We start from the raw sequence: 67,144 nt of genomic DNA, 5'->3' as shown, positions 1-67,144 counted from the left end.
CAGACTAAACAAACTAGTTTTCCAGCTGGTTTGTTCTCCTGCACTGCTGTTGGCCGCTCCAGTCTGCTACTTATGTGTTGTATGATTAAACAGCTGCAAACATAATTGCATACTTTAATACAAGAGGACAAAATTAGACCTGAACTTTCAAAAGGTCCGTTTTCAATCTGTGACTCAGACCAGTGATAAAAATGAATATCCTAAACGTCCTCCTGTGTCTTAAGAATATATTTTTATCGCAGCACTTTTCGGATAGTAGATATATTTAATATTTTTTTAACACATCTTAAAGATTTACTGTGAAGAAAGTGGATCTATTTTTAAATGTTAACTTTGATCTGAGTAACAGATTTTTATTTTTATTTTTTTAAGCGTCAGAGGTAATTTTGTTGGCTTCATAACTTTTTTTTAAAAGATTATTTTTGCTTTGTGGATTTATTTATTGACACAAGGTTAAAAAAAGCGAGGGCTTTATTCCACCTTTTTTCTTGATAAATTCATATTTTCTTGGAAAAAGTATTCTTCTGTTATTTTTGGTTATTTTACAACAAAAATTGTTTGTTTTTTTTCTAAAACATTTTTACATGAAATGCAGATTTCTAACTTACCCAGTTTCCTGATGGACATGAACATTATGGTCATGTTACGTCACTTTGGTATGGTGATTTAGAAGTGGGGAAAAAGATCAGTCAAATCCCCAAAATGTGTAAAACAAAAGTCTTTGTGCCATGTTGGAATAGAAGCAGATATCACTTTTATAGAATAAAACACCCTTATTGTGAAAATTTTTATTTATTTATATATAGAGATGTTGAAAAGTTGTTCTTTTGTTTTTGATGCTCACTCATCAGCAGGCTTTCATGCAAACTGCTGCTGCTCTTCACTGTGTTTAATCTTTGTCGGTGTCTGGATGAGTTCTGGTTAAAGCAGGGCTTACAAACCTGATTGTTCCCCTCCATCTTCTGTTGCAGGAGGATAACGGTATGCCAGTTCATTTAAAGGGAGGCAGTGCCGATGCCCTGCTCTACAGGACAACGATGGCACTCACCGTCCTGGGTAAGTACACCTGTCTTTGTAACTGCTTTAAACTCTGAGCTACTTTATGAACCTCATGAGCTGCTGTAGTTTTTATTTAAATTGAAAAATCCAGACTGATAATTTAAACTCAGGTGGTACACAAGTTTTGTACCATGGTAGTTGATATTTGATACCTTTCAGATAAACAAATAGAAACAATCTTGCTGGGATTAAGTAATGGTAACTCCTACTGCTATTAACAAATGGTGTTCTTTCCACAGACCACAGAACATGAAGTAGTACATATGAGGATACAGATCCATTGGGAAATAATGGGACACTGTATCCTTAGTGAAGCACTTTGAAATCCATTTTAATCTTCGTCTTTTTGCTCTTCCTTCCAGGTGTTGGATATGTGCTGTTTGAGCTGGTGAAGGCATCCTTCCCTCAGAAGAAATAACTTCTCTGCTTCAGCTGTTTACTTCCACTTTCCAAAAACCGGCCAGCTGTTCTATATTGTGTAAGAAGATGAAAATACTCCGTCTGTGCCGGACCGCGTTTCATGTCGTGGTGCGATTCTATTTTGGTGTTCATTGGATCACTATTTATTTCTCGTAGTCTCTGGTGCCCTGAGGATCAATAAAGAAATGCCTCTCATGACCAAAAACCTTCTCGTGCCTCTTCCTTTTTAGTTTTCTGATGGTGGTAAACTGTGAAAAGCTGCTGAAGTAATGGAATTAAACTTTAAACTATTAGTAAAGCAACATGAGGCTCTGCAAGCGTAAACCTTTTTCCTCCAGTGTGAGGATTTCCCATCGTTAGTCTCAGTTTTATAGAGTTTTAAACTTGCACAAGTAATTAAATCTCACTCTGTCACAATTTTGGCTTCTCACAGTTAATAAACATTATATAAAGCCTTCAGCCTCTAGCCTTTGTTTGCTATTTTGTAAAGCGTGCACTAGAGGGTACATTGGACAGTAAATTTATAATGTGTACGACAAGTAATCCATTTTTGTGTTTTTCATATGAAGGAAAAAAAAATCCTAAATATTCTAAAACCATTCTTGGTCACCGCTACCACTTCTCCATAAATCCTGCCAAAAAACAAGCAATTTTTGTTGGCAGAGGTAATGAATGTGTGCGCCTGTACTATCTTTATGAGGGCCACATTTTAGTGGCCGGCTCTGTTAAAGAGCAACATTTAAATTTCACAGAGAGTGAAAATGTTTCTGCAGTGTGTTAAAGATGCCTTAAAGTAGCTCTGGCGAGGAAGTCTGTCCCTGTGTGTGATTCCTGCAAGTACGGGAACTTCTGCCAGGTTCAGCGCGTCATCTGAGTCTGATGGGAATCACAACACGAATCTTTTTCATAGGAAAAAAGTCTAAGTGTAAACAGCTCTATGACACACCATAGAAATGGGAAATAGGTACTTTTTCATGACTAAATACATGTTTGGTCAACATACTCACAAATGACTCATATACAGCCTGTTCTCCAAGAGCCTTTGCAAGACTAACCTCACCTGTTGACTGATTCCCTCCAACTTATGGGAAATATTAAGAATGTAATTGGTGAAAAAGATGAAATTGTTAAGAAAATCATCCACTTGGCTTATGTGGAGTGGGTGATAGACCTTATGGAGATCCAGTTTGGAAAAATGTTGTAGTTTCAAAATTTGGAACTGACTAGTTGTGTTAGATATATTTCCACAGTAATCTATAAAATGCCGTAGTGTATTATTCATTTTTGCCACAAGGAAAAAAACAGCACCAAGAGGAAAGGAAGATGGATGTATAACACCATTATACCATAAAAATTGTTGAAAATTGGTTCAGGTCTCTTATGTAAATTACACATTCTTGACCCTTTTCAGTCTGGGCTTCAAAAGCAGCACTCTACAGAGACCGCTCTCTTAAAAGTCTATAATGATCTGTTAATGGCATCTGATGCAGGGAATTATTCTGTGATCATTTTGCTTGATCTTAGCGCTGCCTTTGACACCTTCGACCGCAAAATCCTACTTAACAGGCTCAAGGTTTTGGCTGGTGTATCTGGCTCTGCCCTAGACTGGTTTTCTTCCTATTTATCAGACAGGACCTTTTCTGTTAGGACTGACAGGTTCACCTCTGATATTGCTGCCCTGACCTGTGGGGTCCCACAGGATTCAGTTTTTGGTCCATTATTATTTTCTTTTTATATGCTTCCTTTAGCTGGTGTCATTCAGTCTTTCAGCGACCTGTCTTATCATTTTTATGCTGATGACATTCAGCTCCATATGTCCTTTAAGCCTCATCAGCTGGATAGGCTGTCCACCCTAGTTCAGTGCTTAACCGAGGTTTCTGATTGGCTTTCAAGCAACTACCTTGTTCTAAATACTAACAAGACCGAGACCATGATCATAGCTCCTCCTGAGCTACATTAGTCAGGTTCTTGCCTCTTTCTGTCCATCTGTCAAGTCAAATATTCGAAATCTTGGAGTAATATTTGACTCTTCTCTGGGCCTTGACTCTCATGTAAAATCTTTGTCTCGTTCCTGTTTCTATCATTTAAGAAACATCTCTAAACTGCGACATATGGTCTCTTCAGCTGAACTTGAAAAACTGATTCATGCATTTGTGTCATCACGCTTAGATTACTGTAATTCCCTGTTTACTAGCTTGGATAAATCATCTCTCTCTCGCCTCCAGGCGATACAAAACGCAGCAGCCAGACTACTAACTCGTTCTACCAAGCGTGTTCACATTACTCCCATCTTATATTCTTTACATTGGCTCCCAATAGAGTTTAGAATTCGCTTTAAAATTCTTGTTTTAACATACAGAGCACTAAATAATGACTAGGCTCCAGATTATTTATCCAAGCTTCTTATAAAATACACTGCTGCTCTTCATCTCCGCTCACAGACTCAGAGTCTGTTGGTTGTATTGTTTATTTTAATATTTGTGTACAGCGCTTTGTGACTGTCTGTGAAAAGCGCTTAATAAATAAATTTTACTTACTTACTTTACTTACTTTACCTATAACCAGAAAATCCAAGCTATATTTCTTCATAGCCTCTTGTTCCAGTAAGGATGGTTGCACAAACGGTTGAAGGGAAGGGGTACACCACATAAAAACAATCAGTAGCAGTCATACAGTCAGTGAGGTGAAAGATTTTATTCTTTTCTAAACACCTCTGCCAGACCTTGATGTAAACCTACTCAATGTTATGGCTTTCAGCCATGGATGTCCAAGAGTCAGAGCAGCACAAGGATATTCAAACCCAAAGAATTCATGATTACCAGACAGGGACAAGTAAATGGGAATAGTTTGGTGGGTAACCAGGGCTGAAGCTTTCCCATAAACCGCAGTTACTTGTAGAAGTTCAACGAGTAACATGGTGGAAATACTAATGTATGTCTCATTTGAAGAGTTTCAGTCAGGTTTCAGAGCCCATCACAGCACAGAAACAGCTTTAGTGAAGGTTACAAATGATCTTCTTATGGCCTCTGACAGTGGACTCATCTCTGTGCTTGTCCTGCTAGACTTCAGAGCAGCGTTCGATGCTGTCAACTATAATATCCTGAGCAATTAGAGCATGCTGTAGGTATTACAGGTACTGCGCTGCAGTGGTTTAAATTATATATGTAATAGACTCCAATTTGTTCATGTCAATGGAGAGTCCTCTTCACACACTGAGGTTAATTAACTGAAGGTTAATGATGGAGTTCCACAGGGTTCAGTGCTAGGACCTTAGTATCATCAGAAGGTATAGCAAACATTTTCACTGCTATGCAGATGAGACCCAGCTCTATCTATCCATGAAGCCAGATAACACACACCAATTAGTTCAATTGCATGAATGTCTTAAAGACATAAAGACCTGGATGACCTCTACTTTTCTGCTTCTAAGTTCAGATGAAACTGAAGTTATTGTACTCGGCCCTGAAAATCTTAGAAATATGGTATCTAACCAGATACTTACAATGGATAACATTACCTTGGCCTCCAGTAACACTGCGAGGAACCTTGGAGTCATTTTTGACCAGGATATGTCCTCCAATTAAGATATTAAACAAATATGTAGGACTGCTTTCTTCCATTTGTATAATATCTCTAAAATGAGAAATATCCTGTCTCAGAGTGACGCTGAAAAACTAGTTCATGCATTTATTACTTCCAGGCTGGACTACTGTAATTCATTATTATTAGGATGTCCAAAAAACTCACTGAAAAGCCTTCAGCTAATCCAAAATGCTGCAGCAAGAGTACTGACAGGGACTAGAAGGAGAGAGCATATTTCTCCTGTTTTGGCTTCCCTTCATTGGCTTCCTGTTAAATCCAGAATTGAATTCAAAATCCTGCTCCTCACATACAAGGTCTTAAATAATCAGGCCCCATCTTATCTTAATGACCTTGTAGTACCATATCACCCTATTAGAGCACTTCGCTCTCGCTCTGCAGGCCTACTTGTTGTTCCTAGAGTATTTAAAAGTAGAATGGGAGGGAGAGCCTTCAGTTTTCAGGCCCCTCTTCTGTGGAACCAGCTTCCAGTTTGGATTCGGGAGACAGACACTATCTCTACTTTTAAGATTAGGCTTAAAACTTTCCTTTTTGCTAAAGCATATAGTTAGGGCTGGACCAGGTGACCCTGAATCCTCCCTTAGTTATGCTGCAATAGACGTAGGCTGCCGGGGGATTCCCATGATGCATTGAGTTTTTCCTTTCCAGTCACCTTTCTCACTCACTATGTATTAATATACCTCTCTGCATTGAATCATATCTGTTATTAACCTCTGTCTCTCTTCCGCAGCATGTCTTTTATCCTGTCTTCCTTCTCTCACCCCAACCGGTCGCAGCAGATGGCCGCCCCTCCCTGAGCCTGGTTCTGCCGGAGGTTTCTTCCTGTTAAAAGGGAGTTTTTCCTTCCCACTGTCGCCAAAGTGCTTGCTCATAGGGGGTCATATGATTGTTGGGTTTTTCTCTGTATCTATGAAGCGCCTTGAGGCGACTTTTGTTGTGATTTGGCGCTATATAAATAAAATTGAATTGAATTGAATTGAATATTGACAATACACAATACAATTTCATTTATATAGCACGTTTACACTGAACAGTAAGCCGTTAAAACAAGGTAAAATAGATAAAACAGAGAAAACAAACAAAAAGCATTAGTAAGTAGAGATAGGGAGAAATCATGATTATCCAGAGAAATGAGTAGCGATACGGCAGTTAATGAGCGTTGAGAATTAGCGAGTCGGAAAAGCCAGGCTGAATACGTAAGTTTTCAAGCGTGCTTTAAAGGATTGAATGGAGTCAGAGGCATGAATGGTAGCATGAAGACTATTCCAGAGGTTTGGTGCTACAGAGGCAAAAGCACGATCACTCCTAGTCTTCAGACGGAGCCTGGACTGGACCAGAAGTAACTGACCAGAAGATCGTAATAACGGCTGGGAGTATAGAGCATATTTCTCATCATGCATGACTTTACTCTGAGAGGAAATAATATGAGCCACAGAAAGGAGAGAAAAAGAAAATAACGCAGAGACAGAAGAAAGATTCTTTTCTTAAATATTTTGTAGATTTTGGTGAATTTTAGTCTTTTATATACAATAAAGCTTATCATGTGATCTTATTGCTGCTCGTGGAATAATCATGTGACATATTTCTCTCTTCAAAGCTGCGTTTTCTGGTTGTTTTAAGCATCATGTAGATTTAAATGAAGATGAAGGTGCATTAATGAGCTCTGAGGGTTCATGTTCAGGGAGTAATAATAGTCTCATGAAGTCCCGAGGACGCCTAACTGCCTCCTTGGTTTCTCTCGCAGCTTTCTTCATACTGCTGTGACCAGCAGAGCTGAAGATGAAGAGCAGGCTCTCTCTGGCAGTGGTTGCTGCCCTCATGGCACTGCTGCTGTCCTCCTCTCAGGCCCAGGAGATAGGTAAGACCGCTCTTCCACCTCCCCTCTTCCTCCTCCTCTTCCTCCTCTTTGATCCAACACATCTGACTTCTTCCATCTCCCCTCTCCTCTTTCTGTCCTCTGCCTGCTGTGTGTAGCTGCACGTTTAGTCTAAATTAAAATAATGACTGAAGCAAACGTGTGCCTGTGAAGTGTTTTGCTTAAACTTCAGGTTTTATCTCACGCGTATGATGATCCAATAATTCCATCAAAACTTAAACCTAGTTTAATTTTCCTGATAGGAGCTTTTTATTTTGTATTTTTAAAAGACATTTAAACAGCTTAAACTTGAATGTATAGTTAAATGTGGCTTTGTGCTTGTGATTAAGATTCACAGTCAGAACTTTTCCTATGAAAAGTTCTCATGTAATGCTTCCCATCAGAGCCAAAGGATGTGCTAATCCTTGACAGAAGTTCCTGTTGTAACTGGAAAAAGACAAAAAGTAACTGCCTTCCCAACTCCAAGATCTTGGAATCTTGGATCCACAGCAAGATTTAATTCAGTGTTTTCGACGGGTCCATGTGGTCAGGCAGAGCTGCTGTAAGGCATTTTTAACACGCTGCAGAAACATAATGCTAAAATGCTGCTCTTTAAAAACAGCTGAGGGGGTTTAGGACTGATCAACAGTCATTCAGTGTGGCTTTGGAATATTTGTGAGGATTTTTGTTTTCACCACTGTGAGACATCTGGTTTGTCATTATGCATTACAACCTACACTGAGACATGTGAAATTTAAATTTTAAACAGGGACATAGGTCACACAGTGTGTTAGGTGTGTGGATTATTTGTGTTAAGTAATGTAAATCTGCTTTCTGAGTTTTTGTGATGTACTCCTCTCTCCTCTTGATGTATTTCCTTTGACTCTTTCTCACTTTTCCCTCACACAATAAGACTTTAAAGACATTGTGTCTGTTGTGTACCAGATGTCTGACACCCCCCCCCCCCAACTCCACTACTGCCCACCCCACCACCACCACCACTGTTTCTGTGCAGACACTCAGTGTAACACTACAGCGAAGGCCGACATCGTGCTGCTGCTTGATGGCTCCTGGAGCATTGGGCAAATCAATTTCCAAACCATCCGCAACTTCATCGCTCGCATGGTCAGCGTGTTTAACATCGGCCCAGACAGTGTCCAGATTGGTAAAGCTTTCACTGCTGCTATCGTATACTGTATCGTATAATCATACATCGGGTCTTAGTTTTGCCCCTCAGTTCATCGTTTGAAAAAAAGAAAGATGCTGTTGTAGCTTCTTCTCCCTTTAATTTTTTTCTGATCAGTTTATAAAGAACAAGTCACGTCAGTTTATTTATCTGACACGTTTAAAAACAGAAAATCGAGCAAGCAGCTGATATTAGAGATGCCATGATGGAATGATAACGATACTTTGGCTCAAGGTATCTGCTGATACTGAGTACTAATCAGTACTTTAAAAAACTTAAAGTAATAAGCTGGATTCTGTACTGTGAGAACAAAAGTGAGAAATTCATACATTAAACAACAATAATATAATAACTGTTTTAGGTGTGTGACAACATCAGGCTAAATTTAAACACTGGTGTCTGAAATCTACTGAATTGGTGTTCTGATCAGTCTTGGAGTCACAGGGTGCTGCATGCTGCTGTTATTTTTGAGAACAAATCAATTTAAAGAAGTAAAATTACACACTAGATGAAAGAAATTGGTTGCATTTTTTGAAGTTGACTTAATTATTTAAATTGTCATATCTTGGTATATTTTTGGAAAAGTCAGAGTTGCTGTATCTTTGGTGTTTTTCTACATTGTTTCTGCAGGTCTGACTCAGTACAGCAATAAACCAAAGACTGAATGGAACCTTAACGCCCACCCCACCAAAGCATCCCTGCTGCGTGCTGTTGCCACCCTGCCATATAGAGGAGGAAACACGCTGACAGGTGATTTTTAATCAAAAATTATTATTATTATTATTATTGTTATTTTTACCAGCACTACAGCCCAGTCCTCACAGGGTTCAGACTGATCTAGGGGCCAGCTTGGGAGCCAACTTTGATTCATTGTTATATCACAATTTATACAAGTATAGTTTCAAGGCACTTTATACAGTGAGGTCGAAGTATGTTACAGAGAGTCGGACGCTGTGGGAAAGAAAGAATCTCTTTTAACAAGAAGAACTGGGAGCAAAAACTGAGTTTAAAATTTGGCAGGAGGGCTGGAGTTGATATATTGAAGATGATGCGCTTCCAAAGGAATCGATAGCTTCCATTCAAACACAAATTAATCAAGGAAAAGTTCAGATCAGGTGACACATTCAGTATCACCTGATCTAACAGTAAGGTTTCTGAAAAAGAAATGTTTGAAGCCTAATCCTAAAGTAGACAGTGTCCGTCTCCTAAACACAAATGAGCAGCTGGTTCCATAGGAGAGGGGTCTGATAGCTGAAGGATCTCCTTTTAGAAACTCCAGGAACCACAAGCCTGCAGCCTAAGGGTAAAGTGCTTGGCTGGGATAACAGGAGGCCTCTAAAAATGATGGATATGATAAATCCCTGAAGGCTGAAGATTTAGTCTCTTTTAAAGCTTTCCATCAGTAATGGGGGACATCTAAAAGCTGACATGTACCATAAACCTACAGCTTACGGACCTACGGATCAGTATCTAAGGTTTGACTCTCATCATCCACTGGAGCACAAACTGGGTGTCATCAGGACGCTACAACACAGAGCGAACACCATCCCCACAGACACAGCGGCCAGGGAGGCAGAAGAACATCACATCAAGAAGGCCCTGAGTAAATGTGGTTATCCCAGCTGGACTTTTGTCAAAGCGGGAAAGGCACCTAAAGAAAGCTCCAGCCGATCCAGGAGAGAAGGACGACCGCTGCCCAAGCGGAAACCTGTAGTGATCCCATATGTGTCAGGAGTATCGGAGCAGTTGAGACGCATTTTTTCTAAACACCGGGTCTCTGTGGCCAAAATATGCTGCGCCAAAAATTGGTCCATCCCAAGGATCAGGTCTCCCGATACAAACAGAGTAACATAGTGTACGCTGTTAAGTGCCAGGAGGATTGCCAGGATTTATACATCGGGGAAAACAAACAACCTCTGGCGAAGCGGACGGCACAACACAGAAGAGCTACCTCGTCAGGCCAGGACTCTGCAGTCTATTTACACCTACAGGCCAGTGGACACTCTTTCAATGATGAGGATGTACACATCCTGGACAGGGAGGAATGCTGGTTTGAGCGCGGAGTCAAGGAGGTCATTTACGTGAAAAGGGAAAGACCATCTCTGAATCGAGGAGGGGGCCTAAGGGTACATCTTTCGCCATCTTACAATGCTGTGATTGCAGCCATTCCCCAACTCTCTGTGAATGGTACTCATGGCCATTGATCAGTGGTCTTTGATCAGTGGGTTTTGGTCAGTGGTTGTTGATCAATGGTCATGAGAATTTGCATAATTACGATTAAGGAACTGACCTCCCAGCCCATTGTTCCTTCAGTGTGCTGGTTTCAGTCATTATGCAAATTTACTGTTTATAAGATTGAGGAAACCTGCAGTCAGCTGAGGCTGAAGAAGTCACTTGGATGAGTGACGAAACGTTTCTCCCACAAAATGCTACGTCCAGATGAACAGAATCAGCTTTTGGAGATTTAAAGCTTTCAGTTTAGGTAAAAATACATTGACAAGGGCCATATTTATTCCTCTCATTTGTGGAGCAAAGTGTCAGAGAAGCATTCCTTGTTGTTTCCCTCAGATGGGTCAGGCTTGTTTCAGAAGGGCTAAACAACAGAAAAGCAGCATGCAGTGCTTTGGGATCTGCACACATAACTGAAACTTCTTCCTCACTGTGGTACAGGAATGGCTCTAAACTATAACCTCAAGAACAGCTTCAAACCCAAAGTGGGGTTGTGTCCAGACTCCCACAAAATCGGCATCCTGATCACTGATGGAAAGTCCCAGGATGAAGTCATCTTAGCTTCACAGAACCTGAGAGACAGTGGCATTGAGCTCTATGCTATCGGTGAGTGAGCTTCACTGGTTTGAAGAAAAGGAAATGAAAACACATTTGAACTTTTGGATGATTGCTACCTGCATGCAGTGATCAGGAAAAGTACCTGACTTTACTAGAATGGGCTGAAAATGATCAACCAGCAGCCACTTTAGTCATCTTCCTTCATCAAACTCATGGTTTATTTTTCTCACAGGTGTAAAACACGCTGATGAGAATGAGCTGAGGTCCATCGCCTCTGACCCAGATGACATTCACATGTACAACGTCAACGACTTCCAGTTCCTGGTGGACATTGTTGACAAACTCTCTGTCAACCTGTGTAACAGTGTTAAGGGCTCAGGTAGGGAAGGAGCCATTTCAGCATTGTCAGAACAATCTTAAAGATGGGCCAGTGTTTCAAAAGGCTGCTCAGAGAATCTAGTCTGTATCTGATCTGGACAAGACTTCTGAGACATTTTACATTTTCTTAAATCAAATAGTGATTTATTAATATTGTTGTCTCAGAGATGTCAGTCATTGGTTTGTGGACCCTTCAACTTTACCTCCATGCTTGTCATGGGAGTTAGAAGTGACCACATTTGGATAAGAGAGAGAAGTTTTCAGCTAATGCAAATAAGATGCAACCATAAACTGTACATGCTCAGAACATTGAGTAAATAATCAGTGAGTAATCAGATCACCTTAATTATTTAATGTTATCGAGGTGCATCCATGGACCTAAACATAAACTAAGTATTGCTATGAGCAACAAACTCACCAAAACTGAAGTACAGACTTCTGGGACAGTCTGTTATTGTAATTAACCGCACAGCAGATAATTTCATTAAAATGCTCCAAGAACAACAGCACAAAGCTGTTCTGGAGGTCTACTTCAGTGATTTGAATTAGCGTAGGTGAAGCCAAGTGGAGACAGCTAGTAACAACGACCGCTTGTGTCTGCACCATCCTGTTAGCCATAATGGCCACATCCTTAACTTTAAGCCTTAACAAAATCCAAATGGGTGACTTATCCAAACAGTTGTTATCGACGTATCCCAAAGTTTTATTGTACATGTACAATGACAATAAAAGGCTTTTCTGTTGTGTTCACCACCTGTACAGATTTTATCAGAGCAAGTTTAAAGAAGGATCCAAATTTTGTATCCTATTGTAGTGATTCATTAATATTGTTGGCTCATAGATGTCAGTGGTTGGCTTTTGAACACTGAATACTTGCTACCCACTAATTTATGGGATCCTTTTTGAAGCCTCGATTTTAACACCATTGCATCACCATCTGAGTTGTTATGAACTAGAGTAGACTTAGTAGAAGGGCTGCTAGTTCAGTTAATGCCACAATAAGCCACATTATTTGTGATATTTGTGATGTGACTTGTTTTTGGAGCCAGCCCCAAGTGGGCATCGGGGGAACTGCAGATTTGAGCATTTTTCAGCCCTGCAGGTTTCTACTTTAAAACAAACCCTGGATAAGTCAAATATACTTTGTTTAGTTTTCCCCAGGAACAATTTAAAGGGGAACTGGTACAACTAGTTTCTCTTTAACGATACTAAATTATGTTGTTGCAGTATTAAAAGTGCATTCTATGTTTTCAGCCTCTGCAGATGGGAAAAGACTGAGAGTGTCAGACGAGACAGAGAAAACCATGAGAGTCACGTGGACGCCGGCGCCGGGCAAGTTGCTCAACTACCGGCTGAAGTACGTTCCCCACAATGGAGGCAAAGAAGTGGTCCAGAAAATCCCTGCGAAGGCCACTTCTACCATCATGAAGAATCTGAAGCCTGCGACCACATACAATATCACCGTTCTGCCCATCTACAAGCACAGGGAAGGAAAAGCAAGGCAAGGAGTAGGAACGACACGTACGTTGGTCCATAATTCAACCCTCTGAGAGACAGCACACTGCAGAAACATGTCCATCTTAGCCAAGACATTTAAACCTGTGCTCGGTCTAAAAATATGATCGCTGCTGGAACTGAACGATTAAAAAATCTGCTGCTGAGTGGCCTCTTATATTACAATTATAAATGTAGAAGCCCTGCTTATCCGTAGTTAGTAAAGTTCAAGTCGATGCTGGATGCAATGGGCACATAGTCACTCATTCAAAGTCAATTTTTGTAAGCTTCTAATTTTAAAGGAGATCTTACATGATGAGGAAAATGAAATCTGAGGCCCACACTAAGGATGTGTAGCCTCCAGGATTTAATCCTCAGTGCTGAAGTTAACTAGAGAATTGTCTGTATTTTCCAGGCAGCGGATAAACCTGGTATATTTGATGATTTATTCACACTTTCTCAGAGAAACCTCACAACAAGTCACGGTGCCTTGGAAAAAAATATGTTTCTTTGGTCCAAGTTGCAGATTTTTTTCTCGTTTTCCCACAAAAAATTTCATGGACTGACTTCAAGTTTAAACTACTTGTTAAGAGGAGTATTTTTCACACCACAGGTGCTGCAGCGCCTCCTCACGAGAACACTAAAATCACAGATAAATACGTGCTCAATCACACAATAGCATTACTAACACACAGCATGACACTGGCTTCCTAATGGTTGGCACTGGATTCAAAGAATTGTATTATGGACTAATGAGAAACTGGCTTGAATGTGGCGTGGCTGATCCTTAAAAACCTTCGCCAAGAGTTGGAGTTGTGTCGAGTTTAGTTCTACGTTAGTTTGTCCTGAATTTCCTGCTGATTTCTTCTATTTCAGTGTCACCGTACAAGAGTCCCTGGAACCTTCAGACTTCACAGCCCACCAGGACCAGTTTCACAGTGTCCTGGGATCCAGCACCTGGGGATGTCAGTGGCTACAAAGTCACATTTCACTCAGGGAATAATATTAAGGAGCTCTTTATCGGCCCCGATGTTAACACAATTGTTGTAGAGAAACTCAGGTAAGCTTTCAGAGTTTTTTCATGCCATACGTAGAGGATTTCATTTAAAAGGAAACAACAAATATGCGACGGTGAAGAAGACAATCAACAGGAAAAGGCTTAGATGGACACTACGGTAGCAGAACTCATTATTTCTATAACTTGTGAACAGGATTTCTCATGGTTTGCTGTGTGGCAGGCATGATGACCCAAATGCAGAACTCATAAACAGAGGAGTAAATTCAAAATGGCAGCTTTAATGCTGGAAAACTTCACATCCAAATACAAAGCAAAGGAAGAAACTAGAAACAAGTAACAAACTAAAACACTTAAACATAGCTGGGATTAATTAGATATGAAAAGATATAAGACAAGGGGAAGCAAAAATAGATACACTGACATGAAACAAGGGACCATCGAAGTAAAACAAGCAAGAAGAAAAACAGAGTCCAAGGCACAAAACTAGGCACAAGAGTCCAAATAACAAGGAAGGTGGCAATGTTGTGGGTGAATCAAATCCGGAGGCCAACAGCGTGGAAAACGGCAGCGCAGGCAAAGAAGGTCCGGAGGCCAACTGATGGTGGAGTGGCTACCACAGGCAGTTGATTGGTGGTTGAGTGGTTGATGGTTTGACACATTCTCAAGAGTCACCAGCAGAGATGGGAACCGAGCCCCCAATGGGAACCGAGCCCCCAATGGGAACAGACAGCAGGTGTGGCTCACCTGAGCCCCCACCGCAAACAGACGCAGAGCCAGCAGGTGCGGAGACCTCTGGTTGAACAGCTTAGCAGGTGGCTGAGTTGATGACTGACCAGGTGGCTGAGCAGATTCCTGAGCTAGTGACTGAGCTAGAGATAGAAGCAGTGGTTTAGTGGTGGTTGAGCTAGTTCTCCTGAGCTCCCAGAAAATGAGAGAAACGTCTGGACAAGCTCATCTGAGCCTCCAGCGGAGACATTAACAGGTGCAGGCCCTTGCCGGGTGCTAGCCACTCCACCCGAGGAGTAGGTATGGGTTCGGAGGTTGGCTGTGTCCTGGCAGGCCTCACCTCAGGGACCGGCACAGGTGCCGGGTGAGAGGACACCGGTCACTCCCACCCAAGGAATAGGTACAGGTGCAGCAGTGAACTGGTTCTTGGCCGCCCTCACCCTGGGGACTGGAACAGGCAGTGGCAACAGCTGGGCCTCTGCCGTCCCCACCTGAGAAGCTGGTACAAGTGCAGGGACTAGCAGAGCCTCAGCTGGCCTGGAAAATAGAGCAGGGACCAACCAGGGCCTAGCCCCCCTCACCTGGGAAACTGACTCCGGTGTAGGGGAAGGCTAGACCAGGAACAGGAACACAGTGAGGCAGGGGAGCAGGCTCGGATGCAGCGAAAATAGGTTTTAGACCTTTTCCACCACGATGAACAGTTTTGAATGTCGAGAAGAGCAAAAGAAAAATAGTCATTTTCATTAACCACTGGCAGTTGCTCAGTGAATGAAGAGTGTCGGCGGCGTAAGCACCGCTTTGTCCGGGGGACAGAATTGAGCTGTGCCTCCAGTGTGCAGGAGGATTCCCAACTGAAGTGGACGAGGTTTGGATGCTCGCGGAGCAGCAGGTGGAGTTCTATGGAAATTCTGCACACCTACGAGAGCCAGATGTAGGCCTCATAAATTCAAAAGAGTTTATGAGTCCTACACTTTGAGTAAACTCAAAACGGCAGCTTTAATGCTGTAAAACCTCACATCCAAATACAAAGCAAAAGAAGAAACTAGAAACAAGAAACTCAAACTAAACCACTAGAAAATAAACCAGGAACTCAAAACTAGGAGTAGACTTGGCACATTGAGGGAAGAAACACACAGCATAGTGAGGGTGCAACACAGAAAAAAACAAGGAAAATGCATGGCTTAAATGCACAAGGGTACAACGAGGGAATGGGAAACAGGAGGGAAACACAGCTGGGACTAATTAGACATGATGAGACAAGGGTACCCCGCCTCTCGCCCTATGACAGCTGGGATAGGCTCCAGCGCTCCCCGCGACCCTGAAAAGGATAAGCGGAAGCGAATGGATGGATGGAGACAAGGGAAACGAAACTAGATACACTGACATGAAACAAGGGACCGACAAAGTAAAACAGGAAGTTTAACACAGAGACGCAGACTTGACAGTGAAACAGAGAGACATGACTGACTGGGGAGACATGACCGACCGGGAAGACATGACCGAGGGAACATGGAGACAAAACATGAATCATGGAACACAGGGAGGCCATAGTGACCGAAACTAAAAGCTAAAAAACACAACAAACTTAACATTTAAACAGAAAACCATCAAGATAACTCAAAACCATGAATAACAATAATCAAGGAATACAAATAACACTGGGTCACAGACCCAGTGTCGTGACAGGATATGGTCCAGAAAAGTAGCTTGACCCAGCAGTATCAGGGAAAGTTGCAGTTAAATATCTGGGAACTGAGGAGAGCCACCGTTGAATGTTTGGGAGAGGATTGTTGTCCCATTCTTGTCTGATAGAGGATTCTAGCTGCTCAAGAGTCCTGACTCTTCTTTGTCATATTGTTGGTTTCACGATGCTCCAAATGTTCTCAGCTGGTGGTCTGCAGGCAGGTCAGCACTGGACTCTTCAACTATGAAGCTGTGCTGTTGGAATAGATGCAGTATGCAGTTTAGCATTGTCTTGCTGAAATATGAAGGCCTTCCCTTAAAAAGACATTTGGATGGGAGCATATGTTGTTCTAAAACTTGTAAATACCTTTCAGCGTTAATGGTGCCTTTCCAGATGTGCAAGGTGCAAATTCTAAGGGCATTAAACCCTCCTCATCCTGTCAGAAATGCACATTTTTTAACTGAGTGCCGATAACATGCGCTCCCTTTCCTCTTTAGTCTGGGGAATATGGTGTCCATGTTTTTTTTTTTTTTTTTTAAATCACTTCTGATTCATCTGACCACATAACAATTTCCCTCTTTGTGTCATGGTTATGGGTCCTTTCGACCCAGCATTTTGAGTTTCTTACGTTTTTATGACATTTTATGGTTTATTATTTGAGGTTCATATAGGTAATCCCGAGTTTATTCTATTGCATTTTGGCTCTCGTGTCTTTGCCCTCTGTGGCCCCTGCTGTGTGTATGTGTTTGTGCCTTATTTCCCTCTTCTGTGCATGTTTTCCTCCTTGTATTCCATTCTATGTTACCCTTCATGTCTCCTCTTTCCTGTTTCCTGTTCCCTTGCTCCCTTTCGTCTGCCTTTCCTCCACTCCTCTGTCAAACTCACGTGTCAGTCTTGTGTTCCTCCGTTTCCTGTTTCACTGTGACGGTCTCGTGGTTCTGTGTTCGGTGTGTCTAGATGTGCTTCCTCTGTGGTGTCATGTTAATTTGTGTCAGCTGTGTTCCCCGTGTGTTCTCACTTCCCTCGTTATCCTCCTTTGTATTTATGTCAGCGTCTCCCTCAGTTCTGTGTCGTGATCTCCCTTATGGTTGTGTGTTTCTCCACGTGCTTCCCTGTGTGTTTTATTCATATAAATAAAGCTGTGGTTTATTTTTTTTAGTTTACTTTCACCTCTGTGAGTCTGTGTTAGGGTCCTTTCCTGCCTGATGCACAGCCAAATTATGACACTTTGTCTTAGTCCATTTTAAATGAGCTTCGGCCCAGAGAAGACAGCAGCATTTCTGTTAACTTATAAATCTTTTTTTGTACGGTAGAGATGAATGGATGAAAAGAGGAAGTCCACAGACAAGTTTCATGGAGGACATGCAGAGGGTTGGTGTGAGAGAAGATGTAAGGGATAGGGTGAGATGGAGGCAGATGATCTGCTGTGGTAAAAAAAAGAAAAAATTTAATGTGGTTAAAGATAAGGGATACATGTTAGATAGTGACTCTAACAACTTGCTATGAAAATACAGGTTATGGGTTCCTCCAGGAAGGCTATAGCAAACTGGATACAGTACAAACCTTTTTTACAGTGTTCTTCCATATTACTTTATGATTACACAAAGACTGATAGAAATGTAAATTTTTACACTAAAATCATTCATTTTGATGTGCGGAAGTTGTTTTTCTGTGCTTAGACTTTGTGTATATGTGTTAAACACATAAACAGTGCTAATGTTGAGGTAGCAACTTAGCTAGCTGAATACAGGATACAAGGTTGATGCATAGTAATAAAAACCGCAAAGCTTTTCCAAAAATAAACTTTTGTAGTCTACATTGGTACAATGTTTGCCGATTGTATTCTGATTACAGCAGGCATGCTGTAAAACAACAGGTAAAACCTCCCAAATCTGGCTTTTAGCATTTTAAGCTAATGTAACATTTTACAGTGTATCTACTAAACTTACAAATTTTCTTTTGTCTGAGTAACACTGAACACAAACACATTGTTTTCAGAGAAAACTCCTTCAAAGGGAATCTCTTAAGGGGTAAAGTTAATTCTCAGTTTGGAGTTAAAAAAGTAAATATTGGTAAATGGTTTACCACTTAGGTTAGTTTTATAGATTTTATAATCCAACTTGATGTTATTTTGTGTGTGGGGTTTTTTGTTGTTGTTTTTTTTTTAAATGCAAAAATATAATAGAGCTTTTTTTTTTTTAGTTTAAAGTTTGCAGGAGATGAAAAGCCGACCCTCACGGATGAACCCAAATCTCCTCCTCTAGATCCTTCTGGTAAAAGCCGCCAACAAACTTTTCGCCGCACTTGTTAGCAGGCCTGCAGAGCAGATGCTCACTGATCTCTGACATTGAAGTCAGAGATCAGACTAGTGTCAAGACTTTGATTTATATGTTGTCACACGGAATTGAAGTCGCTTTGGGACTGAAACTCGGCACAGATGATTACGATTGGATGAAATTATATAGAGATGCTTGCCTCACATTTTCTCACCTCCTTACTATCTCAGTGTGAGTGTAATGTGGAGCAGAGTTATATTTGATCAAGTGTTGACATGAACATATATAAACTGCACAACTGACCCCCTCATATGCTACAGCACTGAGCTTTAATGGCATCGCTATAAGCATATGTCTTCATTAGCTCCTTTTAGAGCTACATTAGATTACTCCTGAGCTCTGGATCTATTGACCAAATGTGTCTTTAGTCATGCAAAAGTAGAAATTTCCTATTGATAAGGTGTCTCACTAACCTCCTCTTCTCCCAACACCACAGTCTCTGCAGACACTCAGTGTAAGACCACAGCAAAGGCTGACATCATGCTGCTAGTCGACGGCTCCTGGAGCATTGGACGCATTAACTTTAAAACCATCCGTAACTTCATCGCTCGCCTGGTCAGCGTGTTTGACATTGGCCCTGACAGAGTCCAGATCGGTAAAGCTTTCATTGTTGTTACTATAACAACAAGACTCACATGGAGGGATGTTTTCCTCCAGACAGCTGTCTCTCAGTATTTGCCTAACCTGAACCTCTTGTAACCTCAAGATATTCTGCTCATTTCTAAATCCCTTTTTATTTTTTAAATTTACTAGAGTAGCTTTGCATGAGTCACAATTAAATCTACCCTAATCTAACCCTAAGCTCTGTCTGAAATAAGCTATTTAACACCAAATCAGAGTTGTTTTATCTAGTGTTGTATTTTCTGCAGGTCTGGCTCAGTACAGCGGTGACCCAAAGACTGAATGGCACCCGAACACCCACCACACCAAAGAATCCCTCTTGAATGCTGTTGCCAACCTGCCATATAAAGGAGGAAACACCATGACAGGTGATTTTTTTTTATTACTTTGGCCTTGCTATCACTGACATGGGTGCCAGTGTGGGAGACAAATTTAATTCATTTGTATATACTGTGCTTTCAAAGCACTTTACATACTAGGGCCAAACCCTTGGTGTGAGACTCAGCCACAGTGGAGAATGAAATGCTCACTTTTAAAAGGAAGAAACTTCAGACAGGTATGAGAAAGACAATGGACAAACTACCAGAGAGAGTAGACACAAAGTTAATGAGATGCAGCAGTGCAGAAAATTCATGGAGCTTGAAAGAGAGGCGAGACACACTAAGCATACATGGTAATAATTTAACAAGACTTTTATGTTATTACTCAGTTTTATCGGTTGAAGGTGAATGGGCTGCGTGAAGATATAAGCAGGATGATGAGGAAGAAGTGAACCAAGGAGAGACACAGAAGTAGTACAAGTTAAAAGCGACAATACACTGGGAGCAGAAGCTGAGATGAAGCTGAGCATTGAACAGCTAGAAGGAAAAGCTGATATATTGCAAGATGATGATCTTCCATGGGACTCCATACCTGCAACTCAAATACACCCACATAGATTAATAAAGGTCCCTCTATGAATTGCTACCTTGTTGTGATGGAGGGGTTTGTGTATCCCAGGGACCACAGGGGCTGTGTTATCAGGGGGCTTGTGCCCCCTGGTAGGGTCTCCCATAGCAAATTGGTCCTGGGTGAGGGACCAGACAAGGAGCGATTCAAAAGACCCCTATGAGTATAAGATGGAGGGAACAGTTCACCCTGTCTGGGATAGGATTACTGGAGCTCCACCCTGAAACCAGGTCCGGGGAGGGTACCCGAGGGTGAGTGTCTGGTGGCACAGCATGAAAAAGGGACATGTGCCCATCAACCTGTAGGCCCACCACCTGCAGGAGGTACCGTAGGGGTTGTGTGCATTGTGTGTCCGGTGGTGACCAGGAGCAGAGGCTCTAGCGGACTGATTCCTGACTACTGAAACTAGCGAATGGGCAATGGAATGTCTCCTCTCTGGTGGGGAAGGAGCCTGAGTTAGTGCATGAGGTTGAGAGGTACCAGCTAGATATAGTCAGGCTCACCTCAACGCATGGCTTGGTCTCTGGAAACAATCTCCTGGAGAGGGGCTTGACTCTGTCTCAGTCTGGAGTTGCCCTTGGTGAGAGATGGTGGGCTGGGGTTTGTATCCTAGTATACCCTAGGCTTGCTGCTTATACATTGAGGTTTCTCCTGGTGGACGAGAGGGTTTGTTCCCTGCATCTTCCGGTTGGGGAACGGGTCTTGACTGACGTCTGCGCTCATGCACCGAATGATCGTTCAGTGTACCCAGCCTTCTTGTAATCCCTGGGCGGGGTGTTTGAGGGTGCTCCCCCTGGCGATTCTGTTGTCCTACTGGGAGACTTGAACGCTCATGTGGGCAACAACAGTGAGACCTGGAGGTGCGTGATTGGGAGGAATTGCCTCCCGGATCTGAACTCGATCAGTGTTTTGTTACTGGACTTCTGTGCAAACCACAGTTTGTCCATAATGAACACCATGTTCGGACTTGTCTCGGTGTCTATAAGTGCACGTGGCACCGGGACACCCTAGATGACCAATTTTGTAATCTTATGACCAGAACTGCAGCCATATGTTCTGGACACTTGGGTGAAGAAAGGGGCTGAGCTGTCAACTGATCACCACCAGGTGGCAGAGGAGGATGCTGGACAGACCTGGCGCACCTAAATGTAGAGTGAGGGTGTGCTGGGAACGCTTGACAAAGGCTCCAGTACGTGAAATCTTCAACTCACACTTCCAGCAGGGCTTCAACAGCATTCCGAGGGAGACTGGGGACACTGAGTCCTAATGGACTATGTTCAGCACCTCCATTGCCGAAGCCGTTGCACTGAGCTGCAGCTTTGGCAATGGAGGTTGGTGCCTGTCGTGGTGGTAACCCCCTAACCAAATGGTGTACACCAGAGGTGAAGGGAGCACCAGAATAAAAAAGGAGTCCTATTGGGCTTGGTTCACCTGTGGGACTTCGGAGGTAGCTGAAAGAATGACAGGCCAGTGGCTGAAGCAAAAACTTCGACTGAGAACATTGTCAGCCGGTGGAAGGAATACTTTGAAGACCTACTTAATCCTACAGGTACATCTTCCATGATGGAAGCAGAGTCTGGGGACTAGGGAGACGACTCATCAATCTCTGTGCACGTGCGCAGTCGCGCACTGCTGACACGGTCCCCGCGCACAGAAAATCTGTGCTGCAAAGAAAAAAATGTCCAACCTGAATTGAAATTAAAATAAATACTAATTTTATTTATTTCAATTTTGCAGATTTTCTGTGTGCAGAGACCGTGTAAGCAGTGCATGATTGCACACGCGCACAGCTTAGAGGGAACAGTGGAGGTCACTGAGGCAATTAAACAACTCCTTGGTGGCAGGGCTCCTGGGATGGATGAGGTTCGTCCTGAGTTAGAACTTTTTGCTTGTGACTGTACAGTTTCTTGCACAGCAAAATTAGGTAGCAAGACTACAAAGGTGGAAAAGTAAAGAAAACAATATACAAAGAAGAAAGGCTATATGTATATATATATATTTTAGTGCTGTCAATACATTAAAAAAAATAACTAAATAATTTCATAATTAATGGCGATTAATCGCAATTACCTCATCGATAGCCTGCTTGCAATTACATTTTTTCAACTTTATATTTAAACTTGCAACTGACATTTATGCAATATAATGAAGTAAATGCAGAATAAATGCAAAGAATGTATGCTTAAATTCAAAGAGAACAGAATTTGAATAGTTTTCTTCAATCTTTTAACACAGGTTCTCTCCTGTAAAATACAACTTTTTAAAAAACCTATATGCTAATACACTAATATATAATATATATTAGTGCTGTCAGACAATTAAAATTATGAATCAGAATCATCACAGGGTTACTGAGGATTAATTTTGATTAATCACGATTAATATAATTCATTTTTATTCTATATTAATCACATTTCTTTTTGCATGAGCAAACAGACTGGAGAAAAAAGGGAAAATATATGCACTTAACATGTTTATCAAACATCTTGAACATTCACGTTAACAAAAAACTCTGTAAACATTTATCCACTCTCTCTCTGTCACTCTTGGGGAGGCACTTCAAGTCCTTGAAACGAGGAGGGCTATGTAAAGCGCATGTTCTCGATGATATTAATAGGTCTGCAATCTACTTGGCAATTGTGTCAGTTAATATTTTTGAGGTAGACTTACTGAGTCCCCGATGCTCTGTGAGTGGTTTGTCGTAAGCTGGATGATGCATTAGCCAAAGTCCTAGCTGCATCCCCGACTAACGTATGCTTTGCGTCAATGTGATATTTTAAGATGGAAGCGCTTTGGTGAAAGAAAATGCACAATGTTGATACTTTATGTCGGTCAAGTGTTCCGTCTTATTTTTTTTCATACTCAAATTTCCCATCGAGAGGGCCAATGTGCGTTTATGATCTTCCATATTGAGTTGATTGGTTCAGCAGTCACTACCAGATCAACTGCCCATTTGCGTGTGTGTAGGTGACTCTGCTTGGACAAACTGCCCGAAATGCATTGACAGAAACATTTCAGGGATTTTGAGTTATTCTGCACTCCAGATGCGTTAATATGCGTTAGAAATTTTAATCGTGTTGACCGTGATGGCGGATTAATTTGCGTTAACGCGTTAATTTTTACAGCACTAATATATATAAATAAGTAAACTATATACACAGTGTATGAGTCACAGAAACATTGTGTTGGTGCGTACAAAGGCAGTAATATATATAATATATAAGTAAGGATTGAAGGGCTATGGTCATTTAGGATGGGGATAGTAATTGCACATCTGCCAGACCAAAATATTGCACAGAGACCAAAATATTGTACATATTGCACAGGGGCCAAAATATTGCACACAAAAAGGGAAGACCAAAATACTGCATATGGAATGGTAGCAACATAGTCAATAGCAGCGACAGAGTGATTGTGTGGGAGAAGTTTGTTCACACTCTTAATTTGCATTAAGAGTTCTGATAGCCGACAGGAAGACGCTCTTTTTTTAGTCTATTGTTTTTTGCACCTGATGGATCTGAACCTTTTTCCAGAGGGCAGGATGTTGATGAGGTGCTGGTTAGGATGGAGGTGGTCTTTTATAATCACCCTGGCTTTGGAGAGACATCTCAAGCTGGCAATGGAGTCCAGGGGGGAGAGTGGACAGCTGATCACATTCTCTGCAGTTCTGATGACTCTCTGGAGTCTCTTCTTATTGGCTGTTGTGCAACCAGCGTACCACACGGAGATGGCATGCATCAACACACTTTTGATTGTGGTTCGATAGGAGGACACTAGTAGGTAAGTCTGCAGCCTCTTCCATCTCAGAACCCTCAAGAAATGGAGGCACTGCTGGGCTTTCTTCACTAGGGCTGATGTGTTTGTGGTCCAAGATAGGTCCTTGGATATGTGGGTACCGAGGAACTTAAAGAAGGGCAGCCTTTCCACATAGTCACCCTTTATGGATAGGGGAGGGGGATCAGTTTTTGTCTTAGGAAGTCCATGACCACTTACTTGGTTTTCCTGGTGTTTAGGGTAAGGTTATTGTAGTTGCACCATTCTGTCAGATGCTGGACCTCATCTCTGTAGGCGGTGTCGTCATCGTTGGTGTACCTGAAGGCTCTGAATGTTGTAGCACTGTCTTGGTTGACATGTCTCTACAATGTTGCATGGCAGATCAGGGCAGTAGTTCCCATCTTTAAGAAGGGGGACCGGAGGGTGTGTTCCAACTATAGGGGGATCACACTCCTCACCCTCCCTGGGAAAGTCTATGCCAGGGTGCTGGAAAGGACAGTCCATCCATTAGTCAAACCTCGGATACAGGAGTAACAATGCAGTTTTTGTCCTGGACATGGAACACTGGACCAGCTCTTTACCTTCTCGAGGATACTTGAGGGTGCATGGGAGTTTGCCCAACCAGTCTACATGTGTTTTGTGGACTTGGAGAAGGCATTCAACCATGTCACTTGGAGTGTCGTGTGGGAGGTGCTTTGGGAGTATGGGGTGTCTGGCTCATTGCTACGGTCCATTCAGTCCTTATACAACCATTGCAAGAGCTCCAGGCTTCCCTTGGTCACCGGACATGTTCGGAATTTTTATGGACAGAATTTTAGACATAGCCAAGTGGCAGAAGGCTTTTACTTGGTGATGGCCTTTAGCTCGCACTGGAACAGTTTGCAGCTGAGTGTGAAGTGGTGGGAATCAGCATCTCCCAATCTGAGGCCATGGTCTTCAGCCGGAACAGGGTAGAGTGCCCACTCCGGGTCAGGGACGAGCTCCTGAACAAAGTGGAGTATTTTAAGTATCTCGGGGTCTTGTTCACAAGTGACGGGAGAATGGAGTGGACAATCAATAGACGGATTGGTGCTGTGGCTGCAGTGATGCGGATGCTGCTCCGGTCCATCGTGGTGAAGAAAGAAGTTGAGTGTAAAAGCAAAGCTCTTGATTTACCGGTCGATCTACATCTCTACCCTCACCTATGGTCACGAGTTTGGGTAGTGACCAAAAGATCAAGGTCGTGGATGCAAGGAGCGGAAATTAGCTTTCTCCAAAGGGTGGCTGGCTTCTCCCTTGCTCCCTTGCTGTATGTATAGGAGCAGTAGCTCCTATACATCAAAAGGAGTCAGTTGAGGTGGTTGGGGCCTCTGACAAAGATGCCTCCTGGGTGAGGTGTTCTGGGCATGTCCCACCGGGAGGCTGCCCCAGGGCAGAACCAGGACATGCTGGAGAGATAATATCTCTTGGCTGGCCTGGGAATGTCATGGTGTTCCCCCGGGCAAGCTGGAGGATGTGGCCAGGGAGAGAGAGGTCTGGGCTTCTCTGGTTAGGCTGCTTCCTGTGTGCCCTGGCCCCAGATAAGTAGAAGAAGATGGATGGATGGATGGATGGAGATTAATAAAGGGTTTAACTTTAAAGTGATCACAATGCACAAGTAAAAAGGCTGCTGCCTGACAGCTCATCAGTTTGTTACCTGTTGAAGTTCAGCATCTCCCTGCTAAGTTGGGGTCAGCATTCACACAGCTTTCACTCTGGGTTCTTGGCTAGCTTAGTGTTAGCATGTTGTCTGGCTGGCTTAGCATTAGCATGCTGTCTGTGCAGATGCTTGCAACAAGCCAAAGTTGTGTTAGCAGCTTGATCCAGCTGTTTCTTTCCTAGAAGCAGTCTCCACTTTGCCATCAAACTCTTGTCCCATTGTTCAATAAAAATAAAAGTAATGTCCATATCAACACTCTTAGACTGTGAAATCAGCTGATTGTGGAGCATGTGTAAGCATGCTCCACAATCTAACCCTAAGCACCACTTAAAACGCTAAGTGGGATCAATAGGGAAGCGGACTAACAATTCTGAGGAATTCAATTACAAGAAGCAGTTCTTGATTCCTATCCCTGATAATGGACACATTCAGCATCACCTGATCTAGCTGTAAGCTTTCTGATGGGTCAGGTTTGTTTCAGAGGGGTTAAACAACAGAGAAGCAGCATACAGTGCTTTGTTATCTGCACACATAAATGAAACTTCTTCCTCACTGTGGTACAGGAATGGCTCTGAACCATATTCTCCAGTACAACTTCAAACCCAACGTGGGGTTGCGTCCAGACTCCCGCAAAATTGGCATCCTGATCACTGATGGAAAGTCCCAGGATGAAGTCATCTTAACTTCACAGAACCTGAGAGACAGTGGCATCGAGCTCTACGCTATTGGTGAGTGAGCTTCACTGGTTTGAAGAAAAGGAAATGAAAACACATTTGAACTTTTGGATGATTGCTACCTGCATGCAGTGATCAGGAAAAGTACCTGACTTTACTAGAATGGGCTGAAAATCATCAACCAGCAGCCACTTTAGTCATCTTCCTTCATCAAACTCATGGTTTATTTTTCTCACAGGTGTAAAACACGCTGATGAGTATGAGCTGAGGTCCATCGCCTCTGACCCAGATGACATTCACATGTACAACGTCAACGACTTCCAGTTCCTGGTGGACATCATTGACGAACTCTCTGTCAACCTGTGTAACAGTGTTAAGGGCTCAGGTAGGGAAGGAGCCATTTCAGCATTGTCAGAACAATCTTAAAGATGGGCCAGTGTTTCAAAAGACTGCTCAGAGAATCTAGTCTGCATCTGATCTGGACAAGACTTCTGAAACATTTTACATTTTCTTAAATCAAATAGTGATTTATTAATATTGTTGTCTCAGAGATGTCAGTCATTGGTTTGGCAACTTTACCTCCATGCTTGTCATGGGAGTTAGAAGTGACCACATTTGGATAAGAGAGAGAAGTTATCAGCTAATGCAAATAAGATGCAACCATAAACTGTACATGCTCACAACATAGGCAGAGATACCTGCTAATGAGCGCTAACTAACAGATAAAACATGTGAATAATCAGGTCATCTTATTTATTTAAGGTTATCGAGGTGCATCCATGGACCTAAACATAAACTAAGTTTTGCTATGAACAACAAACTCACCAAAACTGAAGTACAGACTTCTGGGACAGTCTGTTATTGTAATTAGCTGCACAGCAGATAATTTCATTAAAATGCTTAACTTTAAGCCTTAACAAAGTCCAAATGGGTGACTTATCCAAACAGTTGTTATCGACGTATCCCAAGTTGATAACAACTATTGTCATTGTACATGTACAATGACAATAAAAGGCTTCTCTATTGTGTTCACCACCTGTACTGGTGTTATGAAATGTGAAACTATCCACAGGCCAAAGCTGTTTTTTTAGTATATATATATATATATATCAGTCTGTCTTTATTTTTCGTCACTTTTTGACTCTGCCTCAAGTGGACACTAGTGGAAGTGCAGTTTTTGGCACCTCACACCCAGAGGCCAATGCTTGGTATTATGAGGCAAACACATATTCATCCAGGATTTAAAACAAATGAAGCAGAAAGTTCACAGCAGTGTGATTTAAATGTAAGATTTTAAAGTTTAAATCTGCAATTTTTCACAAGTAAATAGCTGCTCAAAGCTTTTTATACAAATCAATATTTAAATACTGCTCTGTCATTGATAGTCATTTTAGTCATCACTGGTGGTGAAGGTCACATGGAAGTGTAACCAAAACCCAGTTTTTAAGTGAAGCAGATGGGCAGGTTTATGGCGGCAGAGTGGTAGTGGGTTTAAAAAGGAAAATACTGAACATGCTGTGCTTTTGTTCCTTTTTAGGTCATACTCTAGAGGCACCCACCAATCTGGTGACCTCAGAGGTGACACAGAGCTCCTTTCGTGTCACCTGGACTCCACCTAATGGGACCGTGGAGAAATACCATGTCACTTACATGATGACAGCTGGGGAATGCATTGAGAAGGTGAGATTAAACTCTCCCCCTCATGTTAGTTTGAAACAAGAGAACGGACGTTTCTGATTTCAACTGTCACAATAAATTTAATTCATATTGATGATAAAGCTGTTATTTAATTTATTTTTAACTATCAAAATATGAAAATGTACCCCAGATGATATACAGCGTCAACCCATGCGCTAATCCGTGTGCAAAATCAGTTATTTTGGTAGATTGTTCTAACGCTGCACCAGGAGAATCGTTAAACTTAACTCGTTAATCGAGTTCTACTAAAAATAATGTTAAAATGTCTCAACAGCTGTGATGGTGCTACAGAATTAAGCAGTGAAACAAATGACTTCAAACTTTCAACTCTTTGTGACAGCCCTCCTGTCTGGGGTGAAAAAAAGTACAAAGTGTGATGCTTCTGTTTGGTCCTGACTGACTGGATCTCTGTGTCAGGAATATTTCTTAATAATTAATTAACAATTGCTGGACAAGGACAATTAAAAATAGATGGTGGCACTGTTTGTTGGCCTAATGATGTCATCAAATCAATATTAATGAATAAAAAACAATAAAAGAGGCTGGTAAGGCTGCTAAGTCCATAGCAATAACTGTGGACCTTACACAGTAGAGGGAGGATGAAAAGAAATAGTGTGCCAACTTCACACCTTAAGTGCTGTACAGAAAGTGTAAGTGTGGAAGAGACTCACACTGCTACTGGCTCATCCTTCTGTAGCCAAGTCCAGTAGCTAGAAAGGATCAATCAGCCTAAGACAATGTTTAACAGTGACATAATCCGTTATCCAAGTGATGTAAATTTCATCATCAGAGCAGTAACATGTTGCAAGACTCCAACCAAACATGTGTAAAATAACCTGAAAGTTTAAGAGGGCAGGCTTGTCCATAGCACGTGCACTTCTCTGTCCACAAATAAGCACACTGTCACCAGCTCATGAACGCAGCACAATAGATTTAGGCTCAGCAAACTATAATCATCTAATGATTAAAAGGTGAGAGCTGTAGTCCTCTCGACATCCCAAAGGTGAGTCCAGCTGTTGGTTTGAAGTATTCTTTGGTTTTGGTCATTAACTTGTTCACTGGTCACAGAATAAGAACCAATCCTTTATTGTTTCAGCTGCAAGTCAATGGATCGGTGAGCACTGTAGTGCTAGAAAATCTAAACCCTCTGACTGAGTACGTCATCAGTGTTTACGCTGTTGTTGGCAAGGAGAGCAGCGAGCCTCTCAGGGGCACCGAGACCACCCGTGAGTGTTTCCTCTTCTGCTTCTCTGCTGCTGGGTGTATGGACATGTTACAGTCTTTAATGTTGGTTATACAGAAAACTTAATACATAATTAAAACACAAAAAAAATAATGCATCATTTTATTTAGTGCATGGACACTATGTTTGGTGTTCAGATTAGCGCGCACAAAAAAGTACATTTTAATCTTCATCTTTGAACTCAGAAGGAAGTTTAACTCCTCTGCTTCAGCCGTATGGTCTCAGTTCCCCCAAACCAGTCAGCCACTTAAAAATACTCCATCTGTGTTGGACTACGTGTTTCATGTTGTGGCATTTCAAAACACATTTATAAATGTGACCACATTACAATTCTTGTACTCTCTCTCTGTTGACCTGAGGATCAATAAAAACAACATGGCTCTCATGATCAACAAACCAGTTTGTGGCTCTTTGTGTGTAGAATGGCTGACTGTTGGTGGATAAAGGTAAATAAATGGTAAATGGACATAGCGCTGTGCTACTCTCCTGGGGCACTCAGAGCCTTATTCGCCCATTCATACAAACACCTTCTTCTGTGCTTTCAAGTGCTTTCTATCTAATATTCACACTAGAGATGGCACGATACCACTTTTTTATGTCCGATACCGATACCGATATCATAAATTTGGATATCTGCCGATACCGATATGAATCCGATATAGTGTGTTTTTTAATCAATAAAATGTTTTTTAATATCTTGCTGCATTTTGTATAAGTTTATACTCAAGTTTAAATAAATAACAACACTAAAGCTATTCTGTTATACCTGTATGTAAAAAATACACTGCGCCCAAAATATTTCATAGTTTAGCAACACTGATCAATCTAATAAACTTAAACCTACTCCATCCTCCCTATTCTGGTATTTTAAAGAGTACTTAGCAGAAATATTAAGCAACCTAACTAATAGGGTTGCAAGCTCCCAGCAAAAAAAAATAGGGAACCACCCCCCACCCTCCACCTCATGATGCTTAATCGATGTAATCAAATTTAATTTGATGCAGTGTGGAAAAATGCACAGAAATAAATTATTTTTCAAGAATAATTAAATAGATTCAACATCTTTCTTCAACAGAATTGCAGAATTCACAGATGGTACTTTCCCAAAGGAAAAAGTACTATAGCTTACTAGGGTATATTAGACTTAACAGTTACTATATACAGTAATGGACTTCTATATATTTTACATCAGATTAAAACTTTGGGTGTAAGAGTCAGATAATTATTTATTAAAAGCTAGACATTTTAAATGAGAATAAGAAAGAAAAGTATGTCTTTGTGCCCTCTTTTCCCTGTTCATGCCCTATCGGTCCCCCTGGCTAAACTTTGCTAGATCCGCCCCTGCACAGTTACCAGCGTCAGCTACGTAGAAAAAGATCCTGGTGTAGAAAGTAATCTTAAATAAATTCTAACAACAGCTTATCAAGCTTAATAGTGCTGCTGTTGTTCAGCCGCTGGTTTCCTCTTTCTGGTGAGAAGTGGGCCAAAAACAAAGAAGAGAGACGGACTCACGACAGAAAAGCCGATCAGCTGATCATTAAGCAGTTTCACGATTGAAGTAGCAGTAGGGGAGAGAGAAAGAGAGAGAGGGGCAGTCGCTCCATATATCGGTTGTTAAGCTTAACGTGGGAATGCTTTACAAGCATTCAGAGATGAACTTACACACTTGCTTTACTTCTCTCTGGGAAAACTTCCTGGGAGATGAAATGCTGGATTGCTAGCAAGGCTACAAATACACACAGCCGCTCTATCACGTGATGCATACTGCTGCAACGTGCTACGGTGCTTTTTTTGATATTTAATGGATCGGATTACATTTTTAATTTCTCGCCGATATCCGATCCAGTAATTTGGGTCAGTATCGGACCGATACCGATAAGTAATATCGGATCGGTCCATCTCTAATTCACACACAGTCATACTCCAATGGATGCATCAGAGAGCAACTTGGGGTTAGTATGTCGCCCAGGTATATTTGGCATGCAGACTGGAGCAGTCAGGGATCAAACTGCCAACCTCCAATCCCACTCTACCTCCTGAGCTACAGCCACCACATGAGTGAAATGTAGGAGTCCAACAAAAATTTTTCACATTTTCCCACTCAAGGCCAGATTTACTAGATGGGGTAAAACAGTGTGTGAGGACAATCCCTATTGCTATTCTTTAAGCATAAACCCAGTCAGTTCATTTCTATATGACGAAAATAATCTAACAAGAGCAGTGAAATTTAGCGCCTAATCACAAACTAAGACATGAGTTTTGGGTAATTTACTAACAGGACAGGCGCAGCTTGCTAATTGCAGGTGGAAAAATATATAAATATAGGTCAAGCGTGTGTACGTTAAATATGATATCTGGGATATCTCATTGTATTGTTATTTTTTTTTTGACAAATTTTCCTCCACCATCAGTCCTTTCTCTGTTCCTGCCCACTTGTCAACCAATCAGCTTTTGGCCGCGCTATCCATGTCCAATAAGCTGCGGTTAGAACTTTGGAGACTGCACGGAAACAGGTTGGCACTGGCTTAAAGCTCATTTCTGTGGACAAACAGCTACACAAGCGGACACAATAGCGGTGCCATAAATGAAGCATCATGGCTGGATGTCGTAAGAGCTCACTGTGGCGGGGCCGGCAGAGCTGGGAGCAGCCCACCCCCTGTTAAGTAGCAGATTGTGTGGAGACTCTTCACACTTGGAAGAAGACTGCAGTCTGCGACATACCACCTCACTCCCACTTTTCTCTGGCCGGAGTCTACAGCGAAGACTTTTTGTTTAAGAAAACGACATTTGTGTTCGTCTCCTCTGAAGGTCAGCGCCTGAAGGTTTCTGTTTGGGTGCAATTTAAGGGGGATTGATTCACACGCCTTCATTTATCACCTGTTTAAAATCTGCGTGCTTTTTAAATTCTGCAATATTACTTTTTGTTGTTGTTGTCGTTTTTTATATGGATTATATCTCAGCATTGCTGTGCGTAATTGCGCACAGTGCCACGGCTTGATCCTCCATTACGCAAGACAGTGGGATGACTTTGTCCTCATGAGTGAATATTTCTCATCATGCAGAAATATTAAATGCATGTCTTTACTCTGAGAGGAAATGATCTGAGCCGCAGAAATGACAGAAAAAGAATATAACATAGGGAAAGAAAAAAATATTATTTTCTTAAATATTTTGTAGAATTTGGTGAATTTTAGTCTTTCATACACAATAAAGGTTGTCATGTGATCTTATTGCTGCTCGTGTAATATTCATGTGACATATTTTTCTCTTCAAAGCGTTGTTTTGTTGTTTTAAGCATAATGTAGATTTAAATGAAAATAAAGGTGCATTAATGAGCTCTGAGGTTCACGTTCAGGGAGGATTAACAGATTTGTGAAGCCCCGAGGAAGCCTTACCGCCTCCTTGGTTCCTCTTGCAGCTTCCTTCATGCGCTGCTGAGACCAGTAGAGCTGAAGATGAAGAGCAGGCTCTCTCTGGCAACAGTTGTGGCCCTCCTGGCACTGCTGCTGTCCTCTCAGGCCCAGGAGCAAGGTAAAGTCGCTCCTCCTCCCCCTCCTCTTCCTCTTTGATCCAACACATCTGACTTCCTCCACCTCCTCTCACCTCTGTCCGTCCTCTGCCTGCTGTGTGTAGCTGCACTTTTAGTCTACGTTAAAATAATAACTGACGCAAACTACGCCTGTGAAGTGTTTTGCTTTAACTTCAAGTTTTAACTCTCACCTATGATGAGCAGATAATCCATCAGAACTTAAATCTAGTTTGAATTTCCTGGGAGGAGCTTTTTATTTTTTTAAAGACGTTTAAACCACTAAATATAGCCTACCGAGAGCAGTAATGCAGCTTGAATGTGTAGTTAAATGTGGCTTCATGTTTATTAAGATTTACAATGCAAATTTTTCCTATGAAAAAGTCTCATGCAATGCTTTCCATCAGACTCAAAGGACATGCTGATGCTTAGCAGAAGTTCCTGTTGTAATTGGAAGCAGATACAGTGACTGATTTCCCAACTCTAAGATCTTGGATCCACAGCAGGATTTAATTCAGTGTTTTTGACAGGTCCATGTGGTCAGGCAGAGCTGCTGTAAGGCATATTTAACAGGCTGCAGAAAAATTACTCTGAAATGCTGCTCTATAAAGAAAGCTGAGGGGTTTAGGACTGATCAACAGTCATTCAGAATGGATTTGGAATATTTGTGAGGATTTTTTTTTAACCACTGTAAGACATCAGGTTCGTTATTATGCATCACATCCTACTCTGAGACAAATTAAATTAAAATTTTAAAAAAGTGACGCCAGTTACACAGTGGGTTAGGAGTGTGGATTATTTGTGTTATGTGATGTAAATCTGCTTTCTGATAGTGAGTTTTTGTGATGTACTCCTCTCTCCTCCTGATGTATTTCCTGTCTGCCTTTCTCAATTTTCCCTCACACAATAAGACTTAAAAGAGGTATTTGTCGTGAGTATCTGTTGTGTACCAGAGATGTCACACACACACACACACACACCCCCCACTGTGCCTATGCAGACACTCAGTGTAAGACCACAGCGAAGGCCGACATCGTGCTGCTGCTTGACGGCTCCTGGAGCATTGGGCGTATAAACTTCAAAACCATCCGCAGCTTCATCGCTCGCCTGGTCAGCGTGTTTGACATCGGCCCAGAAAGAGTCCAGATCGGTAAAGCTTTCACTGCTGCTACTATTGTATACTGCATCGTGTTATCATATACAGAGCCTTTGTTCTGCCCCCTCTGAAAAAAAAAAGCTGTTGTAGCTCCTCCTCCCTTTAAACTTCTTCTGATCATTTATTAAAGAATAAGCCATGTCAGTTTATTTATATGACTCATTTAAAAACAGAAGATCAAAGTGCACTGATGCAACTTTTCCAGTTCCAATTGATACAGATACTGTGGTACTTTGGGTACTTTGTTGATACTGAGTACCAATCTGATATCAGGACTTTTGAGACTTCCACATCAACACTTGGGCTTAAAAGGTTGATTTTTAGGATATTATCCAGCAAATACATCCATCCAAGTATTTAAAATTACTGAGTTGGTTTTTATTAGTAAGATAATAAATGACAGCACAGCAATACAAAATTAAAAACAAATATTCATTATATCCAACTAATTTATTAGCACTAATCTAATTTCAGCTCCAATATTTCCTTTACTTATCACATTTTTGATTATTTGAATTCTCATCACTTTGTATATTTTGTGAAGAAGCTGAGAGTGAGGGATGGGGTATCCTTGGTGTTTTGCTACATTGTTGGATGTATTTTCTGTAGGTCTGGTTCAGTACAGCGATGACCCAAGGACCGAATGGCACCTGAATGCCCACCCCTCCAAAGCATCCCTACTGGAGGCCATCGCCAACCTGCCTTATAAAGGAGGAAGCACCATGACAGGTATTTTTTTTTAAATAGCACAACAGACCTGTCCTTCCTGCGTTTAAACTGACCCGAATGCCAATGCCAGACCGTCCTGAGTGTTCCCTGGGGCCTCGTCCTAGTTAGACGTGTCCAGCTAGTTGATGTCCATCTAGAACACTTACCACAATAGTGTATAGCTATAGTAATACAATTACCGATATAGGATATGCATGACAGATACTAGACCAACCATCCTTCACTGACTTACAAACAATACCCCCAAGATACTTGAACATCTACATGTGGGACAGCTACTCAGTTACAGCCTGATTGGGCACTCCAACTTTTTATGACTGAGAACCTGAGTCTTAGAATTTGACTGGCCAATTCTCGTCCAGCTGATTCAAACTTGGCTGCAAGACATCTTGGTGACAACTGGATGTCATTGTTTGATGAAGTCAATAGAACCACAACGTCTGCAAAAGGAGAGACCACCAAACCCAACACCCTTGTCTCCTTGGCTGTGCCTAGAAATTCTTTCCATAAAAAATGTGAACAGAATTGTGACAAATGTAATCCTGATGGAGTCCAGCCCGCAGGTGTATGACTTATTATTGGCAATGCAAAAGAAGCTCTCACTATAGTCTCCAAAAGGCCTATAACAATGGGCTATACTTGGCAGCTGTCTGTGGATTCATGGAGTGATCTCTGACTCAGTGTATCCAGCCTCCTTGGGATAGGTGGAAGTTGAAGATCTCCAGTACAGGGGGTTCTGCTAGACACTTGCAGTGCACCCACACTATATGTCTGGGCATGATGATTTTTATAACTCACCATCAAAAGTGATCAGTTCACAGCTCTGCTCCTGTCTTTACCTGAGTGTACAAGACATGCAGCTGCAGAGTTGAATCTCTTTTTCCCTAAGAAAAAAAAGTATAGTGACACCAAATGGCAAGGGATACAACTCCTTTCCACCACCTCTCCAAGGAAGCTGGTTCCAGAAGTGGAGTGTTGAGGTGAGTCTGACTATATCTAGACAGGATCTTTCATCCTCATGCACAAGCTTAGGCTCTATCACCACTAGAGTGGTGATGTTCCATGTCCTTATAGCCACTGGCAATTGGGGATTAGACCGCTAGAGCTTCTGCCGCTGGCTGCAAATCAATCCACGGTGTTGCCTCCAAGTAGGGCCATGGAACCCTGTCCCAATTAGTGTAATGTGGTCTCTGGAGTTCCTGTTTATAGAGGCTTTCTAAATCCCCTCAATTTGATCCCTTACTTGGGATCTGTTTGTAGGGAGATCCTACCAGGAGTAAATTGCATGCCAAAAACAAAACAGCTCCTGGGACTATAAACCCCCATCACAGTAAGCTGACACCAAGAGAGAAACAAACAAACAAAAAACAAGTCTTTGTAATCTGCTCATATGACTGTACTGACGCGGTCCCCGTGCCTTCTCGGCGTCACTCAAGGATCAAACACTCCATTGTTTGTTTTTGTTTTCCTCTGCTTTATCTCTCATCTGCCAAGGCAGAACTCATCAGGGGTTCTGGCCTTTGGCCAACGCACCTGCAATCAACTCACCACATAACTCTAGCTGAACAGCACCGCCGCCGTACGTCTGGTGAGTGCTTGTATTGCAGCTGTAAGGGCCACATTATCGCTGTTTGCCCCGCTAAGCCAAAAGATCGCGCCCGCCAGTAAAGGAGGCTTAAGAAGCTTCTTTGTTAAGAAGCTGCTCCACAAGGTTGGCGGTAGGCTGAGGGCTGCCGTTTGAGCCTCCCCCTACAGTAATGGAATCGGCCGCTGGGCCCACTCCGCTGTGACCACTGGCACGCCTCTGCCATTGCACGGAATGCCTGCAAAAAGACCTGGGCATTGTCACCGTCCCCCATCCAGTGCATCGTTACTGACAGAGGAGATAGTTTCGGTGGCGCCAGCGACTCCAGGACCTGGTCTGCCAGTCTGAGTGTTCCTGCAGCTTAATCAGGTGTTCCCGCTGGGCCACCGCCCGGTCTCGGCACATCATTGCCATCTCCGCCAGCATCTGTGCCAACAACTGTGTCAACAACTGTGTCAACAACTGCACAGGCTGGGCGGGTGGTTCATTGTGTGGGTCAGACACCCCACTCCTGGGTTTCGGCATCACTTGTAGATGTACATGACACACACGGTGATTGTGCTCACTATTATTGCTTTTTATTGACAGTTGGGCACTCAAGGAAAACAGTCTGTTCCAGTCCAGCTCTTTCCTCTCTCCACTCGACTCTGCCTTCACTATATAGAGAAACGGAAAGAAATACCATCATCAGTCAATCGCCACCACCTGTGGCTCACCTGCCTCCCGGTACCGCCCCTTTGAGCTCACTGCACCACTCCTCCCCTGCAGCTGAGCCAGGGACCACACCTCCACCACAAGATGATATCCTCATCTTTTCCAGATCGCTTGAAGAACACAAGAATCATGTAAGGCAGGTGCTCCAGTGTCTTCCGGAGAACCGACTTTTTGTCAGAGGTGAAGAATGGGAATTCCACATTGACGCGGTCAGTTTCTTGGCCTACATCATCCAGCAGGGGAACCTGAAACCAGACCCTGTTAAGGTACAGGATGTGTTGGATTGGCCAGAACACGAAATCGAAAGCAATTACAATGGTTCCTTGTTTTTTCTTTCACTTTCTACCATAGATTTATCTGTGATTTCAGCAAAAAAGCCATATCTTTAACCTGTCCAACCTCTCCCAAGAGCTTCTTTCAGTGGGACCAGTTGGCTCAGGCAGCTTTCAACCAGCTCAAGCAGTGGTTTGCTTGGGCTTCAAACAGACCTGCGCCTCTGACACTGGAATTGGGGCTGTCCTCTCCCAGTAAGCTCCGTCCATGTGCTTTTCTTTCTCGTCAGTTATCACCTGCAGAGCAAAACTATGATGTGGGAGACCATGAGCTACTGGTGATCAAGCTCGCCCTGGAGGAGTGGGGGCACCATTCATTGTTTGGATAGATCTCAAGAACCTGGCCTATCTACAAACATCTCAGTCATCTCATCTTTCCTGGCAGTTTGCTTCATCTGAAGAGTCCTGTGAAGATTCACCCATCCTACCTCCATCCTGCACAGTGGGAGCCATCACCTGGGAGATTGGGTCTGCCTCTTTGTCATCGGCCTTCCACCCTCGGCAGGTAATACAGTCATCCTCAACATTGTTGATCATTTTTCTAAAGCTGCCCATTTTCTCACGCTACCCAAGCTTCCTACGGCCCTGGAAACAGCCCCACTCCTGACTACCCATGTTTTCCACCTCCATGGGATACCAGACGATATTGTCTCCGACCAAGGGCCGTAGTTCACTTCAAGAGTCTGGAAGGTGTTCTGTTCTGCTAAGAGCTCTAGGGTTAGTTGATCCGCTGGTTTCCACCTGCAGAGCAATGGGCAAACCGAACGCATGAGCCAGGAACAGGAAGCAGCCCTCTGTTGTGTGGCATCAATCAACCAGTCCATATGGAGTGACTGTCTTCCCTGGATTGAGTACGCTTAATCTACTTAGCCACCGGATTGTCTCCCTTCGAGGTACCCTTGGACCACCACCATCTCCCCAGGTGCCATCATGCCTGGCGAGCTACGTAGTCTGTGCTGCTGCGCACCAAGGTATGTAACAAGGACCTGCTGCTCACTACCTTGGCTCTCTGGCGACTATTTAAGATGGCAGGTCGGTGTTTCTCATCGCTGGATCGTTGCATGATTCTTGTCAGTGTTGCCCGGCTCTCTCATACTAATCTCGTTCCTCATATATTTTCCTGGTTTGTGACTTCATTCTCTTTTTGTGCATAGATTTCCCTGGATGTGTCCCTGCCTGTTTTCCATTGGAATTCTGACGTATGTATGTTGGAGTTATGACGAGTGTATCGAGTGGCGTGTGTGACTGAAGAGAACGTTCTCGTGTGTGTGACTGAAGAGGATTGTTGTTGCCCTTCCCCGCCATAGGATGTCTGGACCTCTTTTCCCCTGCACACTTTGTATATATCACTTGGTGTGACTTTTGTAAATAAACTGTTCAACTTTTTTCTTGGTCCAACGCTTAAGTCTGTTCCTGCATTGTGACATGTATTTGTTCTGGCTGAACTCTTTGTAAAACTTCTTTGTTGCTATTTTGTAGGCTGGGCTCTAAGATACATCTGTAACAACAACTTCAATCCCAGTGTGGGCATGCGAGAAGAGTCCCGCAAAATTGGTGTCCTGATCACTGACGGAAAGTCCCAAGATGAAGTTTACTTTAAGTCAAAGAACCTGAGAGACAGAGGCATCAAGCTCTATGCTATTGGTGAGTGATCTTGATTGGTTAAATGGGAAAACAAAAGTAACACTAGCTAAGCAGTGATGAGCTGCAACTTGTACCACTTGAAACAAAATGCACTTACTCTTAGGTTCGTGGTAGCTAGCTCAGCCACCATACAAGGCAACGCCTCCACCACCTGCACAGATTGTGGGCCTGGCATAATGTGCTGGGTAGTTGGGTGCCACTCTAACATGATTGTATAATGTTTCTTGCCCAGCAAACACGCACGCACGCATGATGCACGCACACACACCTACACACACCTACACATAAAAACACACACACACACACACACACACACACACACACACACACACACACACACACACACACACACACACACACACACTTGTTTTCATATCCTAATGAGGACATCTAATTGACATAATGCTTTCCCTTGCCACTTACCCTAAACTTAACTATCAAAAATGAATGTTTGTGCCTAACCCTTAGCCCAAACCTAACCATAACCTAATTCTAACCCTGACAATAAAACAACCTTGGATGATGTGAGAGGGCGTGTGTGTGTGTGGTGGTGGTGGTTTGGGGGGGAGAGAGACTCAAGAGACTCCTCTTGAGTCTCTCTGTCCTTGCCCGGATGATGCGGAACCTTCTACCGGATTGCAGAAGTTGGAACAGTTTGTTGCCAGGATGGGACAGGTCCTTCAGTATATGCGCTCCTCTAGTCCTGGTGTAGATGTCCTGAAGTGGGGGAGAGCAATCCTGCAGCAGCGTTCTCTGAGGAGCTTTTTGGTCCTTAACACAGCTGTTCCCAAACCAGGATGTGGTGTTCTGTGTGAGGATGCTCTCCACAGCGCCTGTATAGAAAATCCTGAGGATCTCTGGAGAGACCTTGAACTTCCTCAGTTGTCATAGGTGGCACAGGCGCTGCCTAGCCTTTTTGGTCTGGACATGAATGTGGGCAGACCATATCAGGTCTGAGGAGATGTGGACACCGAGATACTTGAAGGACTGCACCCTCTCCACTGGAGCTCCATTGATGATAATGGGCTTGTAGTCTCTGTGCTGACTCCTGATATAAATAAAGTTTACTTTGACTTCAGCACAGCAGCAAGCAGGCGCTTCGAGGGCTCTCGTGCTCACTTTTCACGTATAGAATTTTGAAAAAACATCAGTGCAAATTATAAGTCTTTATCATAATATCTGGGGTTTTTGTGTTTGTTGGTTTGTTTTTATTTTGTTTTATCTTGCGAGTTGGTTATTAGATACCGCTCCAGCCAGCCAGAGAATCCCATGCCGCACCGACCTCTCCTCCAACAAGCAGCAGGCGCACCTCGCAAACGGATGCCGCCCTTACGCCCAGCAAATGGGCGATAGAAAACCGATCGGTGCCTATGCCATTCCCAAAATGCGGTGACTTGATGTTGGGGCAGCATGAGCAGGAGCAATTTTTTTTTTCTGATGCCCGTAATGCCGCCTCCACCACGATGCCGCCCTGGGCAACCGCCCATGTCGCCCATATCAAAAACCCGTCAACATGTCAGATGTCATCTGAGAAGATGTGACGTCAAGTAAGAGAATGGGGGAAAAGGGTAAACAGGTATAAATGTTAAGTGAAGAAGAGATACCGTGTTCTTCCCTTTGTCTTCTGTTAAGATGGTACCAAAGATGTTCACCGTTGAAAATTCCAGCAGAAGATGTTCCTCGCATTCCTGCAGCCACATGCAGACACTGATTCTCCAAGGTGAAAGCTGGATCATGTCTATGCACACAAAATCCAGACATTAATGTAATTTTCACTACTGAAACTACATTTCCCGTTCAACATGTTAATCAAACGTATGTTTTGATCATATCTTTGATCAAGAATAAAGATGGTTTACTGTTAGAAAATATGGAAAAGCTCTGTTATACCGTGCATCATTTTAAACATAAAAGGCTGGATGATAAGACTTTTTACCCTCTCAGATGTGATAGGAAAGCCGGGGCAACTTCAATCTCTCCCTCAATCCCAGCTTTCTCAGCACCCAGCTGTCTAAGCTAAGGGTAGTTTTAAAACAGCTAAATTAGCACCTGCAGAGGAATGGTTTATTCCAGAGTTTCAGTCAGGTTTCAGAGCTCATCACAGATGTCTGTGCTTGTCCTGCTAGACCTCAGTGCAGTGTTTGATACTGTTGACCATAATAATGTATTATAGTGATTAGAGGATGCTGTAAGTATTACAAGTAGTGCAGTAGTTTGAATTATATATATCTAATGGGCTAGAAAGAGAGAGCATCTTTCTCCTATATTGGCTTCTCTTTACTGGCTCCCTGTTAAATCCAGATTTTTATTTTTATTAAGCGTACCTATTTAATGATGGTTTATTGATTCATTTAGCAGACACTGATATGCTATTTTTGTTTTGAAATCTCTATTTTGAAGTGAAATTCTCAACCTGATCATTTGTCCCTCAGGTATAGGAAATTATGATGAGTACGAGCTGAAGTCCATTGCCTCTGATCCGGACGAGAGTCACATGTACCTAGTTAGCAACTTCCAGTTCCTACTGGACATCGTTGACAACGTCACAATCAATTTGTGCAACAGCATAAAGGCCTCAGGTTGGTAATGAGTAACTGGAGCATTAGACCAGCATCACAGTTAGCTTTAGATACATTGTTCAACATTTTACAAAGCTGAAAAGACTTCCCAATTTTAGTTTTTCTGACAAGAGGCTATAGCTAGTTATCTGAATCCGTTGTATAACTCTTTTAGGAAGTGTAGAGTGGCACATTTTTAGTGATTTAATAAAGGCTATTGCCCTTTAATTGTTCAACATTGCAATCATGACTTTACTTTCATGGCTTGTACTATTATTTAGAGTTAGAAATAGCCATATAGGGTACACCTTTCACCATCTTACAATGCTGTGATTACAGCTATTCCCCAACTCTCTGTAAATGGTACTCATGGCCACTGATCATTGGTTATTGATCAATGGTCTTTGATCAGTGGCTGTTTATCAATGGTCATGACAATTTGAATATTAATGATCAAGAAACTGGCCTCACAACCCATTGTTCTTTAGTTGTGCTATTTTCAGTCATTGTGCATTGGAATGAGAATTAGCACCCCAAATCTGGGGCCATGTTCTAAGCTGGAGAAGGGTGGAGTGGAAGACTTCCAGTATCTCTATCTTGCTCACAAGGGAGGACAAAGTGGAGCAAAAGATTTATACGTGGGTTGGTGTGGTGTGGACACTGTTCTGATCTTTTGTGGTGAAGTGAGATTTGAAGAAAAGTGAAGTTTTTGATTTACCAGCTGATTTACATCCCTATCCTAACCTATGGTCATGAGGTTTGGGTAGTGACCAAAAGAATGAAAATGGTCGGGAATGAGAATTCCCAAACGCTATTGTAGAGAGAGAAAATAAGAGCAGATAGAATGACCAACTCACCTCAATGTGAAATTAATTTTACTTCACTTTATTATTATCTATTTAAAATTTCAAATATTGTACTAAACTTGTATTTTTCAACAGTGGTTCTTTTTTATATGATCTGCTTTGCACCTTTTCTTGATCTCATTTGGATTTCCATTGACGTCGAGGAAAACTGATTAGGAAAACCAGATAGGAGGCTGCTCTTTAGACTACTGTGTTTATTACTGCAGTCCCTTAAAAGAGCTAAAACGTCTCCTAACTTGTTTTGAACAGCTGAGCAGCCTTTTCCTGGAGCAGGAACATGTAAATAATTTTGGGAGCAGGTGGCGCCATAGATCACAGTGTGGGGGAGGCTACTTCCTGCTGAGACCAGAGGGCCGATTATCTGACGAGAAAAGAATCGACAGTCTTTTCTGTGCCTTTGTCTTCTTTCCTCCTTATGTATTTCATCTCACTCTTTCTCACTTTTCTCTCACATACAAACAGTTAAAATAGGACTCAATAGGTGAGGTGGGTATTTGTTGTGTACCAGGTGTCTCACTAACCTCCCCTCCTCCCAACAGCACCGCCTCTCTCTGGAGATGCTCAGTGTAACACCACAGCAAAAGCCGACATCGTACTGCTGGTTGACGGATCCTGGAGTGTTGGACGTGTAAACTTCAAAACCGTCCGCAACTTCATTGCTCGTGTGGTCAGTGTGTTTGACATTGGCCCAGAAAGTGTCCAGATCGGTAAAGGTTGATTCGATTCATTTAAAAAGTGGGGCAAACGAGAAGAAGTTTCAGAATCACTACTTTAAGTCAGCTTTCCTCTGATTGGCTGTTCTTTACAGGCAGATGATTTAAACAGCAGGTGGGTGGGGCTTCTAGCCTGAGATGACTGGATATCTGGTTTCTTTTACGTTATCCTGAACATGTACCAAACATTTTGAGTAGTCTGAAGCCGGGCTTTACAAGGATTACTTGTATGTACACTAATCTCATTATTCAAAACTTTGTTTACATTGAACATCCACCGTTGGAACAGTGTATAGATGGCAGAAAATAAGGAAAAGCAGAATGGGTTGCTTCGTTTGTCCCACTTTATTTGTAGTTGTTATCATTTTGTCTATTTTGTGAAAAAGCTGAGGATCAGAGTTTGTTTATCTTTGGTGTTCTACATTATTGGATGTGTTTTCTGCAGGTCTGACTCAGTACAGTGGTGATCCAAGGACTGAATGGCACCTCAACGCCCACCCCACCAAAGCATCCCTGCTACATGCCATTGCCAACCTGCCACATAAAGGAGGAAACACCATGACAGGTGACTTTTTAACAGCATTGCTAGGCTCCCCCCATCGCAATGTTTCCAGCTGAGGTCTTGGTAAAACATCTTTGCTGCTGTGTTGTAGGCTTGGCTCTAAACTACATGCTTGAAAACAACTTCAAACCTAATGTGGGGATGCGTGGAGACTCCCGCAAAATTGGCATCCTGATCACTGATGGAAGGTCCCAGGACGAAGTCATCCGAGTCTCACAGAAACTCAGAGACAGTGGCATTGAGCTCTATGCTGTTGGTTAGTGAGCTTGGTTGTTTACATAGGGAAAAAATGCAAGGAAAGCAGCAATGAGCTACAGACTGTGATTTAAAAAAAAAAGAAAGAAAAAAGACCAGCAACAATACTCATGCTTTGATATTTAAATGATGGTTCAGTTGGTACTAAGGGCCCCACTACCATTTCCACCACCACCATTAGCCTGAAGTGTTCTTACAAGGCAAAATGGGTCCACACTTTTATGTTGTTTATGCAAATTCTGATCTCAGCATTTAAATGTTGCAGTAGAAAGAGAGATCTCAGGAGTTTCCAGTCTTGCACTGACCAATTTTAGCGTCAGTTTCCTGTTCTTCACTAACAGGAGTGAAGCTTGACTGATTCATTTGGAAGACACTGATATTATTTTTGTTCTTACTCTCTGTTTAAATGTGCAATTCTCAATCTGATCGTGCATTTTTCTGGTAGGTATAGCTCATATTGATGAGAATGAGCTGAAGTCCATCGCCTCTGATCCAGATGAGAGTCACGTATACTCCGTCACTGACTTCGAGTTCCTGACGGACATCGTTAATGACCTCACAATCAACTTGTACAACAGCTTAAAGGTCTCAGGTTGGAGATACTGGATAATTATGAGACCAGCATCTCAATAACTTTTAAGATACACTGGTCAAGATTTCAAAAGGTCGGAAATTAGTTGGAGCCCAATTCCTTGTATGTGTACATATACTTGGCCAATGAAACTGATCAAGCTGATTAAAGCTTCTTAAAAGAGTACCCAAACTGCATTGTTTATTAATGTTGTGTAGAAAACCTTTAATATAGCTTGAATAACTTAATCTCCTGAAATTTTGAAGTGATTTAATAAGTGTACATTTAGTAAAAAATATATCTATGATAGATGAACATTGTCACATCACCCACTGGCTTGTGAATTTTAAACCCTCAACTTTAGCTTAATGATTATCGCTGTGTTGGTTTTTGAGTCAGAGGTTTCCATATTTAGACAAGACGGTGGAGCAAAGCACTGATGAATCTACTAATTAATACTAACTAATAGACTAATACAGTTACTGTGCAAAAGTCTTGAGCCAACTCTTATACCTTTAGATTTTCTTCCAGGGAACCTGACTCTTATAATTTGTTAAAGTGGTTTTTAGCAATAGCTTTCCATGCGTTCTTCAGGACTTTCCAAGTTTTTCTTCATACATTGGCTGCTTTTCTCCAGCTGTCCAGTCCGATTCATCAGAGGCTTTAAAAAACTGTATTTTCAAAAGAAATGGAAAATTCTTACAATTATTTCATGGTTCAGGCTTTAAAGGGTTAAGCACTCACTGGCACAGCAGCATTTACCCTGTTTCAGCAATGAAACTGATGACACATGACACACAGGAAATAGAGATTACTTTGTTTTTGTTATTCACAAATCAGTTCTGCACTGAAAACAGAAGATTATCCTCTTAGCTTAGCTGAATGATAAAAGGATATGTGATATGTTGCATCGTTTGATGTCAACATGATGGATTCCATTCTCTGTGCTCTGTCTCTTATTCAGACGATGAGCCACTGGGGGCACCAACCAACCTGGTGACCTCAGAGGTGAAACAGAGCTCCTTCCGCACCACCTGGACTCCACCTGATGGCACCGTGGACCAGTTTCGCGTCACTTACTCGATAGAAGCTGGAGGACTCCCCAAGGAGGTGAGATGAGCTCTCCCCCTTATGTTGTTTTGTAACCAGAGACCAGAGGCTTTTAGCTCCCACCATCAGAATACATGTAATTCATACTGATGGCAAAACTCTCATTTCATTTATTTGTGACAACCCAAATATAAAAATATACACCCGTCAGAGCATAAACAGTGTATAAAAATGCTGCATAAGACTCATTTAGTCTAGAGTTTTAGATTTCAGAAACTTACGAACAGAACCTGGCCCAGAAAGTGGCCAATGCCACACAATAAGAAACAGAAAATTAATGCAGAACTGAAAACCGTGTTGAAGACCCAGAACTGTGACACTCACAAAATCCCAAAAGTGAGTCCAACTGTTGGTTTGAAGTATTCTTTGGTTTTGATCAAATCCACCTGTCATTAACTCGTTCACTGGTCAACAGAATAAGAACCAATGGTTTATCGTTTCAGCTTTTAGTCGAGGGATCAGTGACCACTGTAGTGCTGGAAAATCTAAACCCTCTGACTGAGTACATCATCAATGTTTATGCTGTGGTTGGCGAGCGGAGCAGCGAGCCTCTCAGGGGCACCGAGACCACCCGTGAGTGTTTCTTCTTCTACAGTCTGTACTGTTGGTTATACAGAAAACTTAGTACAAAATTAAAGAACAAAAATAATTCATCATTTTATTTAGTGCATGGACATTATGTTTGGTGTTCAGGTTACCATGTGCACGACAAACCAGTTCTATCTTCATCTTTGAACTCTTCCTTTCAGGAGATGGATAGGTGCCATTTGAGCTGTGGGGGCATCATTCAGAAGAAAGTTTAACTCCTCTTCTTCAGTCGTTTGCTTCCACTCCCCCAAAACCAGTCAGCCACTTGAAAATACTCCATCTGTGTCGGTCTGCGTGTTCATATCTTTATTTCAGTGTTTTTAGGATCATTATGATCAGTGCTAACTGCTTCACCCCCATGGTTAACACTTCCGCCTCACAGCAATAAGATTCCTGATTCCAGCTTCTGGTTTCTTCCTTTGTGGAGTTTGCATGGTGCGAGCGCTCAGTTAGACTCAAATTGTTTATAAATGTTACTACATTACAGTTACTTCATGTACTCTCTCTATGTTGATCCGAGGATCAATAAAAACAACATGGCTCTCATGATCAACAAACCAGTTTGTGGCTCTTTGTGTGTAGAATGGCTGACTGTTGGTGGATGAAGGTAAAATGTGTGAGTCCACAAAACTGAGCTGCTGTTTCCAACTAAATTAGTGTGTGAGCACAATCCGCACAATAGCGTTGAGGTGTGGTTAGTTTTTCAGGTGTGTTTAAAAAGCGCAGTCAATTCATTTCAGTGTGATGAGCCTAATCTGACAAGTGCAATGCACGATCTCCTTGACATCTTATGTATTGTCAAAGTGTAGCTGAAACTGTGTAGTTCCACCTTTAAAAACAGTCATGTTGGAGCAACTATCGAGATCACAGTGAAAACCATGTTCGTTGTCCATGGTCTTGAAATATAACAGTTTAATTTGAGTATAATAAAATGTTATTGCAGTAAAATATGAAACAAATGTTACCTTCAAATCATCAAACCAATTCAAAACATAATTTCAAGAACTTCCCACCTCTACTCTTTTGTCCATCCACCTCTGGATGTCGTAAGAACTGGGGCAGGCAGAGCTAGGAGCAGCACCTCCCGCCCCGTTAAGTAGCAGATTGTGTGGAGACTCTTCCCACTTGAAAGGAGGCTGAACTGGGACGACATCCAAAGAACAAAATCCAAAGAACTGCAGGCCTCACTTACCTCAGTTATGGTCAGCGGAAAATAAGAAATATTGTGGGAAAATATTCTGTGTTTACTGTGTAAATAAATGACATTTTTATCTTGAAAAAGAAGGAAATTTGAGCAAATGATTATGATTAGAAGACAGAACTGAAAAGGCCCTGGGATGAGAGGAGAAACGTTTTCACAAAAAGTCCAGCCTCTTTCTCTCCAAGCTCCTTAGATTAGGAGACATTATTTAGGAATGCATGGCTCGAGTTCCCTCACCTCTGTCTTCTCATTTGGAGTGTCATGCAGAACATAGTAAAATGTTCCGAAGTGTCGACACTAACGTCTAGAAATTGACCAACTGATTAACTCACGTGTCACATAATTACCCATTTGGAAGCAGCCACGCCAGCACTGAGCTTTACTGGTATCACCATAAATGCATCCCATATGGAAAACATATATATAAATCTTGTAAAGTTTGTATCTGTCTTGTGTGAAACCTGTATGAAAAGCATACAAGAGTGAAAACAGATATAAGATCCCTTGAAAAATTATATAAATGAAACTTGTATGTTTTGGATACTTACTAAAACAATATATGAAAGTAATGAGAAAGTGGCTACTTTCATGAGTTAATCATATAAGCCTTATATGATTCACTATAAGATAAGATAAGATAAGATAACCTTTATTAGTCCCACACGTGGGAAATTTGTTTTGTCACAGCAGGAAGTGGACAGTGCAAAAGTTATGAGGCAAAAATTAGGATACAATAAGAATAAATACAGGGAGTGCAGAATTATTAGGCAAATGAGTATTTTGTCCACACCATCCTCTGCATGCATGTTGTCTTACTCCAAGCTGTATAGGCTCGAAAGCCTACTACCAATTAAGCATATTAGGTGATGTGCATCTCTGTAATGAGAAGGGGTGTGGTCTAATGACATCAACACCGTATATCAGGTGTGCATAATTATTAGGCAACGTCCTTTCCTTTGGCAAAATGGGTCAAAAGAAGGACTTGACAGGCTCAGAAAAGTCAAAAATAGTGAGATATCTTGCAGAGGGATGCAGCAATCTCAAAATTGCAAAGCTTCTGAAGCGTGATCATCGAACAATCAAGCGTTTCATTCAAAATAGTCAACAGGGTCGCAAGAAGCGTGTGGAAAAACCAAGGCGCAAAATAACTGCCCATGAACTGAGAAAAGTCAAGCGTGCAGTTGCCAAGATGCCACTTGCCACCAGTTTGGCCATATTTCAGAGCTGCAACATCACTGGAGTGCCCAAAAGCACAAGGTGTGCAATACTCAGAGACATGGCCAAGGTAAGAAAGGCTGAAAGACGACCACCACTGAACAAGACACACAAGCTGAAACGTCAAGACTGGGCCAAGAAATATCTCAAGACTGGTTTTTCTAAGGTTTTATGGACTGATGAAATGAGAGTGAGTCTTGATGGGCCAGATAGATGGGCCCGTGGCTGGATTGGTAAAGGGCAGAGAGCTCCAGTCCGACTCAGACGCCAGCAAGGTGGAGGTGGAGTACTGGTTTGGGCTGGTATCATCAAAGATGAGCTTGTGGGGCCTTTTCGGGTTGAGGATGGAGTCAAGCTCAACTCCCAGTCCTACTGCCAGTTTCTGGAAGACACCTTCTTCAAGCAGTGGTACAGGAAGAAGTCTGCATCCTTCAAGAAAAACATGATTTTCATGCAGGACAATGCTCCATCACACGCGTCCAAGTACTCCACAGCGTGGCTGGCAAGAAAGGGTATAAAAGAAGAAAAACTAATGACATGGCCTCCTTGTTCACCTGATCTGAACCCCATTGAGAACCTGTGGTCCATCATCAAATGTGAGATTTACAAGGAGGGAAAACAGTACACCTCTCTGAACAGTGTCTGGGAGGCTGTGGTTGCTGCTGCACGCAATGTTGATGGTGAACAGATCAAAACACTGACAGAATCCATGGATGGCAGGCTTTTGAGTGTCCTTGCAAAGAAAGGTGGCTATATTGGTCGCTGATTTGTTTTTGTTTTGTTTTTGAATGTCAGAAATGTATATTTGTGAATGTGGAGATGTTATATTGGTTTCATAGGTAAAAATAAATCATTGAAATGGGTATATATTTGTTTTTTGTTAAGTTGCCTAATAATTATGCACAGTAATAGTCACCTGCACACACAGATATCCCCCTAAAATAGCTAAAACTAAAAACAAACTAAAAACTACTTCCAAAAACATTCAGCTTTGATATTAATGAGTTTTGTGGGTTCATTGAGAACATGGTTGTTGTTCAATAATAAAATTATTCCTCAAAAATACAACTTGCCTAATAATTCTGCACTCCCTGTACAGTACACAACTGTACAGAATAGAATAAAAATAAAATACTATATACAGTAGAATAAAATAAAATAAATATACAATAAGATAAAAATAGAATACAAATACAAATGCTATATACAACTATATGAAGTAAGCCACATCTTATGCAAGTCTTTTATAAGTTTTTACTATTTCTTTTCCATATGGGATATCTTGCTGGATGCTGGATAAAGGGGTCTTTAGTCATGCGAAAGTGGATATTTCCCTTTACTGTAGTGTGTCAAAGAGCTCTGTTTACACTTACACTTTTTCCTAGGAAAAAGTCTCCTGTTATGCTTCCCATCAGACTCCTGATGACGCGGTGATCCTGGCAGATGTTCCTGTTTTAGTGGGAAGCAGATACAGTGACTGACTCCCCACCAATCAGGAAACAAGTGGAGGTTCCTACACAAAGATCCTTTCTTACTGAACCACAGCTCTCACACTTCGTGTGAGTGGGCGAGTTGTTGTGATGTACTCCTACTCCTCACTCGTCTCTCCTCCTGATGCATTTCCTTTCACTTTTTCTTACTTTTCTCACCCATAAACAGTCCAAATAAGACCAAACAGGCCCTCATGCCAGGTATCTGTTGTGCATCAGGTGTCTCGCTAACCTCAACTCCTTCCAACACCACTGTCTTCCTGCATGTGCTCAGTGTAATACAACAGCGAAAGCCGACATCGTGCCGCTGGTCAACGGCTCCTGGAGTGTTGGGCGCATCAGCGTGTTTGACATCAACCCTGACAGAGTCCCGATCGGTAAAGCTTTCACAGCTGTTACTATAACAACAACAGTCACATGGAGACTTGGACAGCTGCTGATTTGGTCACAGCCATCCCTCAGTCCTATAGTTTCCAAATACAATGGTGTGAAAAGTGTTTGCTCCCTTCCTGATTTCCTATTATATATATATATATATATATATATATATATATATATATATATATATATATATATATATATATATATATATATATATATATATATATATATGTGTGTGTGTGTGTGTGCGTGTGTGTGTGTGTCACACAAAAATGGTGGCAGTGGTTTTTATCTTGAAGCTCTGCCATGCAGGCCATTTTATGGTCATGTTATGGTGGAGTCATGAACACTGACTTTCACTAAGTGAGGCTTGTAGTTGTAATGAATGTGAGCTCTTGTACTATCTTCATAAGGACCACGGCAGCCCTGCAAGACCACATGGTCGTGTCAAAAACTTAAAGTGTGAGAGCTGCAGTTCAGTAAGAAAGGATCTTTGTGTAGAAACCTTCACTTGTTCCCTTATTAGTGGGAATTCAGTCACTGTGTCTGATTCCCATCACAATTGGAATTTGTGCCAAGGATCAGTGAATCATTTGATGGTAAGCAAAACATTAGACCTTTTCCTAGGAAAAACAGTTTTTTGTGACACTTGGCCAGTTTTTGTGAAAACATTTCACCTCTTATTCAAGGGTCTTCTCCAGTTCTGTCTGTTGCTCAAATTTCCTTCTTTTTCAGGATGAAGTGTTTGTTTTTGCATGGGGCAAACACTTTTTCACACCATTGTATTCCTTATTTATTTATTCTGATCAGTAATTGAGAAATAAGCCAAGTCAGATCATTTGTATTTCTCATTTAAAAAACAGATCAAAGTGCTGCACAGCCATCAGCTGAGACTCAACAAGCTGCTTCAATGCAACTTTTTCCAGTTCTGACAAATATTCTGGCTTAAGATATCTGCTGATACCGAGTACTGATCTCATATCAGTGTTAAATTAATAAGAGTGCGATTAATTCCTTTATGTGTGTGACAACATCAGGTTTATGTTTTAAACCTTGCTTTAAGGTTACATCCAAGAATTTAAAATGACTGAGTTGTTTTTATTAGTAAGATAATAAATGACAATCAAGAACTTTTAAGCTAAAAGGAAGATTGTCTTATAATTACCTAAGAGTTCTAGATCAAGTGATGACTGTTTAAGTAATGGTTTAACTTCTGCTAGCTTGAAGGCCTGTGGTACATAGCCAATTATTAGAGAGAGGTTGATCATATTTAAGATTGAAAGATTAATTAATGGTAGTGGTGGACTTATTACTGTAAGAAGTTATTACTGAACTTAACGCGGATCAATTGGAGAAAAAGAGTAAAAAAATGATAATGAAAGTAGCTGTACATAATGTTATGTCTGTGAGATGGTTATGAGTAATTTTTTTTCACGTGGTTAAAGTTTGCACAAGTTAATCTCAGTACAAAGGAGAGCAAATGTATCCTTTTGCCTGCTTCTCATGTCTCTCCCCAGCTAAATGCAACACTGACAACAGTGACTGGGAACTGTTGGCTGTGAAACTGGAGCTCAAAGAGCAGAAACGCTGGCTTGAGGGAGCCAAGGATCCATTAATAATTTGGTCAGAAACAAAAAACATAAACCTTGCTCAACTCAAAGCCACCAAATGACTGAACACTAGACACACCAGGTGGGCTCTCTTCTTCACCTGCTTTAACTTTGTGATCACTTACAGGTCTGGTTCCCAGAATGTAAAACCTGATGATCAGTTCTGCCAGTTTTTTCTGGAGAGGAGACGACAATCCTTCCTCCAGGTACAACTGTAGTGAAGTGAACTAATTGTCCAATCATTGGTCTTGGGTTGACTCTGTTCTGATACTAGATGTCCCTGGTGATATAATAATATATATACAGGAGAGGTATGCTGTACTACTGTTGCTGCAAATATTTGCCTGTTTATGTGTTTCTACTCTCATTATGATCTGAATCAGAGCACAAGAAATAAAAGCCTCCCAGTGGGATTCAGGTAAACTGATCCTGGTTCAATTCTTCAGGTGATATCGGACGATGATGATGATGAGAAGTAGGAGGTGGGTGTGGTTACTGTCTGCAGGTATGAAGGCAAAAACTGATATTACCTGCTTTCAGTACTGAGAGAAGCTCTCTGGAGTGAATTTCATTGATACAAATGGAGCGTCTCCAGGTGTGGGGCATTTTCAGCCTCATCGTTCTCACCGCCGCCCAGAAAACCACAAACAGGTAAGCACACAGGCTGAACTACAGGACTCACCTGGACAGTTTAAACTGCTTCTTCATGAGTGTTTTTCCCTCTTCTGCTCATCTGTGTATCTACAGTTTTTAAATATATTTTCCTACATTTTAGGAAATAAAAAGTCAGTTCAAAACTGCAGGAGTGGTGTTAAAAATTCATTGAATCTAAGCTGATTTTTCATTATTTTTACAAACATGTTTTATTGCCTTACAGTCATTTTTGCACAAGTTGATTAAAAGATATAGATTTAAACTAATGTAAGTACATTTTTTTATAATAAATTAGTTCCAATAAAATAATAAATGTTCACAGTGGGGACGGTTTCTGTTTCCATTCGCCCTTTCAGGTTTTCTACACCAACTTGTTATTCTTAATGATGTTTTTTTGGGGTGTAAATAAATATATTTATTCATTATGGGTTTTTTTCCTCAGCCCCCACCCTCAGCCCTCCTACCTGCTCCTCACTCCCAAAGCCCTCCAACATGGAATCCCAACATCTATATCAGTCACCATCCTGATCCCTTCACCGGTCACTGTATCTGCTCACATTGTTCGTGGAAACCTAACAATGGCCTCACAATCTGTTAAAGTTGAAGGGGGTAAGTATCTGCCACTAACAATTAATTTACAATTAATTAATTATAGCTCTAACCTCACTGTGAAATGCTCTCTCTAAAGGTTCAACCACACTGCTGACTTTGCCGCCTGTAAGTAAGAAATTCCTCTGTAACAAATTCAAAGGTCAGTCTTTGTAAAGTCAGTCTGAGCTTTCTACAATTCAAGTCAGTTTTATTTTTTGTTTGCACTTACTGTACTTGTTTACTATGTCCCACTATGCTAATAAGTGCCTTATTTCTTTTTAAATATGACACACAATCATTAGAAAATAAACAATAACACTTTGGACTACTTTTTGAAAACAGGATATTTTACAGTTCAGCTTTAAAATCATAGCTGAAATTGTGGGTTTTGATGCCCCCTTGTGGCCTCTAAAAGCAACTTCCTGGTAAAAGTTCAGAGCCCAGAACAAAGACCAGTTTTCTGTTTTGAGAGCAGGTCGGCGAGGAAAGGCGTAACTCTGATTCTTTAGAGCACAAACAGATACCATCAGGTAAAATTCAAATGGATGTTGAGCAGATTTTGGCTAATTCTCTCATCTGGACCACAGGCGAGCTCTCAGTCCTCCACGGTTCAGATTACACCCGAGAAACTTTGAACTTTAAACTTGGAGCGTTTTCAAAACCTGCTTTTTCTGTATGCCAGATTAAATTTGTTAAGATGATAATGTGACTGTCATTTAAGTGTTGATGAATTTCCTTCCATGTTGAATTCTTGCAGATTAGTGACAACGAGCCCAATCACTGGGAGGACTACATACTGGAGGTCAAAGGTCACAGAGGAGAAGTCCAGGTTTTCTCCAGCTCCACAAAGCTCTACTTGGATCTCGAAGATATCGCCACCTTCATTCAAACAGACAAAGTAATGTACTTACCTGGGCAGACGGTGAAGATCAGAGTTGTTTCCATTCACTCTGATGGGAAGCCCTTCATCAGCCCCGTGGACATCATCATCAAGGTAAGAATGAGGTTATTGTACCAAAAGCATGGAAGAAAGAGAGGACAAGAGGGCAAGATCAGAGACTATTTTTAAAAGATCTCAGGGGAGTTTTACTTGGACAACTTCTGCGTCTGGTTGATTGGATGATGAGTTAATTCTGTTACACATACTTCATATTCATATCAGCATAATTTTAATTAATTAATTTCCAGCCATGAACTTTCTTCTTTGCACTAGCATTCACTAGCATTCGTCAGCACTGGTGGCTAAATCAGTCACTTGCCTCTAAACTTGCTGGACGTTTTTCAAAGCACAAACTGAAGTTCTGAAAATCGTCTGATCAGCACGTTTTTTCCTGGTCCAGGATCCGAGGGGAAACCTGCTCAGGCAGTGGCTGGCTGCAGACAGCGTCCTTGGCATTGTGTCCAAAGAGTTTCAGCTGTCTGAAAACCCTCCTCTGGGTCAGTGGACCATCATCGCTACAGTCAAAGTAAGTCCTTTAGCAGGTGAACCTCTGCAGGGTAATTAAGCTGGACAGGCCTCTGATAATTCAATCTAATCCACCTGACCACTGATTGCTTCTACCAAAGTCAGATCTTTTGTGCAAAGACATTCATGCGGTCAGTGGCACTAATCTGTTTGACAGGAAACCTATAATTAATGCACAGTATGAAAAATGTCTCACCTCCACATCTCCAGGTTTGCATTAAAATATAAGGCTGATTCCCTAACAAGATATATTAAGACATTTAAAAACATATGGAATCATTTCCTTTAACTTATTCGTCTTTGCTTCAAAGTGTATGTCAGTGTTGCTCGTACCTGATTTACTTGTAGTTTTGATTTATACTAACCTTCTCATCACTGGTGACCTTGGAGACAAGCAAAAGTACAAAATGTAAATATTTTTTGGTTCTTGGATATTTTTATTTGATATTTGTGCATGATTTCTGGTCAGAGAAATCACTGCTGCGTTTTTTAAATGTATTTGATCTTGCGTGATTAATGACGAGAGTAATCGGACCTCTCTGCAGTGGATAACTCCGTAACAGGGCGGATTCCATTGGAACAATTGAATGGATAAAGAGCAGCACAGGCAAGAGTCCCTTTCATATAAACAACTATCTTAAGTTTCAGTAACTCACGACTCGTGCTGTGAATGTGAAGGGAACTTCTGGCGCCTCCATGTGGCTGTAACATTTATACACACCAGTTAAAGTCAGGCTGAGTGAAAGAATGAAGGAATAGATTTTCCTTATAAAAAGAACAAAGAGAGGTGATGTTATAAAGCTCCTCTGTGTGTTGCAGGACATTTCAAGTGTGAAGTACTTCACTGTGGCTCAATATGGTATGGATGTTTTCTCTATCCAGCATTACATGTACAGCTTCCTCCTTTTGAAGAATAAAAACACATATTAGTTCTGTGTGTGTGTGTGTGTGTGTGTGTGTGTGTGTGAGTGTGTATTCATATCTTTGTGGGGACCAAAAATAGGAAGTTTACTATACTTGTGGGGACCAACAGTCCTTATGGGGACCAAACTCCTGGTCCCCACAAGTTTGAAGGCATTTTTGAGACTCAAAATGTGGTTTTAGTAACAGGGTTACAATTGGGTTAGGGTTAGGCATTCATATTTCATTAGGGTAAGCAGCTCGGGAAAGCATTATGTCAATTAGATGTCCCCACAAGATATGAATATCCAACATGTGTGTGTGTCTTTTGGTTGCAGTGCTGCCAAAGTTTGAGGTTTTGATCGATGCCCCGGATGTCATTTACCGTGAGGACCCTCTGGAGGGCTCCGTCACAGCAAAGTGAGACTTGGCTTTGATCCAGTTTGTGTGTGAACCAAGTTGCTCCTCAGGATTATTTATGATCTTTCCATCCACAGGTACACTTACGGGAAGCCCGTTCAGGGACACCTGAATATGACATTCATTTATCACTTTCACGGTACTGTCGAGTTTTACTATGAGGACAGAGAGGTTCGTATGTCAGTGGAATCAGTGTGTAATTATTCCTTTAATATTCAGCTGTACAGTTATCATTATAGGCTCTCCCACTATCTGAATTTGTTTATTTCCTTTATTTAAACTATTAAAATAAAATTACAGACTGAAAGCATTTTTAATTACATTTTTTCTAAATATTAAGTTTTCTGCACAGTGAAAAATATCTCTAAATGTAGTATAAACATAAATTTATACTGTCTCGTAAACTAATAATACAACATGCATGATATATGTAATATATCAATGCTTAAGATTACTAATTACCTTCTCTTTATATTGATTAAATCATTTTTGACTGAAGAACTCCTGTCCTGATTACAACATTTGAGAATATACAGTTTATTTAAACTTAACCATCATAGATTTAACACTTTAACAGTGTTCCTTTTCATCAGATTGATGGTACTGAAAGCTTCACATTTGATGCTCCTGATTATTTCCAAATGAGAAATGATTCCAAAATGATGTACTACGAGGGAAACGCTGAGGACGTAACAGTTGTGGCTCATGTGACTGAATACCTCACAGGTAATTCAGATTTTATTTATAAATGTTAACTTGAAATACCAAAAGATTGGTTGTACAGATCAGAAGTGTTATGTATGCATGTATTTCATATATTGTTTTAAGTACTTCTAACTTCTGAATTTCAGCATTTCCAGGTGTAGAGTTTTATTCCAGGCTCATATTTTTGTGAAATTACTGTGTATTACATTATTTAATCCATGTTCTTATTTTGAATGAGTTCTGAAGTAAACACATTCATAACAAAACAGAGACAAAATTACAGCGAAAAATCAGATCTTCTGCGGCCTCCTGAAACCTTGAGGTGTAATTCAGATAAAAACACTGGACTATCTCCTACTTCTCCTACTATTTTGATGTTTAATTATTGGCAAGATGCAGGACACTTAACATTAAATTCTCATTTTATTAGCTGAGATATTCTAGAGAAATATATACTATACGGTAACCTCTGCACACTGTCTCATTTACCATTATTTGTATTCAGTTACAACATTCGGTCTGTGCGACCTTCGTCAGGTACGGAGCAAAGAGGGACAGTGTGTGGAGGCTATATTATATATTTCTCTACAAAGTTTTTTTTCCCTTCATGCTCCTGACATGAACTCAGGTGTGCAGAGTTTTCCAGAAATTAGTAGGAATGTAAAATATATAATGATGATGACAATTTCAACCTAATTACCAAATTGGAAATTAAAACATCATTTTTCTCCCCCAAATTCTACACAGAATATCCCGGAATGATAAAGTAAAAACATTTGCTTGAAAACTTCTGCAAAATTTATTAAAAATAAAGACAAAAATATCACATGTACATAAGTATTCATAGCCTTTGCTCAATACTTTGTTGAAGCGCATTGAGTCTTTTTGGCTATGGTGCCACATGCTTGGCTCACCTATTTTTGGGCAGTTTCTCCCATCCTTCTTTACAGAACCTCACAAGCACCATTAGGTTGGATGGGGGGGGTCGGTGTGCTCATTCGGACCTTCAATACTTTTTTCTGTACCCTACCCCAGATTGTGCCTCTTTACAATTTTAGAGGTCTACAGACAATCTCTAGGACTTCGTGGCTTGGTTGGCCTGATATGCATACACAGCTATGTGGTAATGGGACCACTGCACGTTTTGAATATCACGACATACGATAAATTTGCCAGAATTTTAAGCAAACTTCTTTCACTTTGTCATTATGTGGTGTTGTGTGTGCCTCATAATGACAAAGGTGAAAAAATGAATTTAATCTATTTTATAATAAGGCTATAACATGATAAAATGGGAAACAAGTGAAGCGCTGTGAGTATTTTTTTTTTTTCCAGATGCATTGCATTTGGTCTCTACTGTGGGACTCTACTGCTATAGTTTTTATAAATTACAAAGTCAGGGAGATAGTGTACATTATTGTTTGGAATCTAACCAGCTTTTGTTCTTGTTTGTGATGCTGACTCCTGTGACTACGTCTCATTTTTCAGGCATTACATATAACAGTACGGCAACAGTAGGTTTGTCAAAAACCAGATATAAAGTCTCCTTTGAAGAATATCACAAATTATTGAGGCCCTCTTTAACCTTCAGTGCCAGGGTAAGAAGGCAGCATTTAAGTGAAATGCAGAGTCTGAGCTGTACAGATAACAGATATTCCAGTGTTAATGTAAAAAAATTATGCTAATTTTTTTTTCTAATTTTGTAGCTGAAAATATCTACATACAACAATCAGCCACTGTCACTGGAGGATCGCCAAAGGTTTGTTGAAGTTTCAGTGATTCAGCAAAAGCAAAGATTTTGGGGTTGGATCGGAGACATGGTGATAGACACGGAGCTGAAAACATCGAACAATTCAGGAACTTCAGAAAGTCCAAAGGAGATGCTACCTAAAGAAATGAAGTTTCCTGTCCCTGCAGATGGACTCATACCTTTCAGCATTGAAATCACGAGTGAAACAGACATGCTCAGTATTGATGTAAGTTATACAATAATACCCTCATTGACTAAATATTATAAGACAGATTATTTCAAAATTTGACTTTAAAATGTCTGGATGTGGGATTAAGTAACAAGGCCTTTAGTTCTGTTAAGAAATCTTGAAAATTATTATTGTTTTACTTTATCTGTTTAGCCTTTCCTTTCAGACACAGCTTATTTCTTAATTTAGGATCCAATTTTGGAAAAAAAATAACAGAATTACTTTCAATTAACTTTTAATTTAATATTTAAATTTTAATTAACAAATGAGTCACTGCACAGCTAAACATATGATTTCAAATGTACTGGTCAACATTAAATTGAACAAATATACTCTGTAGATAGATCATTGACATCTGCTGATCTTTTTTCAATATTATGTATTTATATCGAAAGAAATGGCAAAATGCATTAAAGTCTTGGGACATATTGCACTACGCTGAAATATAAATTGGTGTCTCATCTGCATAGAGGAGGGACAAAATTATGTGTTTACCAATTCAGGGGCCAACTGAAAGCTAATTTAATTTCAATTTTAAGTTTAATTTAGAAAATAGGCTAAGTATAACTTATGAAAAGTTTGGAATATATGTCTTTATTATATCAGGGTGTTATGATAATTCTGAATATCAACTGAATTATGTGATTTTTAAAGATTTATTTGGCATTAACTATGTTCATAACACAAAACAAAATTTTAAAGGTAAATGTATAATGAAAAATGATTTTATCATATTTAATATCTAACAAGAAAAAGCACAACATGCTTGTTTAATATTGTTTATCTTGTGTGGGTTTTTTTGTGATATTATCATTTATTTGCTTTAATGTATTTTTATTTAGCAGCAGGATTTTAAAATTTACATATTGTACCTAAAAAGCTAAAGGCTTATTTTATTCTGTAGTTGCTAGGTGGCGAGTGCTAATGGCTACAGGCAAGAATAAAGTAATCTACTGTGAAAAATCCACACCTGACAAGAAAATCATGTACAAAAGTAATTACACTTGAATAGATAAATAAATTTATATGAAAAATATTTACGGTGTTAACTAAAACAGAAATTAAACCCAAAGGCATGATCATGATTTCAAATTACATTTAAAATCTTTAGTATCTCTTTTTCTTCTCAGGCTTCTTTTGAGGACAGCCATAGCAATCTATATATACAGCGAAGCTACACATCCCCCAGTGAGAGCTACCTGCAGATTCAGAAACCCTTCACATCTCCAGAGGTAAAGCTGAAGAATACAAGGAACTAATTAAAATTACCTTTGTGTCAGCATTGTAAACATGCTGCATTTAATGAGAGGTAATATGCCAAAATAGTCTATGGTTACCTTAGATGTCCTTTAGGTGATGCATGTAAAAACACCTTAATCACATGCACTGTACTGTGCACTTAGAAAAAGAGTTCTTTATAACCATTTGTTTTATTTACATTTGCATAGTAATTATAAACATTCAGTTTTTATGTCCTGCCTATGATTCAAATTAAAGTTAAGTTAGTTAATAATAAAAATAATAATAATGGATTGCATTTTATATAGCGCTTTTCGGGGCCCTCAAAGCGCTGTACAATGCTTCCAAGTGACTGCTTGTGTCAAGATGGTGAGACTTCTAGAATGACTTTTCCAGTGTACATCTTCAAAAAACACATTTACAGCCAATTACTGACTGTGGTTGTAGAACACTTATTCTCATTCCATACTTATACTTATACTCACCATTTGACCTTCTTTCAGGTTGGTTCGCCCTTTCTGCTGCACATTGAAAGTAATTTTCCACTGAATGAGGTTCACTACCTGGTATGAAAAAAGCATCAAATATTATTAAACTTTGTCTAATTTGTAGTTAATTTGATTAATATTTAAATAAAGTACATTTCCAACTGTCGAAAGTTGTTTGTTTTCCAACAAGAAGTTTTAAGTATTCAGTTTATTGCTGTAAGCAAAGAAAGAAGAATGTATGCTTCCAGCTTCTTATAAGACCTTCCCTCTGTATCTTGTGTGTAAAGGTGAAGTCAAGAGGTCAGGTGATTTCTGCCGGGAAAGGCTCTCCTGATCTGACTCTGGTCCCAGAAGTCTCCTGGGCTCCTCTGGCCTGCATCATCGTTTACTGTGTGCACCCCAGCGGAGAGGTCATCAATGATGCAATCCAGCTGCCAATCAGGCAGTTTTTACAAAACCAGGTGATTTTTCATTGTTCATTTTTTTTCTTTAAAAATAATCTAATTTGTCTCTTGAATTGTGTGAATATGAGGTTATGAAGTCGGGAAAAACGGTGAAGAAAAAACAATCCAAGTTACATGATAATAATTTCCCAGAAAACATTTCAGCAGTGAGTAACCGTCATCTTCTCAATGTCTAGTCTTAGTAAAAAAAAAAAAAAAAGAAAAAGAAAAGAATAGTTGAATGAAAGTTGTGTCAGTGTTGGAGAAATACGTTTGCCCTCTGCCTGGTGTCCTTCTTTGACTTTCTAGCAATTAGAAAAACAAGCAAAACATTGTATTTTGTGAAAAAGCCTAAAAGCTCATGAAAAGTCAACAACCTGCAAAGGTAACATGGTAAATGGCCTGTATTTGTATAGCGCTTTACTAGTCCCTAAGGACCTCAAAGCCCTTTACACAACCAGTCATCCACCCATTCACACACACTGGTGATGGCGAACTACATTGTAGCCACAGCCACCCTGGGGCGCACTGACAGAGGCAAGGCTGCCGGACACTGGCGCCACCGGGCCCTCTGACCACCACCAGTAGGCAAGTGTCTTGCCCAAGGACACAACAACCGAGACTGTCCAAGCCGGGGCTCGAACCGGGAACCTTCCGATTACAAGGCGAACGCCTAACTCCTAACTCTTGAGCCACAATTGCCCCGCAATGACATGGGGCTGGTGTCTTCTTGCTCTGGAGTCCATTTCTTATCCCAATGAGGTTTATATCTTCTACTGCCCTGTGCCATAATGCTAGTGTGTGTCTCTGAACATCTTGTGACTATCTGTTCACAACCAGGAATAATATTTCTTTATTATACTATTGTGAATATATTTCTTATGTTAAAAGATGGTCTGACTGGACCTTTATACGTATCTCCTAACTATCCTAACTGACTTATTCCCTGACTTTATTAAAGTTCTAAATAATCTTTATTTTTCTTTAACTGGTCTTGATTTTAGCTTTTCAGGCTGACTTTGTCTAATTAGTAGGCAGGACGTTTGTGCCTAAGATGACCACATTTGGCACATTATTTTTCACTGATTTCATACACATCAAAGAGTTGAAAAAAAAAAGCAAACAAAAAAACAAACCTCTGAATTTTGAAATCTCACATTTTTGCTCACAGAGATGACTTATTTTTACATTATGGTTTAAAATTTTTGTGCATGTTTAATATGAACATCCACCATTAGAGCAGGACATATATAACAGGAAATAACGAGTAAAATGGTACTTTTGCAAATTTGTGACTAATCAACCTGTGATTGGCAGGTGTTGCTTAGTTGGAGCAGTGCTGTAAAGAAGCCAGCTGAGAATGTGACCCTGAATGTGAGTGTACTGGAGCCAAACTCAGTAGTCGGGATCCTGGTGGTTGACAAGGCGACGCAGTGGGCGGGATCAGACAATGACATCACCACGGAGACGGTATGTAAAATGTTAAGATAAGAACTGTATGTATACATTCATGTGAAAATAAAAGTTTTGACAGTAAAACTACGTTTATCTCACGATTAAATAGCTTGATTCAGTTCTACTTTACAATGTTGCCTCATTTAATCGAAATTTTGCAGGTATTCATTTATGCACAGCTCTCTTAATGTCCCACCACAGCATTTCAATTAGGTTGAGGTCTGGATGTTAATTGGCCCATTGCAACACTTTGATTCTTTTCTTTTTCAGCCATTCTGTTGTTGCTGCTTTGCTTGGGACCATTCTCCTGTTTTGTGACCCAGTTTGTGCCAAACTTTAGCTGTCAGACTGATGGCCTTAAATTTGACTCTAGAATTGGTTAGCATACAGAGAAGTTCAGGTCACAAGCGCCTGGTCCTGTGATTACAAAACAAGTCCAAACCATTAACCCTCCACCACTGTGCTGACAGTTTTTATGAGTTGTTTGTGCTTATATTCTGCATTTGGTTTTCCCCAAATGTGCTTTGTATTTTGACCAAAAAATCTCCACTTGGGTCTCATCTATCCAAAGGACATTGAAGTCTTGTGGTTTGTTCAGATGCACCTTTGCAAACCTAAGCTGTACTGGCATTTTCTATTTAAAGAGAAAACGATTTATCCTGGCAGCTCTTCCAAACAGCCCATTCAGTGGCTTGCAAAAGTATTTGGCCCCCTTGAACTTTCCCACATTTTGTCACATTACAGCCACAAACATGAATCAGTTTTATTGGAATTCCCCGTGAAAGACCAACACAAACTGGTGTACACGTGAGAAGTGGAACGAAAATCATACGTGATTCCAAACATTTTTTACAAATAAATAACTGAAAAGTGGGGTGTGCGTAATTATTCAGCCCCCTTTGGTCTGAGTGCAGTCAGTTGCCCATAGACATTGCCTGTTGAGTGCTAATGACTAAATAGAGTGCACCTGTGTGTAATCTAATGTCAGTACAAATACAGCTGCTCTGTGACGGCCTCAGAGGTTGTCTTAGGCTACGTTCACACTGCAGGCGAAAGTGCATCAAATCCGATTTTTTTGACCCTATGCGACCCATATCCGATCATGGTATGACAGTGTGAACGGCACAAATCCGATATTTTCAAATCCGATCTGGGTCACTTTCGTATGTGGTACTGAATCCGATACATATCCGATGTTTTAGAAAGCGACCGCTGTTTGAACGGTCATGTCGCATTAAATCCGTCTTTTACGTCACTGACACAAGACAGAAGCTAATTATCAGTGCCAGAGAAGACATCGCAAGCGCTTCCTGGCCATCCAGTGTAGATGTCAGTGAAACTGTTGGGAAGATAACGTGAACATTTTATTTGTACTGTATAATCTGCAGATTCTGACAGAAATCTGCAACTATCCTTTGAAGCACACTCCTCTCTAAAACACCAATAAGGATAATTATTAGGTCATTTACATTATTATGTAAATAACAAAATAACTTAAAGCAAAAATTGGGAAACGTAAAGTCCGAAGTCTTTATATTAAGGGCCATCAGTCAAACAATATTGTTTGCTCTGGGTCTAAACAGAGCGCGTTGTGTGTGACGTCTTCTTTTGCGCATGTGTGACGTCTTCTTTTGCGCATGTGGGCCGCTTTGAGGGTTCACACTAGAGCACGTTTGCTGTCACATTTTATTTGTAGTGTGAATAAGCAGACAAAAAAATCGGATTTGATCAAAAAATTGGAACTGAGCATTAAGACCTGCAGTGTGAACGTAGCCTAAGAGAATATTGGGAGCAACAGCACCATGAAGTCCAAAGAACACACCAGACAGGTCAGGGATAAAGTTATTGAGAAATTTAAAGCAGGCTTAGGCTACAAAAAGATTCCCCAAGCCTTGAACATCCCACGGAGCACTGTTCAATCAATCATTCAGAAATGGAAGGCGTATGGCACAACTGTAAACCTACCAAGACAAGGCCGTCCACCTAAACTCACAGGCCGAACAAGGAGAGCGCTGATCAGAAATGCGGCCAGGAGGCCCATGGTGACTCTGGACGAGCTGCAGAGATCTACAGCTCAGGTGGGGGAATCTGTCCATAGGACAACTATTAGTCGTGTACTGCACAAAGTTGGCCTTTATGGAAGAGTGGCAAGAAGAAAGCCATTGTTAACAGAAAACCATAAGAAGTCTTGTTTGCAGTTTTCCACAAGCCATGTGGGGGACACAGCAAACATGTGGAAGAAGGTGCTCTGGTCAGATGAGACCAAAGTGCAACTTTTTGGCCAAAATGTAAAACGCTATGTGTGGCGGAAAACTAACACTGCACATCACTCTAAACACACCAAAATAGAATGGCCCAGTCAAAGTTTAGATCTAAATCTAAGCTAGATGTGCAAAGCTGGTAGAGACATACCCTAAAAGACTGGCAGCTGTAATTGCAGCCAAAGGTGGTTCTACAAAGTATTGACTCAGGGGGCTGAATAATTACGCACACCCCACTTTTCAGTTATTTATTTGTAAAAAATGTTTGGAATCATGTATGATTTTCGTTCCACTTCTCACGTGTACACCACTTTGTATTGGTCTTTTATGTGGAATTCCAATAAAACTGATTCATGTTTGTGGCTGTAATGTGACAAAATGTGAAAATACTTTTGCAAGCCATTGTAGTTGTTCAGTATTTTTCTAAGTGTGCTGTCATGAACTTTTGCGTTTAACTTGCTAATCGATGCTTGCAGAGTCTCAGATGTAGCTCTTGGATATCTTGCAGTTTCTGTGAGCATTGCACAGTCTGACCTTGGAAGGAATTTCCTGGGATGTGCACTCCTGGGATAACTTTGGCATTGTGTTGACACATACCCAGCACGCTGCTAAAATGTCTTCTTTTACAGAGGTGCTTACAATTGATGACTGATGAACTGATGGCAACTCATTGACATTTGATAATCAGCACGTTGGCTGTTCCTTATCCTCCTAATTCGTATGGAGGCAATCAGGGTTTACGGAGTATTGTTCAGAAGACTGCATTGAATCCTATGAAAAATGTTTTTAAAGTGAATAGGTTAAGAGATATGTGAAGAAGATGAGATGTTTTCCTTGTACATGATAGGATAGTTTGTATAAACGTAATTCAGCTTCTCAAACTAAAACAATTATTGGTTTCTTAAAATGTTAATAATTAAATATCAGCATGTGAGGCAGCTTGCTGACTTCAATCTGATCCTTAATTTGAGAGATCAAACTTGGAGCCTTGACTCATCTGTTTTTCATTCGTACTGACTGTTGTTGATCATATAACATGCTTTATTGTTTACAACAGTGTAACCTGTGAAGCTTCCATATCTCCTTGGGGTCCTCTGTAGTTTATTGTTTTCCAGCTAAATGTTCTCTGCCTTTTACAATTCATATGCTTCCTGGTATATGATCCCTTTCATGTTCACCTGGGAAAACAAACCTGCCTCCCCACCCAAGTATCAGTTTAACAAGGCTGAACTTTTTTATTAGACATGTTAGCTGGTTTTAAACAATAAGAGCTTTTTTCTGTCCCAGTTTGCTTTGTTCGGTTTTATGGGGTGTAACAGTAGCAGCTCTTATATTGCTGGTGATATTTTCAGGTGATGAAGCAGATGAAGGAGTTTGGCAATTCCATGGCTGACGGCAACAATGAAACGCCAAAAATGGGGGATCCACACTCTGTTTTCAAGGTTAGCCTCCACAGAGAGACATCGCATCTGTTTATTTAGTGATTAAAAAGGACCAACTCTGCTCATTTTCAGCTATTCTTTGACTCAAGAAGCATTGTTTGAATCACAAAATAATCCTTACTTATCTTATAACAGGCTCTGACATGGGAGGGCCTTCCGTGGTCATTGTGTGCCCTAGATGCTCATATTTACAGATATAATATCAAACAGATCCAACAGTAGAAACAGCTGTGACCCTGAGTGTTCAGAGCAGTCGGTGCCTGAGCTTTTAACTCACTTATACCTACACTAAAGCCATAATTCTAATATTTTGACATGTGTAATATTTCTGTAATTACTTATAACTCATAACAGAGTTTTGGTTTGGTTTTCCTCTTTTTCACTGAGGGAAGATGGACAGTCTTCACTTTATTTAAAAATTAATAATATGTAATGATAGTTCTGTTTTTTTTGTACAGTCATGTGATCTTGTGGTTTTCACTGATGCCAGTTTGAAAACGTATCAAATAATGCACGACTTCCGTAAGTGTTAAACAGTATCAAACATTTTAATCATTGTGGATCTGTAATGCTAATGTGACTGATACACTTTTTTTAAACAGCAGGGGAGATAATGTTTTACACTACTGCGACAGAGGATTTACGTGGAGAGCAACAAAAGGAACAACGTGTGCGTTGGTACTTTCCAGAGACCTGGGTCTGGATGGACACAAACACCAGGTGATATTTCAGTGTCAGACTGTAGAAACAGTTGCCTCCTGCTGTTTCATGTGACCTTTACTCTACATATTGAAAAATAGAGTTTAAACAAAAGTTTTCAAATTTTATGTAAATTGTAAGGCTGCAGCACACAGACACCAGAATTTCACACACACAAAGCATAATTTTCTTGAACAGTTGATATAAGAACACAGGTCACATTATTTTTGAGACAGTTGCATTTAAAATACTGCAAAAGGCAATATCAAGGCAGTTTATTTTCTTCACACCGAGTGCCACTATGTACAGGTGAAGGAAAGGGATTTGGGGTCTCTAGGGGTCACGAGGGCAGTGAGGGGAAAACACACACGGTTAATTCAGACACAGGACTTCTCCTCCCAGGGATTCCTTTTTGTGC

At 41.0% G+C, this 67,144-nt stretch overlaps 3 protein-coding genes across 3 annotated transcripts in view; all 3 read left to right on the top strand.

Moving 5' to 3' along the window:
• Positions 1-1,684, top strand: part of cox7a2b (cytochrome c oxidase subunit 7A2b) — a 4,379-nt gene extending 2,695 nt beyond the window's left edge. Inside the window, exons 3-4 of the mRNA XM_084953899.1 lie at positions 972-1,056; positions 1,422-1,684. Coding sequence (XP_084810025.1) covers positions 972-1,056; positions 1,422-1,477 — 141 coding nt within the window. The 3' untranslated portion in view covers positions 1,478-1,684. The remainder of the gene's footprint in view (positions 1-971; positions 1,057-1,421) is intronic.
• Positions 1,685-6,858: 5,174 nt separating this feature from the next.
• Positions 6,859-33,818, top strand: LOC146372208 (collagen alpha-1(XII) chain-like). The gene is made up of 16 exons (XM_084953751.1): positions 6,859-6,937; positions 7,950-8,099; positions 8,751-8,870; positions 10,791-10,955; positions 11,140-11,286; positions 12,540-12,806; positions 13,656-13,839; positions 18,410-18,480; positions 18,980-19,138; positions 19,413-19,532; positions 26,128-26,292; positions 26,477-26,623; positions 27,776-27,918; positions 29,033-29,162; positions 32,598-32,710; positions 33,706-33,818. The coding sequence occupies exons 1-15, from the start codon at positions 6,859-6,861 to the stop codon at positions 32,615-32,617; spliced, it is 2,067 nt and encodes a 688-aa protein (XP_084809877.1). The 3' UTR covers positions 32,618-32,710; positions 33,706-33,818.
• Positions 33,819-52,539: 18,721 nt separating this feature from the next.
• The window catches only part of cd109 (CD109 molecule), a 40,201-nt gene continuing 25,596 nt past the window's right edge, over positions 52,540-67,144 (top strand). Inside the window, exons 1-18 of the mRNA XM_084953450.1 lie at positions 52,540-52,636; positions 53,082-53,248; positions 53,328-53,356; positions 53,988-54,224; positions 54,571-54,696; positions 55,515-55,554; positions 55,934-56,015; positions 56,093-56,186; positions 56,609-56,741; positions 58,209-58,318; positions 58,427-58,696; positions 59,830-59,931; positions 60,442-60,504; positions 60,714-60,887; positions 62,187-62,339; positions 65,938-66,027; positions 66,486-66,549; positions 66,633-66,747. Coding sequence (XP_084809576.1) covers positions 52,566-52,636; positions 53,082-53,248; positions 53,328-53,356; positions 53,988-54,224; positions 54,571-54,696; positions 55,515-55,554; positions 55,934-56,015; positions 56,093-56,186; positions 56,609-56,741; positions 58,209-58,318; positions 58,427-58,696; positions 59,830-59,931; positions 60,442-60,504; positions 60,714-60,887; positions 62,187-62,339; positions 65,938-66,027; positions 66,486-66,549; positions 66,633-66,747 — 2,120 coding nt within the window. The 5' untranslated portion in view covers positions 52,540-52,565. The remainder of the gene's footprint in view (positions 52,637-53,081; positions 53,249-53,327; positions 53,357-53,987; positions 54,225-54,570; positions 54,697-55,514; positions 55,555-55,933; positions 56,016-56,092; positions 56,187-56,608; positions 56,742-58,208; positions 58,319-58,426; positions 58,697-59,829; positions 59,932-60,441; positions 60,505-60,713; positions 60,888-62,186; positions 62,340-65,937; positions 66,028-66,485; positions 66,550-66,632; positions 66,748-67,144) is intronic.

This window comes from Perissodus microlepis, chromosome 15 (assembly GCF_051167445.1).
Source record: "Perissodus microlepis isolate ML-2025 ecotype Zambia chromosome 15, ASM5116744v1, whole genome shotgun sequence".
Classification (NCBI taxonomy): Eukaryota; Metazoa; Chordata; class Actinopteri; order Cichliformes; family Cichlidae; genus Perissodus; species Perissodus microlepis.
This window is presented reverse-complemented; position numbering and strand designations above follow the sequence as displayed.

What these genes read in the sequence shown, in the direction of transcription:
- LOC146372208 (XM_084953751.1), top strand. Translation starts at nt 6,859, where the DNA reads ATGAAGAGCAGGCTCTCTCTGGCAGTGGTTGCTGCCCTCATGGCACTG. An exon ending in TAACAGTGTTAAGGGCTCAG is followed by an intron (nt 11,287 to 12,539) that starts GTAGGGAAGGAG and finishes CTATGTTTTCAG; the next exon opens with CCTCTGCAGATGGGAAAAGA. An exon ending in GCAAGGAGTAGGAACGACAC is followed by an intron (nt 12,807 to 13,655) that starts GTACGTTGGTCC and finishes CTTCTATTTCAG; the next exon opens with TGTCACCGTACAAGAGTCCC.